At 35.8% G+C, this 72,089-nt stretch overlaps 1 protein-coding gene, 2 non-coding genes and 1 pseudogene across 4 annotated transcripts; 3 read left to right on the forward strand and 1 right to left on the reverse strand.

The window, feature by feature from the left end:
* The first annotated feature begins 16,232 nt into the window (after nt 1-16,232).
* LOC132273544 (uncharacterized) lies at nt 16,233-29,496 on the forward strand. 2 transcript variants are annotated; one of them, XM_059774504.1, is made up of 3 exons: nt 16,233-16,502; nt 17,059-17,112; nt 29,072-29,496. In XM_059774504.1, exons 1-3 carry the CDS (start codon nt 16,449-16,451, stop codon nt 29,324-29,326), a joined length of 363 nt encoding a protein of 120 aa, XP_059630487.1. In that variant the 5' UTR covers nt 16,233-16,448; the 3' UTR covers nt 29,327-29,496. The 2 variants fall into 2 exon arrangements, 1 of the variants encoding a protein (XP_059630487.1); XR_009470138.1 differs by lacking the exons at nt 16,233-16,502; nt 17,059-17,112 and adding an exon at nt 25,724-26,407.
* Nucleotides 17,011-17,098, forward strand: LOC132275819 (small nucleolar RNA snoR118). The gene has a single exon (XR_009470765.1). It is a non-coding gene; the product is annotated as a small nucleolar RNA snoR118 (small nucleolar RNA).
* On the forward strand, nt 20,829-20,913 carry LOC132275820 (small nucleolar RNA snoR118). Its single transcript, XR_009470766.1, has one exon. It is a non-coding gene; the product is annotated as a small nucleolar RNA snoR118 (small nucleolar RNA).
* Nucleotides 29,497-61,138: 31,642 nt separating the features above from the next.
* LOC132275546 (small nucleolar RNA R71) lies at nt 61,139-61,237 on the reverse strand (annotated as a pseudogene).
* Between the last annotated feature and the right edge of the window lie 10,852 nt (nt 61,238-72,089).

A 72,089-nucleotide genomic window follows, 5' to 3' on the forward strand; every position in this document is an offset into this window, starting at 1 on the left:
CTACTGACATATAGGTATCTTTATTGAGGTATTTTCATTCGAAGATTCGATCTTTAGTCACTAAAACACTCTTCACAACTCCATACATTTCTCAAATAAGTAAAACTCAAAAATATCATTTTCTTTCAAAATTTCAATCTTTATACATTAAAAAAGTCTAGTGACATAATAGGTACCTCGATTCAGGTAATTTCATTCAAACATTTAAACCTTACTCATTAAACACTCTCCGTGACGTCAATAGAATCTCGAATAAGTTTAACTCGAAACTCTTATTTTCTATCAAAGATTTTATCTTTATACATTAAAATGGTCTAGTGACCTAAAAAGTACTTTGATTGAGGTATTTTCATTCAAAGGTTCATTCTTTACTTATTAAAACACTCTTTGGGTCCTCAAAGGGAACTTGAATATATTTTACTCAAAATTCTCATTTTCTTTCAAAGATTCAATTTTAATATCTTAAAAAGGTCTAGTGACATAATCGGTACCTTGATTGAGGTGATTTTTTTCAAAGATTCAATCTTTGCTCATTAAAACACTCTTCGTGACGTCAAAGGGATCTCAAATAAGTTTAACTCAAAACTCTCATTTTCTTTCAAAGATTTAATCTTTATACATTAAAATTGTCTATTGACATAATAGGTACCTTGATTGAGGTAGTTTCATTCAAAGATTAAATCTTAACTCATTAAAACACTGTTCGGGACATTAAAGGGATCTCTAATAAGTTGGACTCAAAACTCTCATATTCATTCAACGATTCAATCTTTAGAAATTAAAAAGGCCTAATGACATAATAGGTTCCTTTATAGAGGTATTTTGTAACGACCCGGTCATTTGTCTTCCTTTCCTTTTTCTTGAAATTTTACGAATGAATTTTTTTTGTTTAATTTTCTTTTCTGAGCTCTGTTTCATGCCGCTTAATGTAATCTCGAGTGCTTAGAATTGGTTTCTGAGACTCATTTTTGCATTTTTCGTTTTTTGGACACTATGCGCTATTTCGTCTTTTCCCTATTATGTCATTTTCCCTATTTTGTCTTATCTCTGTTTGTCAGTTTTTGGCACAACCTCACTTCTCATGCTCGGAGTTGGTTTTTGACTTCACGTGCCTTCATCTTGAGTGGTTTTCATGAAATACGTATCTTTACTTTTGTAAGAAAGTACTCTAGTTGCTCCCGGTGTCTAAAGGGGGCATGGATGCAAAGTTCTTTAAAATTATTTTCTTTTCATGGGGTGTTTTTCATAAATATATTTCGAATATATTTTATTTCAATAGTTTTTAAGAAAATATTTTTGGAAGATATTTTTATTCTGGGCCATAAATGCAGTTTTCACTTTTTGGAGGGGCCATTGTGCAAATAAAGAAAGTTATTGCAAAATGTCTTGTTTTGAGCCTGATCGTCATATGGGATTCATTTTCACATTTCGTCGAGTTGTGTACTCTTGGAATTTCCTCTTGGTGATGTTTTCCAGTTTCAGGGTTTCTAGCCCCGGTTTTCGCCAAACTTGTTTTGGGCATACCTTTTTGCTCGGGACTCAGTTTTTGACGCCGTTTCTTCTATTATTCATATTTTATCATTTTGAATCTTTTTTGTTCACAAAGTTTTGCCATTTGAGCGCGCAAATTTTACTTTTTTGGACCCGGCGGGGCCTGTTCGGGGCACTTTTTGAGATTTCTATAAAAGGGGGGTGAGATATTTCATTTTTCATCTTCTCCCCTCTTCATGCACGACCTGGAGCTCCCATGGCAGCCCAAGGAGTGCTGCCATCTTCTCTCTCCTCTTTTGGTTCACTTTTCCTTGATGGAAAGTCTTCGGCCTTAACGTTTGTTGTTCCCCTCGCCGTGCTCTACCTTTCCCCTTTATTAGAATTTAGTTTTGACCATTTCTTGAGTTTGGTTTTGAGGTCAAGTTATGATTTTGATGGGGCTTTGATAGGGGTTATGTTCACGGTGTTGTCCCCGACAAAACCTCTCAGTATTGTCAAATTCGGAGCACTTTTATTTTGGTGGGCCTTTGGGATTTTCATCTCAAATTGAGGTAGGAGATGTTCTAGGTTTAAATTCTTGTTATATAGCATGTTTGTGATGCTTATACTACTTGTTTGCATGATTAAATATAAAATCTAGAGATTTTATTATTTATTTTTCTTGTACGGGATCTAATTTTCCCGGTTGCTTATGACTTGGTTTAAACATGTAGCATGATTTTATATTGCCCCTTGATATGCTCATTGTCGTGTATTAAAATTGGAACATTTGAATAAGTATTAAAGATTTTATTTAATATTTATCTTAGGTGAAAGATTAATTCACATGGCCTTAACTAGCTTAAAATCAATATGTGTTAGCATATTAAATTAGGCCTTTGCATGCTCTCCAACATAGTTGAATTTGAAAGTAATTGGAGTTGTTTTGAAAATTAGTAATTATTAATTAATTTAACTCTACACATATGTTTGCCCCGAGTGCACTATTCACTCTATTTAAATTCCGACTTGATATTCTTGACTTACATGCCATATAGCTTCACATATGTTTGATTTAGAATATTCGGTTAGGTTTTCAAACCTTTCATTTAATTAAATTCATTGTTTAAGATTTAATCCTCATGGTGAAATACAACTTGGAATTGAATTGTGGCATGCTAGAAAATTAAGCTTTGGTGTGGTTGTTCACATATATTAAATTGGGATTAATTGCATAAGAATTGCAACTTTTAATTTATATTTAACTTTAGTGAAAGGTTAAGTCACATGGTCTTAAATTGAATGAAATAAACTTGTAATGTGATATTACATTAGTCCTTGGCATATTCTCTAAGATATGTTAAATTGAGAGCATTTGGTTAAGTTTGAAAATCTAGAGATCTTAATTAAAAGAATTAATTAAAATCTATTTTGTGGTCCCAATAGCTTAATTAAGGTTTTAACTTGATATTTGTATTGGCCATGACTTGTTTAGTAGTATATATTAAATTGGGACTATCTGAAGTTGTTTTAGAACCTTGGGATTTAAATTAGCATGATTTAATTAAAGTTCTACTGTGTTGTTCTAACAACCTAATTGAGTTTTAGAATGGATATAGGTGATGACATTGCCATGCCCTTTAACATGTATTAAATTGAGGTTAATTGAAATTGAATCAGAAATCTAGAGAATTTAATTGTGTTTATCTATTTAAATTCTATCAATTTGCTCCATGATCTAGTTGTGTTTTAGAAGTGGTTTCTATATTCAAATCATGGACTTAGACTTATTGTATATTCATTTAGTTATGTTTTGAACATTGGAGCACCTTTGTTGTGGTATTTTTATTCAAACATTTAATCTTTAGTTATTAAGACGGTCTTCGCAACTTCATAGGTAACTCGAATAAGTTAAACTCAAAACTTTCATTTTCTTTCAAAGATTCCATCTTTATACATTAAAAAGGTCTAGTGACATAATAGGTACCTTGATTAAGCTAATTTTATTCAATGATTCTATCATTACTCATTAAAACACTGTTCATGACGTCAAAGGGATCTCAAATAAATTTAACTCGAAACTCTCATTTTCATTGAAAGATATAATTTTTATAAATTAAAATCATCTAGTGACATAAAAAGTACCTCGATTGAGTTAATTTCATTCAAAGATTTAATCTTTACTCATTAAAACACTCTTCGAGACGTCAAAGGGATCACGAATAAGTTTAACTCAAAACTCTCGTGTTCTTTCAAAAATTTGATCTTTATACATTAAAATGGTCTAGTGGCGTAATAGGTACCTTGATTTGAGGTATTTTCATTCAAAGATTCAATCGTTACTTATTAAAACACTCTTCGCGACTTCATACGTAACCCGAATAAGTTAAATTCAAAACTCTCATTTTCTTTCAAATATTCAATCTTTATACATGAAAAAGGTCTAGTGACAGATTAGGAACCTTGATTGAGGCAATTTCATTCAAAGATTCAATCCTTACTCATTAAAACACTCTTCGTGACGTCAAATAATTCTCGAATAAGTTTAACTCAAAACTCTCATTTTTTAATAAAGATTTAAATTTTATACATTAAAATGGTCTAGTGACATAATAGGTGCCTTGATTGAGGTATTTTCATTCAAAGATTTATTCTTTGATCATTAAAACACTACTTCGGGACTTCGTACAAAACCCGAAGAAGTTAAACTCAAAACACTCATTTTCTTTCAAAGATTCAATCTTTATACATTAAAACGGTCTAGTGACAAAATAGGTATCTTGATTGAGGTAATTTCATTCAAATATTCAATCTTTACTCATCAAAAACTCTTCGTGACGTCAAAGGGATCTCGAATAAATTTAACTCAAAACTCTCATTTTGTTTAAAGGATTCGACCTTTATACACTTAAAAAGGTCTAGTGACATAATAGGTACCTTGATTGATGTATTTTCATTCAAAGATTCAATCTTTTCTCATTAAAACACTCTTCGTGATGTCAAATGGATCTCGAATAAGTTTAACTGAAAACTCCCATTTTCTTTCAAAGATTCAATCTTTACACATTAAAATGGTTTTGTAAAATAACAGGTACCTTGATTGAGGTATTTTCATTCAAAGATTCAATTTTTGATCATTAAAACACTCTTCGGAACGTCAAAGGAAACTCGAGTAAGTATCTCTCAAAACTCTCATTTTCATTCAAAGATTTAATCTTTAGTTATAAGAACACCCTTCGCGACTTCATAGGTAACTCGAACAAGTGAAACTCAAAACTCTCATTTTTTTACAAAGATTCAATCATAATACACTAAAAAGTTCTCGTGACATAATAGATACTTTGATTGAGGTAATTTCATTCAACTCTTTACTCATTAAAATACTCTTTATGACGTTAAAGTGATCTCGAATAAGTTTAACTCAAATCTCTCATTTTCTTTCAAAGATTCAACCCTAATACATTAAAATGGTCTAGTGAAATAATAGGAATCTTGATAGAGGTATTTTTATTCTAAGATTCAATCTTTGATCATTAAAACACTCTTCGGAACGTCAAAAGGAACTCAAATTAGTTCAACTGAAAACTCTCATTTTCTTTCAAAGATTCAATTTTTATACGTTAATAAGGTCTACTGACATATAGGTACCTTTATTGAGATTTTTTCGTTCGAAGATTCGATCATTAGTCTCTAAAATGCTCTTCGCAACTCCATACGTCACGCAAATAAATAAAACTCAAAACTATAATTTTCTTTCAAAGATTCAATCTTTATACATTAAAAAGGTCTAGTGACATAATAGGTACCTCGATTCAGGTAATTTCATTCAAAGATTTAAACCTTACTCATTAAAACACTTTGCGTGACATCAAAAGAATCTCGAATAAGTTTAACTCAAAATTCTTATTTCCTATCAAAGATTTTATCTTTATACATTAAAATGGTCTAGTGACATAAAAGTTACTTTGATTGGGGTATTTTCATTCAAAGATTCAATCTTTACTTATTAAAACACTATTTGGGTCCTCAAAGGGAACTTGAATATGTTTTACTCAAAATTCTCAATTTTTTTTAAAGATTCAATCTTTATACCTTAAAAAGGTCTAGTGACATAATCGGTAACTTGATTGAGGTGATTTTTTTCAAAGATTCAATCTTTGCTCATTAAAACACTCTTCGTGACGACAAAGGGATCTCGAATAAGTTTAACTCAAAACTCTCATTTTCTTTCAAAGATTTAATCGTTATACATTAAAATTGTCTATTGACATAATAGGTACCTTGATTGAGGTATTTTCATTCAAAGATTCAATCTTTACTCATTAAAACACTCTTCGGGACGTTAAAGGGATCTCGAATAAGTTTAACTCAAAACTCTCATTTTCATTTAAAGATTCAATCTTTAGAAATTAAAAAGGTCTAGTGACATAATAGGTACCTTTATAGAGGTATTTTTATTCAAAGATTCAATCTTTAGTCATTAAAGCACTCTTTGCGACTTCATAGGTAACTTGAATAAGTTAAACTCAAAACTCTCACTTTTTTTCAAAGATTCAATCTTTATACAATATAAAGGTCTAGTGAACTAATAGGTAGCTTGTTTGAGGTAATTTCATTCAAAGATTCAATCTTTAGTCATTAAAATACTCTTCGTGACGTCAATGGGATATCAAATTAATTTAACTCAAAACTCTAATATTCTTTTAAAGATATAACTATATACGTTAAAATAGTCGAGTAACATAATAGGTACCTTGATTTAGGTATTTTCATTCAAAGATTTAATCTTTACTCATTAAAACACTCTTCGGGACCTCAAAAGGAACTCGAATAAATTTAACTCAAAACTCTAATTTTCTTTCAAAGATTCAATCTTTATACATTAAACTGGTCTAATGACATAATAAGTGTCTTTGTTGAGGTATTTTCATTCAAACATTCAGTCTTTAGTCATTAAGATGGTCTTCGAGACTTCATAGGTAACTCGAATAAGTTAAACTCAAAACTTTCATTTTCTTCCAAAGATTCCATCTTTATACAATAAAAAGGTCTAGTGACATAATAGGTACCTTGATTAAGCTAACTTTATTCAATGATTCTATCTTTACTCATTAAAACACTCTTCAAGACGTCAAAAGGGATCTCGAATAAATTTAACTTGAAACTCCCATTTTCGTTGAAAGATTTAATCTCTATAAATTAAAATCATCTAGTGACATAAAAAGTACCTTGATTGAGATAATTTCATTCAAAGATTCAATCTTTACTCATTAAAACACTCTTTGAGACGTCAAAGGGATCACGAATAAGTTTAACAGAAAACTCGGGTGTTCTTTCAAAAATTTGATCTTTCTACATTAAAATGGTCTAGTGGCGTAATAGGTACCTTGATTAGAGGTATTTTCATTCAAAGATTCAATCGTTACTCATTAAAACACTCTTCCCAACTTCCTACGAAACCCGAATTAAACTCAAAATTCTCATTTTCTTCCAAAGATTCAATCTTTATACATTAAAAAGGTCTAGTGATAGATTAGGAACCTTGATTGAGGTAATTTCATTCAAAGATTCAATCCTTACTCGTTAAAATACTCTTCGTGACGTCAAACAATTCTGGAATAAGTTTAATTCAAAACTCTCATTTTTTAACAAAGATTTAATCTTTATACATTAAAATGGTCTAGTGACATAATAGGTACCTTGATTAAGGTATTTTCATCCAAAGATTCATTCTTTGATCATTAAAACACTCTTCGGGACTTTATACGTAACCCGAAGAGGTTAAACTCAAAACTCTCATTTTCTTTCAAAGATTCAATCTTTATACATTAAAACGGTCTAGTGACAAAATAGGTATCTTGATTGAGGTAATTTCATTCAAACATTCAATCTTTACTCATTAAAAACTCTTCGTCACGTCAAAGGGATCTCGAATAAATTTAACTCAAAACTCTCATTTTTTTTAAAGGATTCGACTTTTATACATTTAGAAAGGTCTAGTGACATAATAGGCACCTTGATTGAGGTAATTTCATTCAAAGATTCAATCTTTTCTCATTAAAACACTCTTCGTTATGTCAAAGTGATCTCGATTAAGTTTAACTCAAAACTCTAATTTTCTTTCAAAGATTCAATCTTTACACATTCAATTGGTTTAGTGAAATAACAGGTACCTTGATTGAGGTATTTTCATTCAAAGATTCAATCTTTGATCATTAAAACACTCTTCGGAACATCAAAGGGAACTCAAACAAGTTTCACTCAAAACTCTCATTTTCATTCAAAGATTCAATCTTTAGTTATAAAAACACCCTTCGCGACTTCATAGATAACTCGAACAAGTAAAACTCAAAACTCTCATTTTCTTACACAGATTCAATCTTGATACACTACAAAGTTCTTGTGACATAACGATACTTTGATTGAGGTAATTTCATTCAACGATGCAATCTTTACTCATTAAAACACTCTTCGTGACGTCAAAGTGATCTCGAATAAGTTTAACTCAAACCTCTCATTTTCTTTCAAAGATTCAACCCTTATACATTAAAATGGTCTAGGGAAATAATAGGAACCTTAACAGAGGTATTTTCATTCAAAGATTCAATCTCTAATCATTAAAACACTCTTAGGGACGTCAAAGGGAACTCGAATTAGTTCAACTGAAAACTCTCATTTTCTTTCAAAGATTCAATTTTTATACGTTAATAAGTTCTACTGACATATAGGTACCTTTATTGAGGTTTTTTCATTCGTAGATTCGATCTTTACTCACTAAAACACTCTTCGCAACTCCATACGTCTTGCAAATAAGTAAAACTCAAAACTATCATTTTCTTTCAAAGATTCAATCTTTATACATTAAAAAGGTCTAGCGACTTAATAGGTATCTCGATTCAAGTAATTTCATTCAAAGATTTAAACCTTACTCATTAAAACACTTTTCGTGACGTCAAAAGAATCTTGAATAACTTTAACTCAAAACTCTTATTTTCTATCAAAGATTTTATCTTTATACGTTAAAACGGTCTAGTGACATAAAAGGTACTTTGATTTAGGTATTTTCATTCAAAGATTCAATCTTCACTTATTAAAACACTCTTTGGGTCCTCAAAGGTTACTTGAATATGTTTTACTCAAAATTCTCATTTTATTTTAAAGATTCAATCGTTATACCTTAAAAAGGTCTAGTGACATAATTGGCACCTTAATTGAGGTGATTTTTTTCAAAGATTCAGTCTTTGCTGATTAACACACTTTTTGTGACGTCAATGGGATCTCGAATAAGTTTAACTCAAAACACTCATTTTCTTTTAAAGATTTAATCTTTATACATTAAAATTGTAAATTGACATAATAGGTACCTTGATTGAGGTATTTTCATTCAAAGATTCAATCTTTACTCATTGAAACACTCTTCGGGACTTTAAAGGGATCTCGAATAAGTTTGACTCAAAATTATCATTTTCATTCAAAGATTCAATCTTTAGAAATTGTAAAGGTCTAATGACATAATAAGTACCTTTATAGAGGTATTTTTATTCAAAGATTCAATCTTTAGTCATTAAAACACTCTTTGCGACTTCATAGGTAACTTGAATAAGTTAAAGTCAAACCTCTCACTTTCTGTCAAAGCTTCAATCTTTATACAATAAAAAGGTCTAATGACCTAATAAGTAACTTGTTTGAGGTAATTTCATTCAAAGATTCAATCTTTAGTCATTAAAATACTCTTCGTGACGTCAATGAGATATCGAATAAGTTTAACTCAAAACTTTAACTTTATTTTAAAGATATTACTATATATGTTAAAATGGTCGAGTGACATACTAGGTACCTTGATTTAGGTATTTTCATTCAAAGATTTAATCTTTACTCATTAAAACACTCTTCGGAACGTCAAAGGTAACTCGAATAAATTTAACTGAAAACTCTCATTTTCCTTCAAAGATTCAATATTAATACATTAATATGGTCTAGTGACATAATAAGCACCTTTGTTGAGGTATTTTAATTCAAACATTCAGTCATTAGTCATTCAGACGGTCTTCGCGACTTCATAGGTAACTCGAATATGTTAAACTCAAAAAATTTATTTTCTTTCAAAGATTCCATCTTTATATATTAAAAAGGTCTAGTGACATAATAGATATCTTGATTAATCTAATTTTATTTAACGATTCTATCTTTACTCATTAAAACAATCATCATGACGTCAAAGGGACCTCAAAAAAATTTAACTCGAAACTCTCATTTTCGTTGAAAGATTTAATCTTTATAAACTAAAATCATCTAGTGACATAAAAAGTACCCTGATTGAAATAATTCAATTTAAAGATTCAATCTTTACTCGTGAAAATACTCTTTGAAAGGTCAAAGGGATCACGAATAAGTTTAACTCAAAACTCTCATATTCTTTCAAAAATTTGATCTTTATACATTAAAATGGTCTAGTGGCGTAACAAGTACCTTGATTTGAGGTATTTTCATTCAAAGATTTAATCATTACTCATTAAAACACTCTTCGCGACTTCATACGTAACCCGAATAAGTTAAACTCAAAACTCTCACTTTCTTTCAAAGATTCAATCTTTATACATTAAAAAGGTCGAGTGACAGATTAGGAACCTTGATTGAGGTAATTTCATTCAAAGATTAATCCTTACTCATTAAAACACTCTTCGTGACTTCAAAGAGTTCTCGAATAAGTTTAACTCAACACTCTCATTTTTTAACAAAGATTTAATCTTTATACATTAAAATGGTTTAGTGACATAATAGGTACCTTGATTGAGGTATTTTCATTCAAAGATTCATTCTTTGATCATTAAAACACTCTTCGGGACTTCATACGTAACCCGAAGAAGTTAAACTCAAAACTCTCATTTTTTTTCAAAGATTCAATCATTATACATTAAAACGGTCTAGTGACAAAATAGGTATCTTGATTGAGGTAATTTCATTCAAACATTCAATCTTTACTCATTGAAAACTCTTCGTGACGTTAAAGGAATCTCGAATAAATTTAACTCAAAACTCTCATTTTGTTTAAAGGATTCGACCTTTATACATTTAAAAAGGTCTAGTAACATAATATGTACCTTGATTGAGGTAATTTCATTCATAAATTCAATCTTTTCTCATTAAAACACTCTTCATGATGTCAAAGAGATCTCGAATAAGTTTAACTCAAAACTCCCTTTTTCTATCAAAGATTCAATCTTTACACATTAAAATGGTTTAGTGAAATAACAGGTACCTTGATTGAGGTATTTTCATTCAAAGATTCAAGCTTTGATCATTAAAATACTTTTTGGAACGTCAAAGGGAACTCGAATAAGTTTCACTTAAAACTCTCATTTTCAGTCAAAGATTCAATCTTTAGTTATAAAAACACCCTTCGTGACTTCATAGGTAACTCGAACAAGTGAAACTCAAATCTCTCATTTTGTTGCAAAGATTCAATCTTGATACACTAAAAAGTTCCCGTGACATAATAGATACTTTGATTGAGGTATTTTCATTCAACGATTCAATGTTTACTCATTAAAACACTCTTCGTGACGTCAAAGTGATCTCGAATAAGTTGAACTCAAATCTCTCATTTTCTTTCAAAGATTCAACCCTTATACATTAAAATGGTCTAGTGAAATAATAGGAACCTTGATAGAGGTATATTCATTCAAAGATTCAATCTTTGATCATTAAAACACCTTTAGGGACGTCAAAGGGAACTCGAATTAGTTCAACTAAAAACTCTCATTTTCTTTCAAAGATTCAATTTTTATATGTTAATAAGGTCTACTGACATATAGGTACCTTTATTGAGGTTTTTTCATTCGAAGATTCGATTTTTATTCACTAAAACACTCTTCGCAACTCCATACGTCTTGCAAATAAGTAAAACTCAAAACTATCATTTTCTTTCAAAGATTCAATCTTTATACATTAAAAAGGTCTAGCGACTTAATAGGTATCTCGATTCAGGTAATTTCATTCAAAGATTTAAACCTTACTCATTAAAACACTCTTCGTGATGTCAAAAGAATCTTGAATAACTTTAACTCAAAACTCTTATTTTCTATCAAAGATTTTATCTTTATACATTAAAACGGTCTAGTGACATAAAAGGTAGTTTGATTTAGGTATTTTCATTCAAAGATTCAATCTTCACTTATTAAAACACTCTTTGGGTCCTCAAAGGGAACTTGAATATGTTTTACTCAAAATTCTCATTTTCTTTCAAAGATTCAATCTTTATACCTTAAAAATGTCTAGTGACATAATCGGTACCTTGATTGAGGTGATTTTTTTCAAAGATTCAATCTTTGCTCATTAAAACACTCTTCGTGACGTCAAAGGGATCTCGAATAAGTTTAACTCAAAACTCTCATTTTCTTTCAAAGATTTAATCTTTATACATTAAAATTGTCTATTGACATAATAAGTACCTTGATTGAGGTATTTTCATTCAAAGATTCAATCTTTACTCATTAAAACACTCTTCGGGACATTAAAGGGATCTCGAATAAGTTTGACTCAAAACTCTTATTTTCATTCAAAGATTCAATCTTTAGAAATTAAAAAGGTGTAATGACATAATAGGTACCTTTATAGAGGTAGTTTTATTCAAAGATTCAATCTTTAGTCATTAAAACACTCTTTGCGACTTGATAGGTAACTTGAATAAGTTAAACTCAAAACTCTCACTTTCTTTCAAAGATTCAATATTTATACAATAAAAAGGTCTAGTGACCTAATAGGTAACTTTTTTGAGGTATTTTCATTCAAAAATTCAATCTTTAGTTATTAAAATACTCTTCGTGACGTCAATGGGATATCGAATAAGTTTAACTCAAAACTCTAATTTTCTTTTAAAGATATAATTATATACGTTAAAATGGTCGAGTGACATAATAACTACCTTGATTTAGATATTTGCATTCAAAGATTTAATCTTTACTCATTAAAACACTCTTCGGGACGTAAAAGGGAACTCGAATAAATTTAACTCAAAACTCTCATTTTCTTTCAAAGATTCAATCTTTATACATTAATATGGTCTAGTGACATAATTAGCACCTTTGTTAAGGTATTTTCGTTCAAACATTCAGTCTATAGTCTTTAAGACGGTCTTCGCGACTTCATAGGTAACTCGACTAAGTTAAACTCAAAACTTTCATTTTCTTTCAAAGATTCCATCTTTATACAACCACAACAATTTTCCAGAAATTCGTGCAATTCAAGACTACGCATAACCCATCTACGGTTGGTATTACTCATCCACCTAAACTTAGGTGTGGTATGAGCCATTTTCCCTAGGCATGACCTATCAAGGTCTTGACATTACAAGTTTTAGCACATGAAATCAATTCTTTAGCATAGACTATCTTTGGTTGGCATGGACCATCTACCTAACTACGTTAATATAGGGGTGTAGCATGGTCTATCTTCCCTTAGCATAATCTATCTAAATTCATACATAACATGCTTATATCCCATTTCATGAATCAATCTTCATTATCGCATATAAAGATATCAAGAATATAAATATATAATCATGGTTCTAAGATAAGAATTACATGGTGTATATATATTCTGCCTAGATCATAAATCAATTGAATGTAAATACACAAAATTGAAAATATATCATCTTCTTATTCATAAAATTCATCAGATACAATAATATTGCCCAAATTAAAATACAAAGACTACATGACTACTTTGATCAAGGCTACCTTAATCTCCTATGAGGGGATTTAGCTCATCCTTGTGGTGGTTAAAGCTCCGATGGTTGAAGAGGAAGCCTCCATCTTCAGCTCCATAACAGCCACACCCAAGAACACTCAAGAACCCTAGCTATTCCTCATTTTCTCTCTTTAGAAACTTACAAAATTCAAATTCTGAAATGATATATGATATAAGATACAACATTATACATGTGTATATAACCCCCTCTAGCAAAATCAGGTTAAAAAACCATAAATTTCGCGCATTCATGTGGGGAGGAGAGAGAAAAGTAACTGAAATTTCAAATCTGCTCAAAGTTTGCAGGTGTGCATCCGGACGCTGAGTGTCCAGGTGCATGTCATAGCGCTCGCTGGGCGCTTGCTGGCGGGGCTTGTGGCACTGGGCATCCGGAAGCAAATTCTTCTGGCTACTGGAATTTTAACTTTTGTTAAATTGAATTTGTTGTCCTGATTTACAAAGAGCGTCCAGACGCCAGAATTGCACTTAGAGAGTGCGTCCGGACGCTATGCTTTGCCCTTCAAAGTCGACTTCTTCTTTTTTGCTTAACGTCCCGGGCATGACTTCATTCTCAGGTTGAGTATGATCATAGACTTAGGTCCATTTTGCCGGGTTCCATAGCTCGCCAAATACCTTGTTCACTAATAGCCCTTAAAATCCCACTTTTACGCCATTTTAGATATAAGTCCTGAAAATAACAAATAAATACGAAAGTATGTAAAACACACTTTATTAACATGCTAAATAGACTAAACCATGCAGTTAAGGGCTTTTGAATATGTAATATTCGGCGCTTATTAACTTCAGGATCGATCATGGAAATGTATGATCGATCGTGGAACAGGTAGGATCGATCGTGGCACTGTAATTTGGCAATTTCTAGAACTTTTTCCCGTTATATTTGCTTGACTCCAAAAAGACTTTAATGAACTGAATTTAGCGTATTTGAGCCTTATTGACCTGAAATCGACAATAAAACAAATTAAGACTGAAATGGGAAAGTAATGACAGATGAAGGGTTTAATTTACCTAAGATTAGGGCTGAAATGTGCATATTTCATCACTTATCAAGCATGTTCCACATACGTGTATTTTATGCCATTCTTGTGAGGCCAATGAAAACTTAGGTTATCCTCATAATGCACTTTCCTATAGAGTAATTTAGATTACTCACCCTCGCTAATTTAAATGTTTTTCAGGCAAGGAGATTTTCTTTTTGGATGTGCACCATCCTTAGCTCAGATTTGCTCTATATTTTGGATATCTTTTGCTTTATCATCACATGGAAATGTTAGCATGTTGTATGCACCATTTTGGGTTGTAATTGTGTAATGTACTTGGAACGTTACTTAACTTCCTTTTTAATGGCAGGAAATGGATTTGGAACTTATCCTAAATGAGTTCCTTAGTCATTTCCGCCCAAGCACCCTCTTTTGTATCAACTTGAAATGTATGCAATGAGGCTAATGGCCATTTGCTGTCAATGTATATATATTACGGAACCTTATATCAAAATGTTTATTTTTGGCATTCATGCACTTGGGATATCCTTTATGTTCATTTTTCCCTTTTGTAAGATCGGTTTGGGTAGTGCATCTATCCCCATAGACATCAAGGGGTGTCGGTTTCGCAAACCATAGGTTGCAGGCCTTAACAAGCCATTTTGCCTCAAATCGGTCTACGTGTACAGATTTCACGTCGACCGGTATCCCCACAGTTCACTTTTCGCAGGCTGGCAGCCAAACACGTTGACGTGAAGTCTGTACAAGTAGACTAAACCAGTCGACGTGTACAGGTTTCACGTCGACCGATTCTTGCACTTCCTTACTACATGTTTCTTCTTCTCTTATGGCTTGCCTCGATGCACTGTGATGATGTGGTGGTGTTTCATAACCATGAAATGGTGTATTTTGTAATCCTTTTTCATAAGAAATGACCATTTTATCCTTGTTCTTGTTCATGGCTCGTTTCAACCTTAGTTTTCAAATTATCTTCCATTCGAATCTCGTGACTTCAAAAGAGGTCACGTTTAGGTCTTAGAGGTAATATTTATCTCTAGGGACCTCTTTTCATTTCTTCTCTTTTCTTTTCTTGCTTTTGCATTTCGGACTCGATAACGGGTCGGGTTGTGATTTTCTAGTTGATGCACCAGTTCTTAGAATTTGGGGCGTCACACCAGTATTGATGATACCTGAGCGTGGCTTGGGTTATGTGATCTTTTGTGATGCTTCACGTGATGGATTAGGGTGCGTGTTGATGTAGGATGGTAGATGTAACGATCCGAACCCGGGGCTCCGAATCGCTAAATCAGGTCTTTATCCAAACCTGAGTTCGTTTAAGGGCAATACCATCATTTACAATGTCAAAACACTACTAACACATCATACTAATGTTCATAGTAACCCATAGCAACATCAAATGGCTTAGGATTAGCCACAGGAAAAAAGGAAACAAGAAACAGGAAAGTGAGGAACTGGTAGTCCGAAATGGCCCGTGTTTCCTTAAGTTTTACATTAGTTTAAATATCACATACAACTTTGGAATGTACTAGTTGTGTTATTGTTTTGTCCATGCCGATCCAATGATTTTGCGTTAAACATTAAAATCGATCAATAGGTATGTTTAGAGCTCTCTATGACAAAGTACTTCCACAAGTATGAGAATATCAACTAATAATAAAACAAACACAAAGAAGTATGAAAATATCAACTAATAATAAACCAGAGACAAAAATTAGACAATAATTGAAACAATATAAGTACCAGATTATGTATGGATACACTAAATCAACACAATGATAATTCGTGTTTATAAGTGTCAAATAAAACTAAACATTGATTAAACGAGAATTTTTAAAGGAGAAAAATCTAAAAATAGAGCAGAAAAAAATTTCTGAAAAAATTAGAGTTAGGGTTATGTTAATTTTTAGAGGAGGAAAAATTTCAGAAATTAAAACTCTTACTTGAAAAAAGAGTTGCTTTCACCTGAGAAGGAAGAATCGCCATCAAGAGCCTCTCCAAACAGGGTTGTTGAAAAACATAATGAGAAAATATTGTTGTAGTTGTTCTTTAGAGAGAGAAAGCTAGTTAGGAAATCTAATGTTTGTAAAAAAGAAAAAAAATTTCAAACCTTCATGGACCAGCCCAAAGATTCAAATTTGTCAAGGGCACTTTAGACATTCTATTGAATAAAAAAACAGATGTTACGAGTATTTAGGCAATTCATTTCAGATGTCCATAAACCCTGGTATCGCACTTTGTTGGCCGACTCCGCCATCAAACCCAGTACGTTCTTTCACTAGATATTTTCTTTCATACATTTTTTCCTTTCTATCTTCTCTCTATCTGCTACTAGTATATATATATACATGTGTTTTTATATAAATATGTGTGTGTGTGTGTGTGTGTGTGTGTGTGTATATATATTTAAGAGTGAAAAATGTTAAGCATGATCTCTCCATTGATTGCCCGATGATGGTAAATCTCAACATTTTAATGGTTTCTATCTATCCGTAGCCTTTACCACCGCCGCCGCACCACCACCACTACCACCTCCGGGGATGTCAGTGTAATTAACCCTTTATTTAATTATTTTTATGGTGGTGTGTAAAGGCTTTTGATGAATGCATTAGCTTCAAAGTAGTGAGATCTGAGGGTTCTTTCACCAGCCATTTCAATTTTAGAGTTTTTGCATATATCTAGACAAGCCCAAAATTGAACTAACCTTTTGCCAGATCTACATAGAATAAATGTTCTATTATTTTAATAGTTTATGTGCTATTATTGATATGTAGTGAATGATGAAATACGCACTGGGCTTTGAGCAGTTTGTTTTTTGCAGTTATTGATGGAAATACAGCCTAGAAAGCTATATCTGACCCTTTTTAAAACTATTGTAAGTGTTACTAATTCAAGTGTCTGCATATGAATTTGTGGTTGAAGTGTTGATTTTGCAACTTTCAAATGTTCAAATTATGGGTTATGGCACCATTTTTAGGGAAAATATTATAGAAGGCAAATAAATCATGTAGGGGTGGACTGAAAACTGGAGTGTTTTTTCTGCAAACATTTATATGCATTTGAAATGAATTGTTGTTAGGAATTTTCGGTTTTCTTTCATTTATCATTTAGACTTTTTATTTGTCCTTAAAACTTAGTATCAGGATTGAATGGAGCAAATTTGAATTTATCCAACTTTTACAATTCTTTAGGGGCGTGTTTATATGTTATTTTCACTTCTTTAATCTACAATTTTTACATTTTTTTTTTCATCTTGAAACCTTTATCTCGACTGCTCTGGGTCTGCCACATGACTTCTGCTCCCGTGATTTCTCTGCATTGAATTCTCAATTTTTACATGTTATTTTAAACTTGTATGCTCTCTGAGTGAGCCATAACGTGGCACAGATTAGTTGTGCAATTTCAAGCAATCATACTATGTTGGACTTTGCTGTAGTTGTTTTTGTGATGGAAATGATTTCCTTGTGTTTGTGTTGACTGATAGCAAGACTGCATCCACATTCTTCTCCTCTTGAAACTGACTATGACATACCACTTAATCACTGGCTAGTTGGCAGTCTGGTTTAACAGTTACCCGCCTTGATATTATTATTGTCTATTCTGTTCACTTAGTCAATCAGTTTATGTTTGCTCCTCCTTTCTCTCATGTTGCTGTTGTTCTTCACATTCTTCAGTATATCAAGGGCACTTTATTTCATGGTCTCCACTTCTCGGCTCTCTCTTCCCTCACATTTTTGTAGGCTATGATGTTTTGTCTGGTGTTGAATTTGAATATATATATATATATATATATATATATATATATATATATATATATCTATTGGGGTGAATTACTCTGAAGAAAAAAAATTGGTCAACCTCCCATGAGGTTTGGTAGACCTTACCCAGGCCTCCCTTTTTGTTAGTTCAATTAAAAGAATAAAATAAAGTATCAAGAATGCCTTTATCTGTAGCAAAATAACAAAATTAACTTTGTTGACAATATGAAATGACCATTTCAGCCATACTATTTATACACAAATACCATTACAATTTTAACACACAAATCACATATTACTACTATAAATATTTTCTGCTTTTTATTTAAGATGGGGTTAGTGGTAATTTTACGGGTGCCATTAACAAATCTAACGTACTGTAACTCTGACAGTGGTGTCAAAGTAATTCACCCTATATATTACATTTGGCTATTTTGTGCCCATTCTTTCATTTGAAATTTAATTATGTCAAAACGATACCACAATGATGGAGAACACATTGTGTTCAGTAGATGCTCTGTTTTTTTTATTTATTTATTAGAAGCCTCTTCTGTCATTGTTATAATAACATTCTCACCATTGCACCTTTTAGATTTTTAACAAAAACCATACGACTTCAATATTGATGAAGAATGGTAGTAATGAGATGTACTTACCGAAAGAATTAGTATTGTAGCATATTCAGGTAAATCATTTTATGGTAGTATCTGATTATGACTGTGATTTGTGCTTTATTCCGGTAGATTGTCGGTGATGCTTATATGGGTTGGTTACCAAAAACTGCATCCATTTAATCTACATGCTGTGAAATTCTTGTAAGTATTGATGTTTATTAGACCATTTGTTGCCTGATATAAATTGTGTTGTATCCAGTGGTGGATGTATTTCGTATTCGCTTTTATATGTGTGCTTTAAGGTTAGTTTTTTGTCTAGTAATGTTAGTCTTGAATATTTTGTTCTGTTTTGCCATTTGTTTGTCTGCAAATTCTTGCACATTCCTTGACTGTGTTTGAAGATTCTCACTTCATTTTCATGTTCTAATTAGTTCAATATTTAGTACTACAACATTTCTCCCTGCATGAAAGTGCACTTGATGCATTTACGTAAAGCTAGATTCTCTCTCTGCTGTCCTCTTTATCAGTTTTATTTTATTATTTTTTTTGGTTTGTAAAATGTCACTACCCAATCTAAGAGTTCATTGACATCAACTTAATCTCAGTATTCTCCGTAGGAAAAAGGTATAGCACATGCCATCTTTAAGTTGCCCATTGATGGAAAATCTTATAATATTGAATGGTTTCATGGTTTTCATTCATCACTAGCCTTGCCACACTACCATTACCTCCTCCTCCCCCTTTTATGCTACACACATACATGTACGTGTTTTTGGGTAAATTACATTGACCTCCCCTTTAATTTATATATTTATTAGTATTTATTTATGGTGGTGGGCAAGGTTTTTGATGAATGCCATTTGATTTACACCATTGATGATTTGAAGCTATGAGATCTGAGGGCTCCAAGATCATTTCATTTCTAATGTGATTCCTAACATCTAGACCTAAAGCCTCCTAAATGGGGGTGCTACTTTTTGTGCTATTTGGAAAAAATGAAGATGAAGAAGGAATCATTTAGTGTAGATGAATCTTGTAGTTATTAGGTCTGTGCTAATGCCTTGTACGGACAACTTGGTTTGAGTAACCAAAACCCATTGTTTGCCTGTGAATATGTTCAGGCTTTTCTGATTTTTAACATTTGACAATTTATATTTTTTCTTCTGGTCTATTTGTTTGTGTGTACTTAATTCATGTACCATTGAACTTCCCTGGTAGTGTGGATGGGGTTTGTTTAATTGAACTAGTCTAACTTATTGGTATTAATTTCTAAGGACTCAATCTCTGTTACTCTTTATATATTATATATAAAATAAAACAAGACATGTATTTGGATATTTCCCTTCAATTCCACAATATTATATTAGTTCTTAGATATGCATAGTTGAAGGAAATTCTCTGACGAAAAAATGAATTATGGGAGTAGGACTTTATCTATTGATTTGCATTTGCAGATTATTCTATATGTCAAATTTGAATCATAACAAAATGCATCTTTGTTCCAACCACCGTTGATACACCATATAGAGGATGGTTCATGCAATTGAACGGGTATGTTTCTATCAGGATGTTGTTGGCGACTCTAATATGATTCGTGCAATTGATGGTCACCCCTCTTTGACGAGAGGGGCGACTATCAACTAGTGAAAAAAAGAAGAAGTAAGAAGCATAATTGAATATTAATTTGTAAACTTTCATTTAGATATCATGGACACAAGTTGATGTTGATTTATTCTTATTATGGATTCAAACCCAGTACGTACTTTCACTCACCATTTTATTTCATCCAAATTTTCTCTTTATCTACTATATATTTACTTGTGTTCTTATGTATATATATATGTGTGTGTGGAAAAGTTAAGCATACTCTCTGGATTGCCCAATGCTGGTAAATCTCAACATTTCAATGGTTTTTATCCATCAGTAGCCTTTACCACCGCCGCCGCCGCCATTACCACCACCACCGCCACCGCCGCCGTCGCCACCACCACTACCACCTTCGGGATGTCAGTGTCCTTTATCCTTTATTTATTTATTTATTTTCATGGTGGTGTGTAAAGGCTTTTGATAAATGCCATTAGCTTCAAAGCTGTGAGATCTGAGGGTTCTCTCATCATCCATATCAATTTTAGAGTTCTTGTATATTTCTAGACAAGCCCAAAATTACCATTGTGCCAGATGTACATAGAATGAATGTTTTATTATTTGAATAGTTTATGTGCTATTATTGATATGTACTGGGCTGAGTAGTTTGTTTTCTGCAGTTATTGATGGAAATGCAGCCTAGAAAGCTATATCTGACCTTTTTAAAAACTATAATAAGTGTTTCTAATTCAAGTGTCTGCATGTTAATTTGTGGTGAAGTGTTGATTTTGCAACTTTCAAATGTTCGAATTGTGGGTTATGGCACCATTTTTTAGGGAAAATATTATAGAAGGCAAATAAATCATGTAACGGTGGACTGAAATCTTGAAGTGTTTTTTCTGTAGACATCAAATGCATTTGAAATGAATTGCTGTTAAGAATTTTCGGTTTTCTTTCATTTGTCGTCTAGACATTTTACTTGTCCTTCAAACTTAGCATCCGGTTTGAATCGAGCAAATTTGAAATTATCCAACTTTTACAATTCTTTAGGGGTATGTTTGTGTTATTTTCACTTTACATCCTGATATTGATATTGCCTATTCTTTTCACTTAGTCAATCAGTTTCTGTTTGCTCCCCCTTCCTCACATTTTGCTGCTAATCTTCACATTCTTCCTTATGTCAAGGGCACTTTTATTTCATGGTCTCCACTCCTCGACTCTCTCTTCCCTCATATTTTTGTAGGCTAGGCTGTTTTTCCTGTTCTTGGATTTGATTGAATATCTATATATATATATATATATATATATATATATATATATATATATATTAGGGTGAATTACACTGACACCCCTATGAGATTTGCTCTACCTCACCCAAACTTCCCTTGTTGTTAGTTCAATTAAAAGAATAAAATAAAATATCAAATTTAACTTTATTGTCATTATGAAATGACCATTTAAGCTATATTATTTTGTAAACAAATAGCCCTTACAATTTTAACACACAAATCACATATTACTACTATATATATGTGTGTATATTTTCATGCCAACTCCACAACCAACACCATCATGGTTGCTCACTATCGCCACCTCCACTACCACACCACTGCAGGCCCCATTGTCGCCACATCCACCCCCATAACACTGCCCCCCGCTATCTCTCTCTCATCGCAAGCCCTCTCAACCACACAACCCATCCATGCTCTCTTTTCCTCTCTTCAAACAATCCCTCTTTTTCTTGTTTGATTCTCTGGTTTGTAGCACCACAATCCCTTTCTTTGGGATTTTGTTGGATTCTTTGATATGTTTATGTGCGAGTGTATATATGTGTGTGTACTTTTGGATTATGTGGGCATTGTTTGTTCGAATTTTGGGATTTTCAGAATTTCAGTCCAGATGCCGAGTTCGAATTTTGGGATTGTGAGTTCGAGTTTTGGGATTGAGTTTAGAATTAAAATCCTTAGTTTGAATCTTGGAATTTTGGTTTCGTGGGTCTTTTTTGATGTGAGTATTTGTATTGTTAAGAGAGAAACTGATGCCGCCTTACCAAGAGGAGAAGTTCAAATTGTCTTCACTACAAATTTGAAACGAAATAAAAGAATAACGATGCAAGAGAGAAGGAGAAATTGCAAAGAATTGCAAAGCAATTTTTATTTGCTGTAAAAATAATGTCTTCAACTAAAATTGATTGAACCCTAGAAATTACAAGGCTTTATATAGAATTTCTTCCTCCCCAATCTTAGCCTTATATTTGCTAACTACCAAATATAAAATAAAACCAAAATAGGAAAGTTGCTGAAAATTAGAGAACTACTCTAAATGGAAAGCTAATTAAAATCAGAAAACTACTCAAAATAAGGTAACTTTCAAAATATGGAAAGTTTCTGAAAAACACAAATTTCACTTGCAGAAATTTGAAATTAAAGTTTTTGAAAAACAAAAATTCCACTTGCAGAAATTTGAAATTCTGCCTACATCAGAAACTCTCTGTGGGTCTTCTTTGAGTGGGTGTTCTGATTACCAGGAGAGAGAGATCGGGGGGGGGGGGGGGGAACAAATTTGGTATATGAGGTGGTGTTCAGTGGTTGATTTGGTTCCTCAAATACAAGTGGGAGTACTTCAACCAAGGATTAACAAGCTACTTGGAACGTGAGGGTATTTTACACCAGTCATCATGTGTTAGACACCCCCCAACATGAGGTGGCTAAAAGGAAAAATAGGCATTTATTGGAAATAGCTCGTGCTCTCTTGTTCCAAATGAACGTGCCTACAAACTACTGGGGGAAAAGCTGTCCTAACAGCCGCATATCTTATAGACAGGATGCCAACAAAAGTTCTTGAATTCCAGACACCAATCAAAAAGCTCATTGTCTTATTTCCAATTTTCCAAGGAGTTGGCTCTTTATCACCAAAAGTCTTTGGTTGTGTATGTATATGTCCAACAACACTTGTAAAGAAAATTGGATCCTAGAGCTGTCAAGTGTATATTCTTAGGGTACTCCTCCACACAAAAAGGATACAAGTGCTATCATTCCCCTCTACAAGGAAGACATATATCACTATGGATGTGTCATTTGTAGAAAATCAGCTTTACTTTGGGAATTCCTATCTTCAGGGGGAGAATGGTTCAAAAATGGAAGATAGATGGTGGAATTTGGAAAATTCAGATACTATGGATTCTGGAGGGATGGATGGAAAGATTGTTGTAGATAAAAATAACCAAGTTGCTGAAGTTATGGAAGGTGCTGAAGAAAATGACAATGGCCCTAACCTGAGTGTTATTCCTAATTCACTTCTTAGTAAACCAGTTACTGCACCTCCAGATAGTCCTCCTAGTCTCCCCACAAATGAAGAATCAGAAGCCGAGAGACCTCAGACTCCCACTTACAACGTGTACTCTAGGAGGAAAAAGTCCATCATCACCGCACCAGCTCCAATTGTCAGGCTTGAAATAGGTAATGAAAATAATCCTAATTCTGGTTTTAGTTCAGAATTTCATTCTAATAATGACCTCAATATGCCCATTGGTCTTAGAAAAGGGGCTTGAACTTGTATTCGACACCCCATGTCTAACTTTGTATCCATGCAGAGTTTATCACCACAATACGAAACCTTTCTTTCTCAAGTTTTGTCTTAGCAAGTTCCCTTATCTGTCTAAGAGGCTTTAACCTCAAAACCATGGAGGGAGGCCATGAACGAGGAGATGAAAGCGCTGAAAAAAGATCAAACCTGGGAAGTTGTTGATTTATTGGAAGGGAAAAGGATATTGGGCTGCAAATGGATTTTTACTGTCAAATTCAAAGCTGATGGCACTTTGGACAGATACAAAGCGAGGCTAGTGGCCAAAGGGTACACTCAAACGTATAGAATAGACTACCACAAGACGTTTGCACCAATAGTGAAAATGAATGCAATTAGAATTCTTCTATCTCTGGCAACAAATAAGGATTGGCCTCTACATCAGTTTGATGTGAAGAATGCTTTCCTCCATGGAGACTTAGAAGAAGTCTATATGGATATTCCACCGGGGTATGAGCTAAAATCGTGGAATAAAAATCCCTCTATAGCCTTAAACGGTCTCCACGGGTTTGGTTTGGGAAGTTCACTAAATCAATGTTAAAAAGGGGGTACTTTCAAAGTCAAGGTGATCACACCTTATTCATAAAGAGGTCCTCCATTTGAAGAGTCATTGCCTTAATTATACATGTAGACGACATTCTTGTCACGGGTGATGACATTGAAGAAATGATGGCATTGAAGGTTTATTTAGCAAAAGAATTTGAGATCAAAGACTTGGGAAAACTAAGATATTTTCTTGGAATTGAAGTTGCTAGATCTAAGCATGGGATCGTCATTTCTCATCAAAAATACACCTAAGATCTTCTTCAAGAAATAGGTATGCTCGGCTGCAAACCCATTGATACTCCGATCGAACCCAACCACAAGTTAAGAGAAAAAAAGGAAGAAGAAATGGTTGACCGTGGAATGTACCAGAAAATGGTTGAAAAACTGATCTACTTGTCACATACAAGGCCAGACATAGCCTATGCAGTAAGTGTAGTGAGTCAGTTTATGCATGCCCCACTTAGATCACACCTCGATGCAGTTTATAGAATCATCAGATACTTGAAAGGGACATCTAGCAAGGGACTCTTATTTCGGAAAGATAAGGAGCTGAAATTAGAAGCATTTACCGATGCCGATTGGGTTGGATCCATGGTTGATAAGTGGTGAACTACTGGCTACTGTACCTTCTTAGGAGGGAATTCAGTTACTTGGAGAAGTAAGAAACAACCAGTGGTTGCTCGCTCTAGTGTAGAGACAGAATTCAGAGCTATGACTCAAGGGATATGTGAACTAATCTGGCTGTAAATGATACTCTCAGATTTGAGGGTAGAAGTGAAGGACCCGATGATGTTGTCCAGTGATAATAAAGCAGCTATAAATATAGTTCATAATACAGTACATCATGACCAGACCAAACATGCGGAGTGAATAGACATTTCATCAAAAGAAAAATTGGACTCGGGACAAGTTTGCAGTCCATACGTTTCATCCTCTAAACAGATTGCTGATGTGCTCACTAAATGATTATCTAGCACAATTTTTCATCAGATTGTTGACAAGCTTGGGATGCAAAATATCTTTGCACCAGCTTGAGGGGGAGTGTTGGAATAGTTGACTTATTATTCTTTCTATAAATAGGTTGCACATATATGATTGTAATATAGATACTAATTTTTAGCTCTTAATTTAGGAGAGTAAGGAGAGTTGCCTAGTTAAGCCTAACGTAGGTCTACTCTTGTATTTATATATATGTGTAATTCTTCTATAATAAAAGATGTGTGGTTCATTCTTCACAAACTGACAATAACAAAATTAACTTTATTGACAACATGAAATGATCGTTTAAGCCATATTATTTTGTACACAAATACCCTTACAATTTTACTGCACAAATCACAGATTACTACTATATAGTGTGTGTGTATATATATATATATATATGTGTGTGTGTGTATTTTCATGCCAACTCCACAACCAACACCACCATCGGTTCCTCACTATCGTCACCACAACCCCACTGCCGGCCCCATTGTCACCACATCCACCACCACAACACTGCCTACCACAATATTTCTCTCTCTCATCACAGGACCTCTCAATCACACGACCCATCCATACTCTTTTTTCCTCTGCAAACAATCCCTCTTTCTCGCTCGATTCTCTGGTTTGTAGCACCACAATCTGTCGCTTTGGGATTTTGTTGGATCCTTATATATGTACATGTGCGAGTGTGTATATATATGTGCATTTTTGAATTTTGTGGGCATTGTTTATTCGAATTTTGGGATTTTCAGAATCACAATCCAGATGCCAAGTTTGAATTTTGGGATTGTGAGTTCGAGTTTTGAGATTGAGTTCAGAATCAAAACCCTTAGTTTGAATCTTGGAATTTTGGTTTGTGGGTCTGTTTTGATGTGAGTTTTTTGATTATTCGGAGAGAGAGAGAAACTCTCTGTGGGTCTTCTTCGAGTGGGTGTTCTGATTACCAGTAGAGAGAGGGAGGGAGGGGATGGATTTGGTATAGAAGGTGGTGTTCAGTGGTTGATTTGGTTCCTTATTTACAGATGAGATTTGAGTCTTCTTAAGTGACCCTTCACGGTGGCTTCAATGTGGTCAATCAGCTAGGCTCACAAACATACAATATGTAAGATTTATAATTTTAATTAGATTACAAGATAAGCATTGTTATGCAGGAGAATATTGTGTGGTGGAAGTTTTTATCAGAACGTCATGCCACATTTTTCAATGGTTGATTTGGGTTCCTAGATCCTACAAGTGGGTTGCTCACTACTCGTGCATATAGGCTATTATGTATTATGGCATATATATAACTTTAGTAATTCACATTCATATCATAATTAAACTTGTATTTAAGTTTATATGTACACACAAATGTATCGTAAATATATATAATTTGTATTACAATTAAAGAGAGAAAAATAGAGGAGGTGATGGCAGTGGAGAAGAGAGAACACGGGGTGGTGTTGGTTGGTGGTTGAGTGCATAGAGATGGTGCAAGTGGCAAAGGCAAATTTGTCTTTTAAAATTTTGAGTTGCTTAGGTTAGTGTGACTGACACATACTATAGTTTTGTTTAAGATGGGATTAGTTTAGTAATTTTACTGGTGCCATTAACAAATCTAACGTCATGTAACTCTAACAAGGGTGTCGGGGTTATTTTTTCACAAAGTTTAAGCTGTAAGTATAATAGGAAAACGTCAGGGGGTGTCAAAGTAATTTACCCTCTATATTAGATTTGGCTATTTTGTGCCCATTCCTTAATTTGAAGCTAAACTATGTCAAAACGATCCCACACTGATTGAGAACACATTGTGTTCAGCAGATACTCTTTTTTATTTTTTTATTTTTTTTTATTAAAGATAATAAATTAGAAGCCTCTTCTGTCATTGTTATAATAATATTCTCACCATTGCACCCTTTAGATCTTTAAGGAAAACCATATGACTTCAATATTGATGAAGAATGGTAGTAATGAGGTGAGCTTACCGAAAGGATTATTATTGCAACATCTTCATCAGTCATGTAAATAATCTTATTGTAGTATCTGATTATGACTGTTTTTTGTGCTTTATTCCTGCAGAATGTCGGTGATGCTTACATGAGTTGGTTTGCAATAACTGCATCCATTTAACCTCTCTTTTCCTCTAACTTACATGTTGTGAAATTCTTTTAAGCATTGATGTTTGTTAGACCATTTTTTTGCCTCATAAGAATTGTGTGGTATGCAGTGTTGGATGTATTTCATATTCTCTTTTGTATGTGTGTTTTAAGGCTAGTTTTTTGTCTAGTGATTGTCAGTCGTGAAAACTTTGTTCTGTTTTTCCTTTTGCTTGTTTGCAAATTCTTGCACATTCCTTGATTGTGTTTGAAGATTCTCACTTCATTTTCATGTTCCAATTAGTTCAATATTTAGTACTACATACAAGTTTACTGGACATTTCTCCCTGTATGAAAGTGCACTTGATGCATTTACATAAAGCTAGTTTGTCTCTCTGTTGTCCTATTTATCAGTTCTTTTTTTTTTTTTTTTTGGTTTGTAAACTGTCAATACTCAATACCCAATCTATGAGTTCATTTACATCAACTTAATGTCAGTATTCTCCATACGACAAAGGTATAGCACATGCCATCTCTAGGTTGCCCAATGATGGAAAATCTTATAATATTGAATGGTTTCATGGTTTTCATTCATCACTAGCCTTGCAACACTACCATCACCTCCTCCTCCCCCTTTTATGCTTCACACATACACGTGCGTGTTTTGGGTAAACTGACCTCCCCTTTAATTTATATATTTATTAGTATTTATTTATGGTGGTGGGCAAGGCTTTTGATGAATGCCATTATGTTTAAATCATTGATGTATGTTTAAACCGTTGATGATTTGAAGTGAGCTATGAGATCTGAGGGCTCTAAGATCATTTCATTTCTAATGTGATCCTAAAATCTAGACCTAAAGCCTAAAAGGGGGCTCTACTTTTTGTGCTATTTGAAAAAAAAATATAAGATGAAGAAGGAATCAGTTAATGTAGATGGATCTAGTAGTTATTGGGTTTGTGCTAATGCCTCGTATGGTACAACTTTGTCTGTGAGACCGAAACCCATTGTTTGCCTGTGGATATGTTCAGGCTTTTCTGATTTTTAACATTTGACAATTTTATTTTTCTTCTCGTCTATATGTTTGTGGGTAATTAATTCATGTACCATTGACCTTCCCTGGTAGTGTGGATGGGGTTTGTTTAATTGAATTGGTCTAACCTACTGGTACTTCGAAGGACTCAATCTCTATAACTCTCTCTCTATATAATAAAACAAGACATGTATTTTGATATTTTCCTCAATTCCACAATATTGTATTAGTTATTAGATATGAATGAATAGTTGAAGGAAATTCTCTGATGAGAAAATGAATTATGGGAGTGTGACTTTATCTATTGATTTGCATTTGCAGATTATTCTATATGTCAAATTTGAATCATAACAAAATAGGTCTTTGTTCCAACCACCGTTGATCCACCATATAGAGGATGGTTCGTGCAATTGAATAGGTCATGGAAATTTTAAGGACTCAATGTCTATCACTTTGTATATAAATGAATGTATGCGGTTTTCTCATGATGCATTTGCATGTTTGATTGTGTAATGATTTATTTTTTATTTATTTATTTTTGTGCCTAGTTATGATCATTATTGGCTGTGAAAATTTGTCCATTTTGTTTTGGGTGCTTCCCTTTCTTTGAGTCCTGTTCTTGCTTCGTATTGAAATTGGTCTGATAATTGCTTTGCAGTTTATGATTGAAAAGTTCGGTAATATTCGATGGGGACCTATGATGGAAAACTCATACTGTCGAGCGGTTGCTTTGATTTTCATTACGAGCCTCTCCATCATCTTCATTGCCGCTACCACCAGCACCACCATTATTGTTGTGGTTGTTGTTGTTATTATCATTGTTATTGTTTTTGGCGGGGAGAGTCTTTTAATGAAGGTCATAATAACTGTCAATGGATTGTTAACAGTTATGAGATCTGAGGGGCTTATCTAGTGTTGGTTTATGATTCCTCTTTCTGGTTTTTGTTCATTAGGATTGTGCTGTGTCTCTATGGTATATTGATTTGTTAATTGAAGTGTGGATGGGACAGGAATTGTATTCCTCTGATGTGGTATCTGTATCTTTACTTTTGTGGGCTCTATCTGATTCATTTTCTTCCTGCATGTCTTCTTATTTTTATTTTTTCATAATTATTCCTGCATATCTTCCATTTGTGAAAGGTATAGATGATTTGAAGGACAAAGTAAAACAGTTATTAAAACCTGCTTTTGTATATAAAGAGATTACATAATTTATCAGCTGCTCCTTTTTAGTTTTTTAATTTTTTTTTTTTAAAATTTTTATATTCCTTTTCTACATACTCTCTTGAGCAGTTATACCTGCATCTGCACAAAATCTTGTTCTATTATTAGACAAGGATTCCCTTTTAAGGAATTAATGGAATGAATATATTATGAATCTGTTGATAATCAGTAAACTCGTCAATTTGTGCTTGCTTATGAAACTGTTTAACCTCTTTATTGTCACCTGTGTTGGATGTTTGATGCATATTGCTAACCAAAAAGAAAAGCTGCAATTTATATTTACAATTGTATTAGATTTATATTGAGCACTTTATGACTTTCAAAATAAGATTTGATTTCTTTTATATCTGTTTGATATCTTTCTGGTAAGATTTGATTTTTTTCCCTTGATTTCAGTTACGGATTCCTTCACCAAGGAACTTTTTACTAAAACAAATTGCTATCTTCTGGGTGTTTGGATGCTTCTTGTTTTGTTTTCAAGTATTACTTCTTTTATATATTTCCTCTTTATTAATGGTTGAATCTGCCAGAGAAAAATAGAAGAGACAATCTAGGTCAAGTTAGTTGTAAGGAAGAGCCACCCCCTTTTTGGCTCTTGTAGGGAGAAAAAAATTACATTCTTTTTTAAGTTTGTTAGTTTGCCTCCAAATGATGGTTGGTTTGAGGGGTCTTTTCATGTTTAATTACAATTTCATTTATTAATTTATCCATGTGTTGAAACATTTTTAGAATGCTTGAATGCTCTGAATGTTCAACCGCCTTACCCCCCAAACTTCTCTACCTCTTCTACATAATTTGTTTAGCATAAATGAACCCTATTAGAATGTTTATGTATATATATATTTATGTTGGGTCATTATGTAATTACCCAAAGTAGTTAGGATTATTGCGTAATTAAGTAACATTGTGTAATTAGGTTATAACTCTTTTCCTTTATATAAGCCTCATTTTGGCTTAAGGTTAACACACAATACATATAGAATTACTCTCTCTCTCTCTCTCTCTCTCTCTCTCTCATGAATTCGAACATGGTGTTAGAGCAATATGAATTCATAGGTGTGGGAAACGACAATTGTGTTGTTCTTCTATGAGATTGGAATCACGAGTGTGGTGTTGGTATCTCTGCCAGAAGTTTTGGTCGCCGGCAGGTTGAGAGCCTCATTCGTCATTGTCGTCCTCAGATCTGAAGCCTCATTCGTTGTCGTCAGATCTGAAGCCCCTTTGGCTGTTCGTGTTGTTGTCGCTTTGGTTGTCAACGAGCTCGCCGACATCCACCGTCATTATTTGCAGAGGTGAGGCTTCATTGATTCGTCTTTTCTTTTGGTTGGAAATTACAGAGGTTTGGATTCGGTGTGGTGTCGTTGCTTATTGAGTCGGTCGCTACTTGTGATTGGGTTGCTGTCGCCAAGCCGTCGCTGCTGCGTGCTTGCCGACGTCGGTCGGTGAGGTTGTGAGGAACAGCCGTGTTTGGCTACGCGGTTATGCTATTCCAACCCTAGTTTACTAAAACCGGGATAGCAGAGACCTGGTTTTGATCCAGCCCAGATACGACTTGACTGTCCAGATCCGGCCCAATTGCCCAGATCCGGCCAAAATATAGATTTTGCAATTTATTTATTTTTTATTATTATTATTATTATTATTATTATTATTATTATTTTTGCAAGTTCCTTTTTTTGTTATCTTCTCCATGGCTGCCAGTTCAAACCTGTTATCTTCTACCTCCTTCAATCCTCCCATGACTTCAGTCAAACTTAATGGCAAAAATTACATTTTATGGCCAAATAAGTAGCCATTTTCCTAAAAGCCAAAGGCTTTGGCACTCATTTAATTGGTACGGGACATGAAGTAGGTGGCTTATGTGACGGCCCAAGTTTTGTAAACTCGGTGCGTCAGTGATGACCAAAAGATGACCCGATAACGGATCCGAAATGTGGAAGCGAAAGGTGAAACAACGGTCTCTAGAGATAGAATGCGTCTCTAAGACACCAATGTGACCCTCAATGAGGTCATGGAACCCAAAGGAAAACAAATGTGGAAGTGTCGTTTCAAAAACAGACAAAAAGGAACCTAGGGGCAAAAATGTCATTTTGCAAGAAAAATGGATTCAAGTGCTATTGAGCACACCACTGGGAAGACAATGAAAAACTAATCATGATGGACTCAAGAATTTCATTATTCGGATTCCGGATGAAAGAGAAACGACAAAACAAAGAAAAACGAGCAATAAAGCTAAAAGGGTAAACTGGTAATTATCCAAAAATATCTGGGTGCAACCGAGCACACCGTTGGATAGATAATGAAAAATTAATCAATTTTTAAAAAAAAATTCACTTGATTTGTAGTCCGGATGAGGGAGAAAGGTCAAAAACAAAATCGACGTCGCAGCGGCCCGACGAAGGCCGTGACGGCTACAGTGCCGTCAACCCACTACTGCTGCAACTGAGAGTAAAAACGGGTATCTAAACGGACTTTTCTGGAAAAACTTAAAGAAGAAACCTCCCCTAAAATCAAGTTTCCTACCCCGTTCACGGAAGAAAATAAAAAAAAAAATGCATTCTAAAATGCCTAAAATGCCCGCAAGAAAAATCAGGTCAAGAGGAAAAAAAATAATCCGAGCTACTGCCCAAGTTTTAGAAATAAGGCTTCGGGAGGTTTTTAAATTGCCTAAATTGAAAATGCCATCTTAAAATACACCCATAAGACCTCCGGAAGTTTTGGATCAGTCGTGACGATTTTCAAAAAAAAGTCAATGAATAGTACAACTACATTTGTACTAAAAATTTGCAAAACCTGGCAGCAAGGATTTTTCGGAATAATATTGATTTTTGAGGGCCAAGATGATATTTTCTGGGAAAACACAAAGAAGAAACCCCCCTCAAACTTGAGTTTTCTACGTGACTTTAGTGGAAAAATGAAAAAATGCATTATGAAATACCCGAAATGCCCCTGAAACATAATAGGGTAAAACTCCCTAAAAATGCTACTTAGAGTTTTTGTTTCATCAAGGAAGGTATTGTTTGCCAAAGTGAGTATGCAAGTGCATGCAATATGATAAAATAGATGCACCAACATGGCTTAAAGCCTCTTTACATTCCATTAACAAGTTTTAGCATACAAAGCCTCCATTTCTCACAAATAAGCTACAATGGCAATACTTGAGTTTTAAAGAGAACATGCTTGTAGTCTTTCATGTCAATAGCTCTTGGCCTCATCTCATACATGTCAAATATATTGTAAAGAGTGTACTTACGTACACATTACATTAATGGAATCAAATATACATATTTTGACATATAAAGCTATAAAGGCATTTCAAGCCAATCTTCACAAAATGGAAATCTTCAAGTCCACAAGTCATCCAAGCATAATGGGAGTCTCAACTTTAATTCTTGTACCTGAAATATGTCTCAGTATCGTAGGGGTGAGTAACATAAAGCTACTCGTAGGAAATGAGTATGCATCGACGTAGCATTTTACAATTATATCACCTTATGGTGAAACATGTTAAAGGGGCTCATGCCACCTAACGTCTATATCAAGTGAGACTCGGGGAGCATCCTAAGCTACCTATGCAAGTTAAAGCGAACAACGGCATCCAAGTATACATGCTCAAGTACACTAAACCATATTAAAACATGAAACACGACATATAAGCATACATTTCCAAGTATACTAACCATATTAAGACAAGTCACACAATGTCTAAGCATATTACCCAAGTACACATTTTATATGAAAATCTCATAAATCAAGTATACGAACATAAGTATATTAAGCTCAACAAAATGCATATAAGACAAGTATACATGTCACAAGTATACTAAATGAAAGTCAAACTCACGGAGCAAGTATACAAGTTCAAGTATACTAAATAGTATTCAATTGTCCCAAACAAGCATCAATTCTCAAGCTACAAGTAATTTATGATTAACAACTTGAAATTAAATGCAAAAACAATAAATAGTGGAAAGACTAGGACATGCAGTCGCTAGACCAAGCAAGTATTTTCGGGTAATTACGACCCACAAGGTACTACCTAGTGCACACTTATGACTTAGAAGACACTTGTCTCAGTACTAGAGCCAAACCCTAGTCATAACATAATATATGTCCTCACAAGCTTTCCAAAACCAGTAAGTTCAAAACTTATACAAAATCAAATGCAAGTTACCACATTGCATGCACAAGTAAGGTTGATTCCACACAAACCATGTCCTAGAATTCAAGTCTAAATAGCATATGACATGTCAAGTCTTCAATATGCAATTTATACAAAGCAAGAATATTTTACAACAATAGAGTCATATTACCATCCTAAGCCACAAGTACTAAATAAGCTTCAAATTAGTAGCATGCTCACAAGGTAATTAGAATACTACATTTTAAGAGATTTTCAACCTAATCATGGAAAGTCTCTAGATTTCAAATCTATCCCAAACAACCTCAAATTAATCTATGTTAAACAACATAGCATGCTCAATACATATATCAAATCAAAAAAGCAAAATAAGCAAGACATCATCATGTAGATTTTAATTAATTCAATTTTAATTAAATCTCTAGATTTCAAAAGTTATTCAAATGATCCTAAATTAATATATAACAAGTACCAAATCATGGTCATACCATATCTCTAGTCTAAAATGGAATACAAGTAAAATACAATTTACTAGAATTTAAATCAAATTAAATCCATTAAATCTCTAGATTTGAAAACTCATCTAAATCATCCCAAGTTAATATATATCAAAGATCAACTCATGGCCATGCCATTTAACAAGTTTAAAATGAGTTACATGCAAGCTATGATAAATTATAATTTCTCAAATTAGAAAATACATGCATACAACTCATATAAGTATCAATAGCATGCAAGAAACAAAATATAACCCTAAAACATCCCCTACCTCACAAGAGGATTGTTCCTCTTGAATCCAAGGCAAATCAACACAAAATGGCAAACCCTTCAAGGGTTATGAAGAGGAAGATGAGAGGAAACATTTGTCTCCCAAGGTTAATGATCTAAGGTGAGTGGAAGATCCTGAAAAATCAAGGTCAAGGCTTAAGGTTTCAAGCTCCATCCATGGAGGCTAGGGTTTTTGGTGAGAAAAGATATGAAAACCATGAATGAAGTGTGAGTGTAGGAAATAGAAATCCTCCACTCACTATGTGATTTTACACCATGGACAACACACACATCTATGGTTAATTGTACAAAAACCCTCCTTTAAAACCATAATCCCAAAGTGGCCCAAAGATATTTGCAAGACTAAATTGTGGCCCTACACTTGTCACCTCCATGGCTCCTTCCTAGGCTTTATCCCACACCTACACTTGTCAACCATCCAAGCCAATAAGTGCACCAATCCTAGGCCAACAAGTGGGTGAATCCTCACCCTCCAAATGTCATCATCCAATACATCAAAGTGTTTCCATACAAATGTCAACAAGTGGACCAATGAGAGTGTGACACTTGTCACACTTTTCAAAAATTGCAAAAAGGTCCTTTTTGAAAATATCTTCCAAGTTTAATTACAAAATGGTCCCCAAGATGAAAAAATAATTACTTTATTTAATTACACTAAAACCCCACAAGTTAAGAAAAATTACACTAAAGTATGCATTAATGTCTCTTTATGAAAGAAGTAAGCAATTAATGTGCTTTTCTAGAAAAGAAAAAACACCACTATCATGGAAATCAAATATCATGAATGCATGCAAAACTGGAATAAAATCCGAGCACAAAAAGTGAGGTTGTGTAGAAAAAAGGATAAACGAGAAAAAAACAAAATGTGAATAGTGTTCAGAAAAATAAAATATGGAAATGACACAATCTCCAAAGGAGGTTGTCAATCCAAAGAAAAGAGTCTCGGAAATCATTCCAGAGCACTCGAGACGACATCAAGTGATGAAAAACCGAACATAAAAAGGAAAAGACAACGGAAAAAAAATATCCGTAAAAATCTGAGAAAAAGAAAAGGAAGAAAAATGACCGGGTCATTACAGCTTGTATTACTTCGATCTTGCACCATCTCCCACGGTTCTTCAATCATCTTTGTCTTCTTTCCAGTGACATTGTCGTCTCGGCCACCCATCATTATCAGTTTTGCAGCGTCAAGTCCCTGGCCTCAGTTGTATTGAGTCAATGTCTTGTGAAACATGTCAGCTTAGTAAGCATTGTCGTGTATCTTTCAAACCGAGAGCTAGTAATCATGTTGCTAGTCCTTTTCAATTAGTTCATTCAGATGTATGGGAATAGACGATTTCAAGATTGAAAAGAATCTGTATATTACCGTACTTTGAATGGTTTACAATGCTTTAGTTAAATAGGAAATACAAGAGGCTAACAAAAGGAAACTACAGGCTGACTACAGGCTATAACAACAAGCTATAGGCTGTAATTACAGGTTGTACACTAACAGAAGCCACAGGCTATACACTAACAGAAGCCACAGGCTGTACACTAACAGAAGCTACAAGTTGTACACTAACAAAAATTCCTAATCTTAGTCATTGACTATCTATATTTACACACCTATCATATCCCCTAAAATCTGGTCTTATTAAAACCGAATATCTCTTTTTCAACACTCTCCCTCAAGCTGGCTTGTAGATGTCTTCCATAGCTAGCTTGCTTCTTAAAACTTTAAACTGTCTCTTGTGTAGTCCTTTGGAAAGGATATCTGTAGCTTGTTCAGTAGTAGAGACATAAGGAATGCAAATCATACCACAGTCAAGCTTTTCCTTAATAAAGTGTTTGTCAACTTCCACATGTTTGGTTCTGTCGTGGAGGACTGAATTATGAGCAATTGAAATGGCAGCCTTGTTGTCATAGTAGACTCTCATTGTAGGAGAAACAGTAACCTTCAAATCTTCAAGGAGTCTTTTTAACCATATAACTTCGCAAATCCCATAGGCGAGTGCTCTGAACTCGGCTTCTGTACCACTCCTCGCTACTACATTTTGTTTCTTGCTTTGCCACTTGACTAAGTTTTCTCCAACGAAGGTGTAATATCCTGAGGTAGATCGTCTATCAACTATACTGCCTGCCCAATCAGCATCTATGTACACCTCCACTTGTAAATGACCTTATTTCTTGAACATAAGTCCTTTACCTGATGAGCCCTTTAAGTACCTCAGAATCTAAAAGCAAGCACAATGTGTTGTGGAACAATGTGAGAGAAGGGAAGCAAGCCCTTTAAGTCCTTTACCAAGTAGGGCTAATAGCAAGCACTCTCAATACGAGAGAGAAGGGATAATGCCTATAAATGCCCCACCTAAGCAACAATGTGTTGTGGAAACCCATTCCTCATCGGAAAGCCACACCATTGAATATGTTAATGAAGTGACTACCTTGCGGAGTGGTAGGATTGTGGATAATCAAGTTGGAATGTCCAATGAAGAGAGTGAACCGGTGCAACCCATTCCTCCTTCATTGCATATACATGACCTTGTATATGAGAAAGTCTTGAAAGATGTGTTTGAAAAAGAAGTTTTGAAAAATGATGTTGAAAAGGTTTTATTGAAAAATAATTTGAAAACTTCTTGTGTTGAAGAGAGTTCAAAAGAGAGTTTTAAAAAAGTGTTTGAACCACAGGTTCCATTTTCGGATGCCTTAAAAGGATCCATTTCAAAAGACAAGCAAAAGGCAAAAACCAATGAAATCATGGAAATGTTTAGGCAAGTGAAAGTTAATCTTCCACTATTGGATGCAATCAAGCGAATTCCGGCTTATGCCAAATTCTTAAAAGACTTGTGCACCCAAAAGCGGAAGAATAAGAGCCAAGCACCAAGAAAAGTGGTTTTGACCGAGCAAGTAAGCTCAATTTTGCAACATAACACTCTTCCAAAGTTTAAGGACCCCGGTTCACCCACTACATCATGCATTATTGGTGATCATATCATTAATCGGACGCTTCTTGACTTAGAAGCAAGTGTTAACCTTCTTCCATACTCGGTTTATGTCAAATTGGGCTTAGGTGAATTGAAACCGACGTCGGTAGTTTTGTAACTTGCCGACCGATCCATTGAGAAGCCTAGGGGTATAATTGAGGATGTTTTGATAAAGATTGACAAATTCTTCTTCCCAGTTGATTTCGTTGTCATAGACACGGAACCGGTTCCCAATCCTAAGAGCCAAATTCCCGTTATCCTTGGCCGTCCTTTCTTGGCAACCGCTAATGCCAACATCAATTGTAGGATGGGGATAATGAAGATCTCATTTGGCCACATGAAGGTGAAGTTAAATATCTTTAATGACACACCCAATTCATTTGACAAATATGAGGGAGAAGTTAATGTTGTAGATGAATGTCATGATCTTCAATGCCAAGGAAATGAGCTTTTGTGTTAAACCACAACTTCCAAAGGATCATCTTCAACCTTGCATTCTCAAAATCTTGTTTTAAATTCTTGCTTTAAAAGGGCATGGAAGCCCAAAGGTTGTAATTGCATAGACAAAGGACCAAAGATTTCTTTTGAGCTTAATCCAACAAGTTCTTCAAAGAACCATTTGTTGGGAGGAGTTCAAAGCATCTATCACCCCAACAAGGAGGGGATGCATTATAAGATCTTTGATCCGGGCTAAAAGAGCCCAATGTCTTGCTAGAGACGTTAAAGACTAGCAAAAGCATTCGTAGGGTGTCAAAACCCTATTCCTCCCCCATTTCTATCTTTCATTTCATTTCTTGTGAAGTCTAGATACTTATTTTTGGTTCATATGCATTTCAAGGAACTTTGGTGAGGATTGCATAAGCTTTCATATCATTATTGAGCATTTTGCATAGTTCGATCGATCTCAAACTTGAGTTCGATCGATCGAACTCCTCTATGCATCCAACACTTAGAAAATTTTTCGACCTGCAGAAACCTACATCCAAATCACCTCTCTGTCCCATCGTTCGAACCAACTTCAAGATCGATTAAGAGACCTTCGATAGATCTCATGACTCAACACTTAGAAAAATTTTGAGCCTGCATCAACCTGCATATTTCAGCTCTCTGTCTAATCGTTCAAAACATTCCAAGATCGATTTGAAAGTTCTTCGATCGATCCAACTTCCCAGTTCGATCGATCTCATGTTCCAACACTTAGCCAATTTTATGAGCCAAAAACCTGCATACTTTTGCTCTCTGTCTGATCGATCGAACTCTTGTTTCGATCGATCTCAGTCTTCATTTCATTATTTTGACTTTGTTTTGACTTTTCAAATTTCCAAAAATCCAAAAAATATTTGCATTTGTATTTCATTTTATTTTCATTTTCTTTCATTTCATTTTATTTTATTTTATTTTTCAAAAAGTTTTCAAAAATTCAAAAATATTCTATTTTAATTAATTTTTAATTATTAGTGTTTATTCAATTTAAATTAAAAAAAATAAAAAATTTTAATTTTAATTTATTTTTTAATTTTAATCCCAATTTTTAATTTTCATTTTGCAATTTTCAAAAAAAAAAAAAAAAATTTCAAAATTCAAAAAAATACTTTGAAGAGAGTTCATCAAAATTCGATCGATCACAGTTGAGTTCGATCGATTGAACTCTGTCGGGAATGTTTTTAAAAATAGAACTGAGGGTTTGCACGATTGATTGCAAAGATCAATCTAACTCACCCTCATCCTCAAAACCCTAACCTCTCTTCATCGCCGTCCCTGTCCAACCACTTCACCATCTCCAGCGAAGCTTTCCGGCAAGTTTCCAAGCTTCACATCTCTCTCTCATCTCGAATTCCATCTTTCCTTCTTCGTATCCACTTCTCTTACTTCTTCAAGGAAAGAACCGAGATTCACTTTGAGATTTGACCTTCGATTTGATGATTCAATGATTTACATATTCGATTTAGGTTGCTTAGATGGATGAATCCGCCATTAATGAGCCTTCGAAGCATTGTATATATATGTGTATATACGTGTGTATGTTTTGTAGATATTTTGAGATTTTTTAGATTTGTTGGAGTATGGGCCTCGATTTGTGATGGATTTGTTGATTTGTTGTGTTGTTGGGCCCACAAACATATTCGTGTGGGCCCCATGCTTCCAAGGTCACAGATCTGTGACCTTTGAGTTTTCAGCGTCGCATAGTTCGATCGATCGAACTAGTATCTCCGATCGATCTTGAGAGATCGATCGAACTCATGTCTTCGATCGATCGAAGTAGTGAGATCGATCTCACTTACTTTCGATCGATCGAAGTAGTGAGATCGATCTCACTTACTTTTGATCGATCCAACTTTTGTGATCAATCTCACTTCTTTTTATGATCGATCGAACTTTACAGATCTCACACACACTTCATTCATCATATCTTATGTCATGCTATCATATCTATGCCCAATGCCTGTGATATTCTACATTGGATGCATTTCATTCTTATATTGTTTAGCATGTTTCATATTCTACCACTTGCATAGATTCATGTCATATTTGTTTTGTTTATTTTACTCGACATACATGATTCTATTTCATGCTTTTAAATTTCTTATTATGGCACTAACTCCCATTGCAAGTTTTTCTTTTTCTTTTTGTAGGCCATGGTAAAGAGGAAGACCGTTGCCAACAGGCAACACAGGCTCACCCGACATACTAGGCCACGGACAGAGGAGCCAGCAGAGCCCTCTTATGCACAGCGGGAGCCAGCATAGGCTACCCCGCCTCAGTCACCATCTCATGAGCCTGAGGATGACCATATACCATCCACTTCTGCGGCTCATCCTACTTTCACTCCATCACCATCTCCACCGCAAACTGGAGCTGAGCATTCATATATACCACCTCAGCCAGCTCAACCTGCTCAGCCAGCTCATCTACGGCGTGATAGGCCCACGCCTCGATATGCGCACATGACACTCGACCATGAGTCAGAGTTTGACACGGCCTTCTTCTCTCGATCGTTGCTGACCCGATCTGCCTACCAGGATATTATTTAGAGGGGCCTAGCGGCTAATCTTGCCCTCGTTACAGAGCCGGTCTACCCACGGCTGGTTCGGTTGTTCTACCATAACCTCCGACCATCGCCGCGTACCATAGCCAAGATGGTCACTTCTATTCGATGGCCATCCGATCACCATTACAGTGGACACTTTAGCCCGCTCTTGCCGCTGTCCACACAGATTCCTAGAGCTTCAGGACACATATCCAAGGCTATTCAGTCCTTCATATGCAGACATGGCAGTTTTCCTCACATGTCACTATGTCAGTGGTGAGACTTTAGCCACCCGGACATTCCTTCCTGACGACCTATGGTTTACTGATTCCGTTCTTTACCGGAATATATACGTGGCGGGGCACAAGATTCAGAGGAGGGGCGATTATCTAACAGCCCTTTACTCTTTCTACACCAGGCACTGGGTGTCCATTCCCTCGCTTATCTGGAGCGTGATGAGGAAGCTGTATGACGAGTACATCAGCAAGGAGATGCCCAGACGGGCTAAGTCTCTTCTTTTCAGCCACCTCATCACCCAGATCCTCATCGACCAGCGCTACCCCATTCATCCTCGGGAGCACCCCGAGACAGGTTCCTGTCACTACCTCAAGAAGGACTGGAACAAGACCTAGTGCTCCCTTATTACCAGGTTGCAGGACCACGCAGTACTGGCTGCAGCAGAGTTGGAGCTGGAGGAGGCACAGGTACAGCCCCAGGCCCAGGCACAGGCATAGGCAGAGGCACCGGCAGAGGCAGCAGCAGCGCATCCTGCAGCGGACAACCCACCAGTCGATCCAGCTGCTGAGCATTTAGACATAGACTTAGAGCGCCCTACAGATGATGCAGAGCAGGACTCTCCAGCCAGGTCGCCCATTCATGAGCAGGAGCAGACTCAGGAGCTTTCTTCTGATTCGTCTATGCCTGAGACTCCAGATATGACCCCCAGCTTTGGAGTACGTCTGCAAATGCTTGAGGATGCTGTTGTTTCCATTCGAGCTGACCTCACAGCCCACAGAGCTAATTTTGCTGCCTTCTGCATGGATGTCGCGACCATGTTCAAAGATTTATCCAGAGACATCCGCGGAGCCAAACCTGCCCGTCCTACCTTATCCTCCTGAGCTCCCAGTCTTTTCAATCTTATGATCCCTCTCTCCTTTTGATATTTTACTATTGTCACTGTATTATTTTTACAGCTGGTCTGTCGGCTTTGATATTTTTGTCGTACCTGCACTTTATCTGTTTTATATATGTCTATTTTTGCTATGGATGTCATATGTTTGTATTCTTATATCTGTATGTTTAACTCCATCAGGTGCATCACAATGACTTCAGTGAGAGAGTGTTACCCAATTTCCAGGACCACCCTTATACCTCTCTCATTTCTTTATCTGTTTATCCCATTTACACTTGCATGACCACTATGCATTGATTATCTCATTTTTGTTATCTGATAAGTTTATCCAAGTGCCAATTTTCAGGACCACAGTTCATCCCAAGTTTGGCGGGGCAATGCCACCCACTTCAGATACTTCAGTCCTGATCATTCTTGCTTAGTTGCACTGGTATACTCTTTCCTTTGTTCTCTTTGCACATTGAGGACATTGTGCCATTTAAGTTTGGGGGGACTGGTGCTTTACAGTGTTAGTTTTAAATTCTTAAATTCAAATTTTGAGTATGACTTGTGTATTTGAGGGATATTTCTATGATTGGTCCATATCTAACTATGATTTTGATCTTTTGAGGACTATATTGCTTAAAATTAAAAAATTGCGTGACTTGAGAGTCCAATACTCCTTGTATGCCTTGTGGATGCCATTTAGGAGTAAATTTTTTGAAAAATTGATATCATGCTTGCACTTGTGGTCCACATTATCTTGATTTTGTGATTGTTTTGAGATTCACTCTAGTGTTTTACACTAGCACCGGCGTACACTAGCATTCATTTGTGGGTTATATGCTTTGTTGATTATTGAATTGGTTATATCCCAATTGAGCTAGTAGTGCATTGAAAGATTTCATTCTTGATAAAGGTGGATAATAACCCCTTTTCACTAAGTAGTCGGGATTCTAGCCTCATCAAGCACTGAACTTCTCGCGCTGAAAGGTGGAGGGCCCTAACTATAGGTTAATAATTGAACTTGTTAAAAAAAAAAAAAAAAAAAAAAAAGAAGCAAAAGCAATAAAAAAGTGAGAACTTCTCCCAAAAGGTGAGAAGTGGGAAATGATTAGATGATTGTTATTTTGATTTATAGCCTAGTTGATTTGAGCTTGTAAGTCCGTAGGGGTATTTGAATGCCTAATGCCCTAAAGCCGTCTGGTTTGGGAGTCATTGACCTAACACTCGACCTCATGAATCGCTAGAAAGCTTAAGAGATCAACACATTGCACCATACTTCCATATTTGATCCTATATATATCTATCTATATATATATATAATCAAGTGAAAAGAATAAGCGCACCTAGATGAATAAAGCTTTAATAAAAGGTCCACTTTTTGTCTTGATGATCGGTACTAGATTTGTGTGCTAGTTTGAGGGTAAGGATGTGAATAATTCTTTAGTTGGCTAAGATAACAACACATTTGATACTGGTCCACTCAAAAGGAATTCTAGAGTTGTTTTGATTTGCATGATCATTTTCTTGATGTGTGGAGGACCATACTTATTTGCTTGATGTTGAGATTTTGGGAGATTGCTTGGAAAAGGTTGAAAAATTGCAAACTTGAGGTAGTTTTCTCCCAATACTTGTTTGCAATATTGGTGCCTCTTTTGAAAGAATGAGCTTAATGTTTGTGGGTACCATGGCTGCTAGGAGATCCGGCCAAGAGAGGTTGGGAAGATGATGAAAAATCTAATTTTTCTCCTTAAGTCCCCTTTTTATAGAAAAACCCTAAAAGTGCCCCGAAAGGGCCCCGCCGGGTCTGGAAAAGTGGATTTTGAGCAAACGCACTCAAATGGCAAAACTCCATGAACAAAAAAGATTTCAAATGAGAGAATATGAATAACAGAAGAAACGACATAAAAAACTGAGTCCCGTGCAGAGAGATATGCCCCAAACAAGTTCGGTGGCAACCGGGGTCAGAAACTCTGAAACCGGAGAAAAACGACCAGAATGGAATTCTAAGAGTACACGACTCGACGAAATGTGAAAATGAATCCAACACGAGGATCTAGGCTCCAGACGAGATATTTAGCAATAACTTTCGTTAATTGCACAATGACCCCCACAAAAAGGGTTAACTGCCAAACTGGCCCAGAATGAAAATATCTTCCAAAAGATATTTTCTTAGATACCCCTAAAATAAAATATCTTCAAAAGATATTTATAAAAAACACCCCAAGAAAAGAAAAGAATTCCAAAGAATTGTGCATCCATGCCCCTATGGACACCGGGAGCAACCAGAGTACCTTCTTGAAAAAGTGAAGATACGTATTTCATGGAAACCACCCAAGATCAAGATATGTGAAGTCAAAAACTAACTCCGAGCACAAAAAGCGAGGTTGTGCCAAAAACTGACAAACTGGAATAAGACAGAATGGGGAAAATAACGAAATAGTGCATAGTGTCCGAAAAGTGAAAATGTGGAAATGACTCGGTCCTCAAAGAAAGTTGTCAATCTGCGGAAAAGAGTCTCAGAAATCATTCCAACCACTCAAGACGACACTAAGCGACATGAAATAGAGTTCAAAAAGGAAAATTAAACAAAAAAAATTCATTCGTAAAATTTCAGGAAAAATGAAAGGGAGGTAAATGACCGGGTCATTACAATCCCTGGCAACGGCGCAAAAACTTGGTGTGTCGCCTACCTATGCATCAAATTGCTTACAAAAGTGGTGTGCAGTGTGGTCAAGTTTAAATTTAAAGATTGCCACTACCACTTCTAACTATAAATATAGCTAGGGTGAGTAAGGATCGTCCCAAGGGAAATGGAGTGTATTATGCTTAGAAATCAAGATCGGATTAGTAGGTCGAGTGATCAAAGATGTTTTGATTAGTTAATTAAATTACAATGTTAACTAAATGAATGCAAGGTAAAGCAATTGAAATAAAGTAAAATATAGAGAATATGAGAGAGGGATATTGGGAATTAGAGGTCACCACTAAGCATCACCTTCCTAAACACTCAATGTGTAATGAATGAGGGGGATTATATGTTGCAATATTAGTGTGTGTCATTGATTAAATCAACAAGCATGGATGATTAATTAAGTATACATTGTTTAGACAAACTAGTGAATAGCACAACATATCAAACTAAGCCATTATTCCTTCCTTTAAGTCCACAATTAATACACATCATCAAATTAGAGAAATATACCACTTGCATTCACAAGCATGGAACATAAAACAACAAGCATAGATTGTCCTCCCATCTAAGAAAGTATAGGCAACTACACTACAACTAAGCTACGGACATGAAAATTAAACTAAGAAAGAGGCACAATCCATCAAGAAATAAATATGAACCATCAAACAAACCACAAGAGTATTCCATTAAAGCACCATGCCTTGACCATCACTAGATTCATAGCATCAACACACATAGACATGAATTAATATCACAAAACCTAAAGATAAACATATGGACATCTATTCTAGCATACATAGACATATGAATAGAATGAAATGATCAATTGGAAGTATTAAACCACATGAATCTTTATAGAAACAAGATTCATATATAAATAAAATGTCAAGACAAGAATTACAACACAAATCCCCTCAAAATACAAAATATCAAAGTCTAGGAGGCATGTTTAGGGCTATTTCTAGCCCCAAGAGAATGGTTTAGCCACTCATTGATGTAATCATCCAACCCTTAAAGATCATCTCCATGGTAAAAATGATCTTCTTCTCTTTGATGCAAACCCTAGATGAGTGGAAAAACTCCCAAATGGTGTGTGTCTCTCTAATCTCTAGACTTCTCCAACCTCTCTTGTGTATTTGGTTCCTTTCTCTAAGATTCTATATGTGTAAAATGGCTCAAAATCTTTATATAGGTAGCTCAAGTCTTGCACCCAATGGTCAGACCTCATGCACTAGGACCTCCAAATGATTGCACCACGAGGACACCTTTTAATTGGCTGGAACTCTGTTTTTCTCACACTTAAGGAGGTTCGATCGATCAGAAGGGTGGTCAGATTGATCAAACTATGGCGGCACCTTTTTGGAATAAAGACAAATCTGAGATATTTTTTTGGATATTTTGGGAAAAGGACAAAGGTGGTAGGTGGAGATAAGATCAAAGAAGTCTGATCGATCGAAGTAATGTTGGATCAATCGAAGATGGGAATTTCCTGAGGATAAGGACAAGAGGCTCGATCCGTCTTGGCATGGTTGGAATGATTACTATGAGATCGATCTGAGCTTAGTCTAATCAATCAAAGTTTCCTGTTTTCTTCCACTTTGCTTCCACTTTGCTCATTTCTTCCACTAAGCTTGAAATTGCATCTTTTATGCTCTAATATATCTGGATCAACTTATTTTGGGGATAAGTGCGTGCAAAGGGAAATAACATGAATTAAGACTAAAACGGGAAAGTAAGATATGATAAGGTCCTAGAATACCCAAGCTTAAGGGGTTTAAATGCGCACTTTTCAGTGCTCATCACCTAACGCTCGACCTCATGAATCACTAAAAAGCTTAATAGATCACTACATTGCACCATGCTTCCATCTTTGATCCTTACGATTAGGAAGAAAAAAAAAATAAGTGAAAAGAATAAGCGCATTTAGATGAATAAAACTTTAATAAAAGGTCCATTCTTTGTCTTGATAGACGGTACTAGATTTATGTGCTAGTTTGAGGGTAAGTATGTGACCATTTCTTTAGTTGACTTAGATAACAACATATTTGATGTTGATTTATTTAAAAAAGATTCTAAAGTTGTTTTGATTTGCATGATTATTTTCTTGATGTGCGGAGGACCATATTTGCTTGCTTGATGTTGAGATTTTGGGAGATTGCTTGGAAAGGGTTGAAAAATTGCATACTTGAGGTAGTTTTCTCCCAATACTTGTTTTGTATATTGGTACCTTTTTAGTGAGAAATGGCTCAATGTTTATGGGTATCAATTCTGGAAATCTTCACGAGACTTCACTCGTCCACTAGGGGTAACCTAAGGGTTTAAAAGGCTTGTTGCATACGCTAAATGCAATTGTGTTCCCTACGAAAGTGGTGTTATCATTTTTTTGCTTTCTAGTACATAGTTACTTAGTTGCTTATTACTTTCTTTTCTTTGTAGTATATTGCTAGGGACTAGCAATATCTAAGTTTGGGGGTGTGATAAATGCTCAAATGTGACGCATTTTAGCACCTAAGTTAGGGTATTTTAGTCAATTCATCTATCTTTCTTTCATGTCTTAGATACTTATTTGTGTTATTGCCTATTTCAAGTTAATAAAGTTCAAATAGGCTAACAAGATCCATTTAGCTCAATTTTGGAGCTAAGGAGCAAAGTTGGAAAGAAGCCAAGAAAATGCACCAGACGAGCTTCGATCGATCAAAGGGAATTCCCGATCGATCGAAGAGGTCTACAATCGATCGAGATGAGGTGGTGCCAGCTCAGCCAATTGGATAAGGACTGGAAGATATTTTGATGCCATGTCAGTTTTGATCGATTGAGGTTAAGTGTTGGATCGATCGAGAATCTTCGATCGATCGAAAGTGTTGCTGGCAGTGAGCTGTCTAATCGCCGAGCACGCCGATTTCTACCTAACTTGTGTAGCTGCGAATTTCCTCTAATCATAGGCTGTAATTCTGACTTGGTCCTTACTAAAAGGAGTATATAATTGATTTAGTGAACCATATTATATCATATCAAGATAGATAGATATTACCAAATATAGAAAAAAAATATTCCCTCTTTCTAGAACTAGGGTTTTTGGAAAAAAGCAAGGATAAAGATGATGATGCCAACCTCCAACGTACTTTGTCCTTGAGAGAGAATTGGAAAAGTTGCATCCTGAATGAATCATTGGTTAGAGTGGTTAACTTGGTAGTTGAACATAATTCCAAAAATACATCTAAGTACGCATAAGGATCCTCTGTTGCATACCCATGAAAGGTAGGAAGCATTTGGATTATAGCAGGCTTGATCTCAAAATGGGTTGCATCAGCATCCAGAAGTACATAGCACGAAGGAGAAGTGTATGTGATAGGAATGAAATGGTCCCTCAATTGTGGTTGTAGAGGAATAGGTAGAACCCATCCTCCATTACCATTGCCATTACCCGGTGCATCACAATTATCAGCCATGTTTTCAGAGGAACTTCCTATTGTATTCAAATATTTTTTAAGTTTTCTTAATTGACTAAGAGTTCTCTCTATTTTAGGATCATGCACTAAAGGTTTTGAATGAGAATGACGAGTTAACATGCATTAATTTCACTAATCCTAAAAGAGACAAAAATAAAATTTTCCAAGTAAAAGAAAATAGCAAAAACTCACAGAAGGTTTAATAAACCGAAGCTTTTATCCCTTAAGCGTCTTTGACGTCACTTTTAATTTCCCGTACCTAAAAAGAAAAAGAATTAAAGTGAGATATCAGAAAGTTCAAAGACTGGTAAATCAAAAATAACTAATTAAAAACTAAACTAAATAACAAATCTCCCAGGCAACGGTGCCAAAAATTGTTGTCTAGTAAAATTTACCACTCACAATAGAACGAATCCTTGTAGGATAGCACTATAGAGAAGGTGTTGACCCACAGGGAGATGAGAATTTATGTTCAACCTTTAATTAATTTCTATTAGTTCACAAGTAACTAGTTAAAGTGTTTGATTTGTTGTCACGATTAAAAACTGAAATTAAACTAAAATTAAACTAAAGTGATCAGAGAAAGAGATCTTATGGCTTTGACTTCACCACAATCATTATACTATGGTTAATTGTTTTAACTCTGGGGATTTAACAAACTATGTTTTAAATGAATTGAACTCAGTAACATTCGTTCAATTTAGGTTTTAAAGAAAGATATTTTATAAAATTTAGTTAACTATAACCGATCTGTGGTTAGCATGAACTATCCACCTACCTACTCTAACTACTTTAACTACTTTGTAAATAAGCCATCTTTCCTAAGCATAGACTATGCAAACATTCTTTTTATAAAAATGTTGGAACACCATTATATAACCTCTATTCTTATGTCCGGCAGGGCTCTGCCAGATATCGTCCAGTAAGAATAGGTTAAGAATAAAGAGCAAACAGTTATATCTAAGACAAGGTAATAACAATTTGTAATCTATTTAAGCATAAAAACCAATTGAGTTGTCTCAATTGCTCATAATCATATAATCAAAAATATAATATACATTATATAATCCCAAAGTTAAGAACAATCAAACCATAATACTAGATTAGGTTACATCAGTTCCCTAAGAGAGGAATTAGCTACTTATGATGATATCGGATGTCATCTGTGTTGGAGTCGTCTCCATCATCATGGACGGCACTTCTCTTCTCAGGATCTTCATCTTCTAAGGTTATAACCCTAACAGCCGCCACCACAGTATCGGCCTTCTAAAATAATATGAGAAAAAAGGACCTCTTTTATCAAGGCCTATGCCTTATTTTATAGAAGAAAATAAAGTCTTGGTGGGCTTTTAGGTCTTCTGGCCCATCTGGGATGAGATACGACTTATAAAGAGAACAATCCCGTAACTTAAATCTGACATGTCATGGAAGGCTCGAGCTTTAGGAACAAGGGTTCGAGCTTTAAGGTTTGGGCTCGAGCTTCTTTGGATTGGTGCTCGAGCTTCAAGAATTGGTGCTCGATCTTCACTTTGACACTTAGCCAAATTTCTTCAACTATTTTTCAAAGAGTCTTTTTCTTCAACACTTAGAATATTCTTGGGCTTCATCTCTTTTAACATTGCTCGATCCAAGCTTTATGGGCTCGAGCACTAGGTACTAGGCTTGAGCTTTAGGTACTCAAGGCTCGAGCTTTGGGTAATAGTGCTCTATCCTTGAGGTTAGGCACGAGGCCTTGGGAGCTTGGTTCTTCATTAAATCAACTCTTCAAATTCCGATGCCTTGTGCTCGAGCTTGAGGGTCAAGGCTCGAGCACCCTGAAGGTAAGGCTCAAGCTTTAATGCCTTGTTAATTTTTCTTCTTTGACTTGTTGGGCTCAAGCCTCAAGACTTGGGCTCAAGCTTTGGATCTTGAATTCTTCCGAACTTTACCATTTAAGCTCTCGGCTTTCTCTAAATCACCGACAACGAATCTGTAAGCTTTGATATCAGTCTCTTCATCATAAAATCCCAGTTTTAACCGTTTCTCTAGGAAAGTACCTACAAACACACATTAAACATAAATCAGTCTAACAATGGATAGAAGTATCACTTTAGGCCTTAACATATATATATTTAGGGGCTCGAATATGCAATATTCAGTGCTCATCAGTTTGGTTTTGTTGAGGGGCAGCTTCCCTCTGAGGAGAGAGATTATAGTGATGCTTATGAGCATAATGCTGAGTAAGGACTCTTGGTTATTGGTGATATGCTGAGCCTTCTGCTGGCCCTAGGGAGATCGAGTTTACCGCTCTGTTAAAGGGCGAGGTGGCTACTGCGGTTTTGCCTCCTCTCCAATATCCTTCGGGCTCCCAAGGCTTACCTACTATGTCGCTTGATGCCCCTTCCTCTACTCCAGCTAAGGTAGAGTTGATTGATGCTTTTACACAGAGGTTCAATACAGAAGGTGGGCCTGAACCCAAGAATGATCCTGCATAGCTTTTCATTTTCTTTTTTTTTGAGGTGTAAGGTATGTACTGCCTCATTTGTAGAAACTCCCCCCTTTTAAGAATATGAAAGTTTCCCTTGTAATCTTTGAGATCACTTTTGCTTGAGCTCCTGCTTATGATTTGATCTTGATCTATTTATTTTTGCGATCGGTTCTTGTGGCCGTTCGGCTTTTTGGACTTGGTCAATTTTCTGATCAAATTTGATCGGGCGTTCGGCTCTTGGGGCCTTCGCCTATTTTTGCGATCGGTTCTTGTGACCATTCGAATTTTTGGACTTGATCAATTTTCTGATCAAATTTGATCGGGCATTCGGCTCTTGGGGCCTTCGCCTATTTTTGCGATCAGTTCTTGTGACCGTTTGACTTTTTGGACTTGATCAATTTTCTGATCAAATCTGATCGGTTCGGCTCTTGGGGTTTTCGCCTATTTTTGCAATCGGTTCTTCTGACCGTTCAGCTTTTTGGACTTGATCAATTTTCTAATCAAATCTGATCGGGTGTTCGGCTCTAGGGGCCTTTCACCTATGTGTATATTTACACCTATATATATATATATATATTTATTTATATTATATATATATTTTGATAGGCCTTTTGAAGGTCCGATAAGAGTGTTTTGATGCAGGTCGACTCCTTTTTATTGGGCCCTCGTGGTCAAAACGGGTTTATCCGTTAACAATGAGTCGTAACGGGTCTCCATTTTTAAGGGAGTTGACCCGCTAATACTGAAACCAAATGATTTTGCTCTATCGATAGAGAAAATATTTCTTTCTTATTCAGAGTGGGGTACTGATTTGAAATGAAACTATTTATCCCAAAAGAAAGCGGGAAAGGCTCTAAATTATGGACCCTCCAATAATGGGTTGTGACTATCCATGGGTCTCATAATTCAGGGCCCCCACCCGTTGATTTTATACCCAACGGGTCATATTTTAATAATAAAGGAATCTTTCCTTTCTTGTCGATGTGGGACCTTGAGTTCTAAGAACAGGAAAACATCTTTTCATTTGAAAAAATGTGGGGGAGTGTGTGGAAACCTCTGACAATGGGGCATTTCGATGTCGTAAATGGTTCCCATTGTCAATGGGTCCCACACACTGATATATAAGTAGATGAGTAACCTTATAAGAAAAGCTTAGAAGTATATCTCTCAAATGATGTGGGACATCGTTTCCTGTGTGTGAAAAAGTTTTATCTTTTTATAATAAGATTAAAAAGTGTGAAGTGCAGACCCCTGATAGTGGGTCCAATTGTGGGCCGCCTACTATCAGGGGGTCCACTCCACTATTTAGATTTTGTGTTATTTTATTTTAAATAACAACTAAAAGTTTTGTTTTTATCCAATGTGGGATTTTGAAAAAGACAAATGGCAACTTTATTCGTTCAAAAGTAAAGTACTAGAAAGCATCATACAATTACTTTATTGAAAGTACCTTTTCAAATTCATTACATTCTTGGGTTTGGCTATTTCGGTGCCATCCAGGTGTTGGAGTCTGTAAGTTCCTCTTCTAATCACATCTGAGATTCGATATGGACCTTCCCAATTGGGTTCCAATTTGCCGACGTACTTTTCTGATTTTAGGAGCACCAAGTTTCCTAGATTAAAACTTCTTCCTCTAACTCTTTTGTTGTAGCTATTCGCTAGCTTCTGTTGATAGGCTACTAATCGAATGGTAGCTGCCACTTTTTTCTCTTATAAGAAATCGAAATTGTGCTCCAGAAGTTGATTATCTGATCTCTGCTCCCAAGCTAAGCTTCAGATGGTAGGTACTACCATTTCGGTGGGGATTACGGCTTCGGTATCGTACGCTAAAGAGAAAAGAGTTTCGTCGGTGGGGCATCTCGGAGTAGTTCAATATGCCCATAGGACATTTGGCAATTTATCCAACCACTTTCCTTTATTTTTGTTGAGCTTCTTTTTAATGTAGGCAAGTGATAAATGCTCAAATATGACGCATTTTAGCATCTAAGTTAGGGCATTTTAGTCCATTCATCTATCTTACTTTCATGTCTTAGATACTTATTTGTGTTTTTGCCTATTTCAGGTTAATAAAGTTCAAACAGGAAAACAAGAGACATTTAGTGATGCACACAAATGTGTACCACTTAAAAATACCACTTATAACAATAGCACATTCATCATTGCAGATTAATGCTATAGTAGGGGGTTGTCGAACCACAAAGATTGCTAGTTTATGGTAAATAGAATTGTAAAATTACTTCTTAATTTGATAACAGAGATGATACTTCGATTGGTTTGTCACTTAACCTACGAATTTAAATTTCATAAAACAATAAGTACTGTGATTAGAATGGATTGAACTTATAAAGAGAAGGCTAGGGAATTGACTTTACCTCAACCTCATAAAAATGTTAAATTGCACTCAACTTGGAGATAGACAATTATATATATATAATGATGTGTTGGAGCATAAAACTACCATAACATCGTCAAGAAGATCATACATTTCAGGACTAAGCATAACCCATCTTTGGTTAGCATGGTTCATCCACCTAAGCTACGTTGTGCTATGAACCATCTTCTCTAGGCATGGCCTATCAAGGTCCTTCAATGGTATGTTGCAGCACATGAAATCAATTAAATATCATAGATTATCTTCAGTTAGTATGGACCATCTACCTAACTACATTAATCTAAAGGTGTAGCATGGTCCATCTTCTTTAAGCATAACCTATATAAATACTCAATTACATGCCAATATAACCTTTCCATAAATTCTTTCCCATTGTCACTATAGCAAATCAAGTGTATACTTGTGTCAATGTGGTTTCTAAGACAAGATAACAAATCAACACAAATATATATTCAATTGATAATCACATACATTAATTCAATGTAAACTATATCAATTAAATGTAAAAACTTCTAATTTATGAAACTAAATATATACAATAAAAATCCCCAAATTAAAACACAAATTGTTACATGTTTACTTGGTCTAGGTTACATCAACTCCCTAGAAAGGAAGTTAGCCTCTCATGGATATGGCAGCAACCTCCAGGATTGAAGAAGAGAAGAAAATCCTCTATCTCACCATTGTTGCAAAGCTTAGCCTCCAAGAACCCTAAAAATCCTCTCCCTCACAATATTCTTTTCAAAAACCAAAACTAACTAACCTATACAAGCCTTTTCCCTTCCTTTATCCTTACATGAGTTTCCAAATAAAATAATACGTTCAAAATTTGAAGTTCCGCTCAAGATAGAATAAAATCGAGCTTAATTAAAAAGGAGGCCCGTAGCCTTGCGTTCGGACATGCAAAATGGCATCCAAACACAAGGTCCTGGTAGTGTGGCATCCGGATGCCAGTTCTTGCATCCGGACACGAGGTTGCTTCTTTGACTTGGTCTTTTCTCTTTAGCTCTGATTGCATCCATTGTCTATTCAAGTCATTTCTCTTTGAAAACCACTTGATATGTAGGTTCGGTATGACTTATGCTCCACAAACCCTTAAAACCTTATTCTTAATCCTTTTTAGCAATAAGACCTACAAAAACATAAAAATATAGTTAATTTATATATAAAGATGAATAATGGACTTAACTAATGCAATTAAGGGTGCTTAAATATACAATATTTGACGCTTACCTTTTAACTCAATTTTGGAGCTAAGGAGTAAAGTTGGAAAGAAGCCAAGAAAATACACTAGAAGAGCTTTGATCGATCGAAGGGAAGTCCCGATCGATTGAAGAGGTCTACAATCGATTGAAATAAGGCGATGCCAGCTCAGCCAATTGGATAAGGCCTAGAAGATATTTTTGAGGCATGTTAGATTCGATCGATCGAAGCTAAGTGTTGAATCGATCGAGAATCTTCGATCGATCGAAATGTCTGCTGGTAGTGAGCTGTCTAACTCCCGAGCGCGCTGATTTCTACCTAACTTGTGTAGTTGCGAATTTCCTCCAATCATAGGTTGTAATTCTGACTTGGTCTTTACTTAAAGGAGTATATAAATGATTTATTGAACAATATTGTATGATATCATCATAGATAGAAATTACCAATTATAGAAAAATATTTCCTCTCTCTAGAACTAAGGTTTTGGGAAGAAAGCAAGGATGAAAATGATGATTCCAACCTCCAAGCTAGCCCTTGAGGGTTCTGTGACCACTACAATGAGGGCTAAATCCTTCTCTTGGGGCTAGAGATAACCCCTAGGCTTGCTTCTCAAACCTAGCTTTTGTGTGTTTTGGGGGATTTTAGTTGTAATAAATGTTTTGACCATGAATAAATATAGATCTTGTGATTTCTAATTGATTTGTATGGATTAATGCTTTCAATTGATCATTTGGTTCTATTTATAGGTCTATGTATGCTAGAATTGATATTCATGCTTTTGTCTCTAGATTTAATGAAATTGATGCATGTCTATGTGTGTTGATGATGTTAATCTAGTGATGGTCAAGCCATGGTGCTTAATGGAACACTTTTATGATTTATTTGATAGTTCATACTTGTTTCTTGATGGATTGTATCACATCTCTAGTTTAATTAGTTTAAATTTTATGTCTCTAGCCTAGTTGTAGTGTAATTGCTTTAATTCCTTAGGTAGATGAACAATCCATTCTTGTTTCTTGATGTTCCATACTTGTGAATGCAAAGAGTGTATGTCTCTAGATCTTTGTGTGTGCATTGATTGTGGTTTAATTGAATGGATATTGGTCTTATTAGATAGGTTGTGCTATTCATTAAAATTGGCTAGACAATCTAAACTTATTTATCATCCATGCTTAGTTTTAATTAGTGTCACACACACACACAAGTTACAACTTAAATTTCCCCATTGATGTACAATTGCTAGTGTTTGGTGAAGTGAAGCTTAGTGGTAACTCTAAACCTTAAGACCTCTCTCCTATATATTTTTCCTATTTTCTATATTGTTTTTTACTGGCATTATTTTTAATTGCATTTTAGTCTACTTAATCAATCACCAACCATCTTTGATTACTTGACCTATTAATTAGACATTAATTTCGAAGCACAAATAAACTCATTTCCCTTGGGACGATCCCTACTCATTCTAGCTATATTTTTAGTTGGAAGTGGTAGTGACATTCTATAAATTTAAACTTGGCCACACTCCACACTCTTTTTGCACCTAGGTGCACGACCACACCAAGTTTTGGCGCCGTTGCCGGGGATTGGAACCGTCTTATTTTGGGAATTAATTAGGAATTAGTAATCTTTTAATCTTTTCTTTTTTTTATATTTTATTTTGGTTATTTATTGTGTTTGTTCTTGATTGGCTAGGTGAATTGAGCCAAGAGGGTGAAGCAAAGAGAAATTGAAAAACAAAAGAAACAAACAAGCCAAACAAAGCTAAGCAAGAGCATAAAAAGCTCAAAAATAAAAAAATTGCAAAGCAAAGCAAGGCAAAGAAAAAATTAAAAAACAATTTGAAGTTGCTTAAGGACCCTTAAGCCTTTCTAAACTCTTTCTCTAATTAAATTGTCGCCCCACGTGGAGGCAAGTTATTATTTTTTTAGATAGATCGTGAGCCCGCGTGGAGGAAATTTAATTTTTTCTTGCATATTGTTCAAAGCATGGGAGTATGGGATCATTGTATGTGGAGCTTCATCACCTCCCTAGGAAGGGAGTTAGTTACCCATAGCAGCAAGGGAGGAAGAGGTTGAAGAACTCAGCCCTTCCATTCCTGCCACCTTCAAAAAAATACAACCAAAAAGAAACTCTAAAACTCAACAATTTTCTCGCTAGAATTATCCTCCAACCACTCAATAATGTTTTACAATCATCACTCTTTCTAAAAATAGGCAAAATGTCTACAAAACCTCCTCAATTTTGAGGTCAATGTCCCCTCAAAGCAATTGACCAACAACCTCAATTAAGGAGGGAATCAAATTGAAAGGTTCAAAATGCCAGTTGGGTTTACATTGTCTGGACGAACGCTCGGTGCTCTTGGATGCCAGGCGAGCGTTCGGTTGGCCTTTGGATGAGCACTTGGTTAGCTTTAGAAGAGCGCTCAGTGCTTTGGAACAGCGCTCGGTGCTTTGGAAGAGCGCTCGGTTTTGATGGACGAGCGTTTCGTTCTAGACAAGCACTTGGTTCTGATGGATGAGCTTTCCGTTCTAGACAAGCGCTCGGTTCTGATGGATGAGCATTCAGCTCTCTTGATTGCCGAACAAGCGTTCGAATGGCCTTGGACAAGTGCTTGGTTCTCTACCTTGAGTTGGAGTGCTCGTATGAGGGACGAGCGCTCGTGTGACATAGTATACGCACCGGATGCTGATGAATGCTGACGAACGCTCGTATGGCTTTGGACGAGCACTCGTCTATGCCTTCGAATTCTTCTTTTCTCTTGTTTTGAACTTCTTTCAATTCTTTTAATTGTTTCAATTCTTCAAGCTTTTAATCCTCTTTCTCATTGATCTTGGTTTTGGGTCATTGAGTCCATCCTCTGCCATTTTGCTTTGTAAAGAGTATCCATGAGCAAAATTGGGACAATTCCCCTTGGAAATCATATGCTGCTAAGGCTTGGAATGACTTGATTTTCAAAAAGCCTTTAAGACTTCCATTTTATTTCTTTTTGGGAAACAAACCTGAAAATACACAAAAACACGAAACTGAAGATAATCTATATAAAATGATCAAATAATGGACTTAACTAATGCAATTAAGGGCGCTTGAATATGCAATATTCGGCGCTTATCACACCCCCAAACTTGCCTTTTGCTAGTCCCATAGCAAAATTAGAATGAAAACACTTAATGAAATGATAACAAATCTCCTTTTTCGTGAGAGTGACAGTTGCATTTAATATATGCAACAAGCCTTTTAAACCCCTAAGCATCCCTATAGGACAAGTGAAGTCTCATGAGGGTTTAACAGGAATGTTACCCACAAACATCAAACATGGTGCATGAAGATGCACGAAGCTCATTTGCAAACTTGGAACAGAGAGAACATTGGAGATGGAATCATTATGAAGATTACCTTGTGTATATGAAGCATTGATAGAACAAAATGGCTAATCATCTTTTAACTCTCATGTATTAACATCATAGTCTATATAAATACTTCAATTGTCATATTTTTAATAAAAATCATCTCAAGCTTCATTTAAAGTGAACTGGATTCCCAATATACAGCTTTTACCCTCTATTTCCAATTTCAAGAACATAAGTTTTCAATTCATTGAATTTTCTTTTAAATGAGGTATCTAAAGCATGATTTTATTCAAAACATACAAATTTTTTTTTAAATGGTTGTACAATGCATAAGTCCCTTAAGCTTTCTAACTAACCCATGTAGCAAGTGGTAGGCCAACAACTCCCAAATCGGATGGCTTTAGGGTGCTAAGTGTAAGGACACTCCAAGGGCTTATTAACTCGAGTTAGCAAGGCTACGAACTCAAACAAACTATATTTATTTATTTTTATGTTCATGAATGACCATGCAATGTCTAAGTCCCTTAAGCTTTCTAACCAACCCATGTAGCAAGTGTTAGGCCAACAACTCCTAAACTGGATGGCTTTAGGGAGCTAAGTGTAAGGACACTTCAAGGGCTTAATAACTCAAGTTAGCAAGGCTACGAACTTAAACAAATCATTTTCATTATTCAACTCTTTTCTTTTTCTTTCTTCTTTTTTTCTTTTTTATTTTATATATCATGCCAAAGATATCCATTCATTAGGGTCATCAATTCAAATCAACTGAGTCATGGTCGAGGTAAATCGGGTTGCATGCCTCACAATTAAGTTTTCGGTGCATGATGAGCGCTGAAAAGTGCTCATTTAAACCCCTTAAGCTTAGGTATTGTAGAACCTTTATCTATCTTACTTTCCCATTTTAGACTAATTTCGTGTTATTGCCCTTTTTAGGTGCTTATCCCTAAAATAAGCTAATTCAGCTAAATAAGAGCTTAAAAGAAGCTAACTCAAGCTGGATGGAAGAAAGGAGTAAAGTGGAAGCAGATTGAAGCAAAGTATGGAATTCAGCAGGTTCGATCGATCACAAGTGTATTTCAATCGATCAAAAGTTCATCAATCTAGACATTTCAAGATGGATCCAAGCTCTTTTGTCCTTATCCAAAGATCCCACAAAGTTTGATCAATCCAACAATTCTTAAATCGATTGAAAAGATTCCATCTTATCCTGTTGTACCACCCTACCTACCACTTTTGTCTCATTTCCCAAAATATCTCAGATCTATCCTTATCCAAAAAGGCGCCGCCGTGGGAGGACCGATCCAGCCAAAGTTTGATAGATCTCAGCCATGTTCGATCGATCTCAGAGAATGCTCGATCGATCGAACTTCCTCAAGCCTGCCAAAAAGACAAAATCCAGCTCATTAAAGGTTAGCTCATGGTGCAACATTGGAGGAATGTTGATGTGCGAGCCCAGATTATTGGGTGTGACATTTAACCTACCTATATAAGGAATATAAGCCACTTTTACAAAAGGAGATTTTTTGACACAATTTCCATATCATATTCTTAGTGAGGAAGAAAAGAAGAGAAGAGGCTAAAGACACAAGCTTGGAGTTCTTCCATCATCCAAGAAGAGGAGCAATTTCTACCATTGAGTTAGCCCTTGAGGGTTAGAGGACACCATCCATGAGTGGCTAGACATCCTCTTGGGGCTAGAGTTTGCCCTAAGCATGCTTTCTACATCTTGATTTATGTATTTTTGAGGGGATTTGTATTGTGATATATGTTTTGACATTTTATATGCATAGATCTTGTTCACTCAATGATTTGTGTGGTTTAATGCTTCCAATTGGTCATTTCATTCTATCCATATGTCTATGTATGCTAGAATAGATGTTCATGTGTTTGTTTCTATTTCTTGTGTTGTTGATGCATGTCTATGTGTATTGATGCTATAGATCTAGAGATTATCAAAACATAGTGCTTAATAGAATGCTCTAATGGTTTATTTGATGGTTCATACTCATTTCTTGATGGATTGTGCCTCTCCCTTAGTTTAATTAGTTTAATTTCATGTCATTAGCTTAATTGTAATGTAGTTGTAGTTTAGATGTTAATGGGAGGACAATCCATGCTTGTTGTTTGATGTTCCATACTTATGAAAACAAGTAGCATATGTCTCTAACCTTGTGATGTGTCTGGATTGTGAGCTTAAAGAAGTAATTAATGGCTTAGTTTGATATATTGTGCTATCCACTATGTTGCTTAGACAATATATACTTAATTAGTCATCCATGCTTGTTGAAACAACCACACACGCACACTATTGTTGCAATACATGTTTTCCCCCTCATTAATCATTCATTAAGGGTGTAGAAAAGCTATGCTTAGTGGTGATTTCTAAATCCCATATCTCTCTCTCTCTCTTATTTTCTCTCAATTGCATTTAATTGTTTACTTTAGTTTAAATTGCATCTTAGTATAATTTAATCACCAACCAATCTTTTGATCACTCGACCTACTAACCCTAATCTCGATTCAACAACCTAGTACGACCCACCAATCCCTTGGGACGATCCCTACTCGCCCTAACTATATTTTTAGTGAAAGGTAGTAGTGGCAAATTATAAATATAAAACTTGGCCACACTCATCTTAGTCCACTTCGCAAGTTTCGGTGCTTGATGAGCACCAAGTTTTTGGCGCCGTTGCCGGGGATTGATTAAAGGCAACGTCGTATTTGTGGAATCAATTAGGAATTAGTACTCTTTTGATCGTGTCTTTACTTATTTTTATTTTTATTTTTGGTTACTTATTGTGTTGGTTCTTGTTTGACTAGGAGCATGGACCTAGAAGGTGAGCAAATGAGCATTTTAAGCAAGGAGCTAAGCAAAAGCAAAGAAAAAGCTAAAATCTAAAAAATTTGCAAGGCTAAAATTGAAAATTGAATTGAAGTGCTAAAGGACCCTTTGTGAGCTTTTTCTTAACTCAATCTCTAGTTAAATCGTCGGCCCGCTTGGAGGCTTGTATTTCAAGTCTTAGATAAATCGTGAGCCCACATGGAGGCAATTTTATTGTTCTTTGCATATTTTTGATAGCGTGGGAGTATGGGATCATTGTATATGGAGGAAGTTTGTTGATTATTGAATTGTTGCGAAGGTGAAGTGATTGTTGATTGTTTGTTACTTGTTTGTGTTTTGCTTGTGCATGCATGGTCGAAGATCATTAAATCCTACTCTTGTCCCTTTTAATTTGAATTTAGAATCCAATGTTCGCACACCTAGGGGAAGGGGTAATTTTAATCATTTTACTTCTATAATGGAAGTATATAATGAGGACCATGTGGAGGACCTTGGTCACATAGACCAACAAGGTATCCTCTACCCCAATGTGCATCATGATAACATGCAAGTACCATTAGGCATGCCGAGGCCATTCATTCACCCACCACAACAATAAGGCCAAGTTCCATTGGGAATGCCTAGGCCAATGTTTGCTCCACAACCTCCCATAGTTCAAGGCAATCAAGGTGCCCATGTTGCACCTCCAATTGTTAACCCTCCCCTTGCTTTAAGAGATCACTATGTGCCTAATAAATATAATGCACCCACATGCATTCAATTGCCACAATTTAGAGCACACCACTATGAAATCAAACCACAAACCATTCAAATGCTTCCTAACTATCATGGACTTCCAAGTGAAGAACCTTACAAGCATTTAGATGAGTTTCTTGAAGTATGTTCCACCGTGAGATGCACGGACATGCCGGAAGAGGTCTTAAGGCTTAAAATTTTTCTATTCACCCTTAAAGACAAAGAAAAATATTGGTTTAACAATCTTAGGCCTTTTTTAATAACTTCTTGGGCAGAAATACAACAAGAGTTCTTGAAGAAGTACCATCCAGTTTCTAAGACCAATGCCATGAGAACCTCAATTCGAGATTTTTCACACGGGGATGGGGAAACGTTCCATGAGGCATGGGAAAGATTTAATGAATTTCTTAGGAAGTGTCCACATCATGACATTCCCAAATGGCAATTAGTTCAATATTTTGTTGAGAGTTTATCTGATAATTACAAGGGCATGGTTGATGCTTCCATGGGTGGCTCTTACATTGATAGGCATGAGGATGACGTGTGGCGTCTTTATGAGAGCATGAGTGAAAATTCTTTGCATCGAACTTTATCTTCTAAGAATGGTAGGAATTCAAGTGGAAGGAAGAGTGTTGACTTACATCAAGTTGACCATTCCAATGAAATAGCCACCGAGATGAAATCCTTATCTCAAAGGTTTGATCAATTCTTGATCAACCAAAACTCGGCAACTCAAGTATCTTCCTTCCCTAAACATTCCCATCATGCATCCAATAAATCATGTATAACTTATTCAAGTGTCTTGCATTCTACTTTTAATTGTCCCTATGGACATGTGCAAAATGACAACCATGAGCAAGCCAATGCTATTTTTGCTAACCAAGGGAACAATCCCTGTGGCAATCACTATAATCCTAGTTGGAGGAATCACCCAAATTTCTCTTGGAGAAACCAAGGGGAAGGCTCAAACCCTTCCCAAGGTAGTTTTCAAGGAAAGTACATTCCACCTCAAGGATATAGACCATATCAATCACAAGGAAATCAATTTTCTAATTCTCATTTTCCTAATCAACCATCATATTCTCAAGGAAATTCTAGGAGTCCCGCTTTTGAAGAGAAAGTTTTGACCGCTCTAGGCACTCTAGAGGCGAACACTCAATTGCTTCATTCTCATTCTCAATCCATTGCTAAGCTAGAAACCCAAGTAGGGCAAATAGCTAGTACTTTAAATGCTAAAGAGAAAGGGAAAATGCCTTTGAATGCCCCACCAAAGCAACAATGTGTTATGGAGACTCATTCCTCATTGGAAAGTCCTATAATAGAGCATGTCAACGCCGTGACAATCTTGAGAAGTGGGAGAATCATTGACAACCAAGTAGGTGTGTCCAATGAAGAGAGTGAACCGGTGCAACCCAAAGTTGACACTCGTCCCATTTCACATTTTATTCCTCTTTCATTCCATATGAATGATCATTCAAATGAGAAAGTGTCAAAAAGTGATTTGAAAAGTGAGTTCAAAACTGATTTGAAAGATGAATCAAAGCATGATTTGAAAAATGATTTGAAAAATTCCTGTGTTGATGATGTTTCAAAGAAGGTTTTTCAAAAAGTTTTTAAGCCAAGAGCTCCATTTCCGGATGCCTTGAAAGGATCCATTTATCTTGATAAGCAAAAGATAAAGACAAATGAAATCATTGATGTGTTTAGGCAAGTGAAGGTTAACCTTCCACTTTTGGATGCAATCAAACAAATTCCAGCTTATGCCAAGTTTTTAAAAGATCTTTGCACCCAAAAGAGGAAGAACAATAGCCAAGCACCTAGGAAAGTGGTCTTGACCGAGCAAGTGAGCTCTGTTTTGCAACATAACACTCTTCCAAAGTTCAAAAACCCCGGTTCACCTACTACATCTTGTGTCATTGGTGACCATGTCATTAATCGGGCTCTTCTAGACTTAGGAGCAAGTGTTAATCTTCTTCCATACTCGATATATGTTAAATTAGGCTTAGGAGACTTGAAACCGACGTCGGTGGTTTTGTAATTTGCCGACCGATCAATCAAAAAGCATAGGGGTATCATTGAGGACGTATTGATTAAGATTGATAAATTTCTCTTCCCCGTTGATTTCATTGTCATTGACACGGAACCGGTCCCGAATCCTAAAAGCCAAATTCCCATTATCCTTGGCTGTCCTTTCTTAGCAACTGCGAATGCCAACATTAATTGTAGGACGGGGATAAGGAAGATCTCATTTGGCCACATGAAGGTGAAGTTGAATATCTTCAATCCAACCCCGAATTCATTTGACAAGCATGAAGAAGTGAATGTTGTAGAGAAATGTCATGCTAATAAATGTGAAGGAATAGAGTCTTTGCTTGAAACCAAAATTTCAAAAGGGTTATCTTCAACCCGGAATTTGAAAAAAGTTATTTCAAAATCTTGTTTTGAAAGGGCATGGAAGCCCAAAGATCACATTGAAAAAGGACCAACAAGTTCCTTTGAGCCTAATCCAATAAGTTCTCTAGGGAACCATTTGTTGGGTGGAGTTCAAAGTACTTATCACCCCATTAAGGAGGGGATGCACTACAAGATGTTTGATCCAGGCTAAAAGAGCCCAACGTCTTACTAGAGATGTTAAAGACTAGTGCATTGTGTAAGGTGTCACAACCCTATTCCTCCCTCATTTCTATTTTAAATTTCATTTCTTGTGAAGTCTAGATATTTGCTTTAGGTTCATATACATTGCTAGGAATTATGATTAGGATTGCATGCACTTTCATGTTGAAAATGGACATTTTGTTCCTGTTTGATCGATCTCAAAAGAGGTTCGATCTATCGAACTCCATACCTGCATCAAACCTACATCCAATCACCTCTCTGTCCAATCGTTCGAAGAAAACCTACATATTTCAGCTCTCTGTCTGATCGATCGTAAATTCTTCGATCGATCTAGATTCGTCTTGGATCGATCTATAATCTCAACACTTAGAAAAATTTTAAACCTACATCCAACCTGCGTCCAAAGACCTCTCTGTCCCATCGTTCGAACATGTCTACAGATTTTTGCATGTTCGATTGATCGGAGTACTTCTGAGATCGATCTTGGAGAAATCAATCTCTGTTCTTTGATTTACTATTTGGACTTTGACTTTGATTTTTGTTTCGAATTAAAAAAAAAAAAAAAAAAAAAAAAAAATTTGATTTTTAATTTTTAAATTTTAATTTTTAATTTCCCAAAATTCAAAAATAGTTTTAATTTTTAATTTTTTTTTTAATTCAGAAAAATCCAAAAATTTCAAAAATAATTTTGTCATTTAAGAGGAGAGATCGATTCCAGTTCGATCGATCTGAGTATTCAGTTCGATCGATCGAACTAAAAAGGAAATGTTTTTAAAAATCGAACCTAAGGCCATTCGATCGATTTCAAAGAAATCGATCTTCAAACCCTAGACCCCATCGCCGCTGCAAACCTTCTCTTCCATCTTCGGCAAACCCTCCGGCGACTTCATCTCATCCCGAATCTCTCTCCCTCATCTCGGATCTTGGATTTCATTCGCATCTCATCTTCTCTCTCGGTTTGGGGTAAGATCCGAGATCCCTTTTTTGATTTCGAAGCTTTATTTTGATGCCATCACTGTTTCCATACTTAGATCTAAGATGCCATGATTATATCTTGCCATTTTTTGAAGCTTTGACCTACTATATATATGTGTATATATATGTATATATATCGGTTTTATATTTTTGATTTTGATTTTTGATTTTGGGGGTCACGGGCCTAATGAAGTGACCAAAATTGTTGATTTGTTGTGTTGTGGGTCCCACAAACTTGTTTGTAAGGCCCCCGTGCCATCCACGTCACAGATCTGTGACTTTTCGAATTTCACCTCATAGTTCGATGGATCGAACTTTTTCTCAGATTGGTCTATAATAGATCAATCTCACTTATTCCAGATCGATCGAACTTGCATCGATCTCACATTTTTATGATCGATCGAACTTCATAGATTTGAATCACACACTTCACACACCATCTCTTGTGTTTCATGCATTTCGTACTTATACTGTCTAGCATGCTTCATATCATGTCACTTATTCTTTGTCACTTGCATAGATTCATGTTCCTTTTTTGTTTTTTCTATCTTATTTGACATACATGATTCTATAAATTGTGCTTTAATTCTTTATACCGGCACTGACTTCCTTTTTGAGTTTCTTTTTATTTTGCAGGCCATGGCTAGGGTCAAGACTGTTGCCCGTGGACATTATCATCCCAGAGTCAAGCAGAGATTAGACGACCAGGTAGTGCCCATCTCATGTCCAGGACCCCATTCCTGAGCTAGAGCCAGAGCAGATACAAGACCAGTCAGAGGTAGATACAGCTCAGTCCCCATCCGCTGACTTTAGACTACAGTCTTCGGTTGCTGCATCATCTTCTTCAGGTGAGGCTGAACATGTACCATCTCCTTCACCACCACCAGCTCAGCTAGCCCAAGACTTAAACCGACCATTGCCGAGATACTCACGCCTTAAGGTGGTGCATGAGTTAGTCTTCGATACAGACTTCTTCTCCCGGTCTGTTCTTACCAGAGCAGCATATGATGACATAGACCGGAGTGGCATTTTAGCCACATTAGCCCCTGTTACATATCCAGTGTACCCGAGGTTGGTCCTGATGTTCTTTCAAAACCTCCGACCTGCCCCGAGTAACCTGAGGGAGCTGCGGACTACCATTGACGACCACCATATCAGTATCACTATGGACACTCTATCCAGATCTTACCGATGTCCACATGTCTGCCCTCCTTATCTTGAGGCTACATATCCTACTCTATGGAGGCTTTCCTATGCCGACATGGCAGTAGCACTCACAGGTCACTATGTAGCTGGCGAGACTTTTGCCACGCGCACTTATCTGCCAGACGACCTGTGGTTCTTCGATTCAGTTTTATTCTAAAATGTATTCATGGCCGGCCATAAGATACAGAGGCGCGACGACTATCTGACAGCTCTATATGCCTTCTATATAGGGCATTGGTTATCCATTCCTGCGCTCATCTGGAGTGTTATGATGAAGTTACATGTTGATCACATCAGCAAGGCCAAGCCCAAACGAGCTAAGTTTCTCCCATTTGGCCATCTCATTACACAGATATTGCGGAACCAGCGCTATTGTAATACCCCTAATTTCAAAAGGATAGTCCTGGTATTTAATTTTTTTTTTTTTCAATTTATGTTTTAATTGACTTGTTTTTGAATTATTTGACGTACTTGACTTATTTGTATTATTTAAATAAATTCTTTGGTTTACTTTTTTTCTTTGATTTATTAAATTGTTGAATTCTTAAATTTATTTAGCTTACATTAAGTGCTGTATCTTTGTGACTGATTTTATTACCTGTTTAATTGTTAATATTGCTTAAATTGTTTTATTTAATTTTGTTGATTTATTTGTAATTGGTTTAATTATTTTAGAGGCAACTTAACTGTTTTTAATTATTAGGGTTTTTGTTAATTTCATCGTGTTTTATTCTGAGCCAACCTGTAGGTGGTTTAGGATTAAGGTTAGGGTTTCAACTTAAGCCTATAAATACATATGTTTACTTCTGCTAAGGGGTTTTTGTAAACCCTATTCACCATAGTCACGTATACAGTGATACAGAGGGTTGTGAGGGTAGAGAAACAGCGAGTGAGTAATTTACAAAGAGGGCTTAGGAAGGCAGAGGAAGGAAAACTAAAACTCAGAGACGTGGATTCAGTGTTTCAACTTTGAAACTTAAGGCAAGTCTTGTTCTTCTCTATCTCTCTAATCTATGTTCTGTGCACGGTTAGGAAGACTCCAGGGATTAGACTAAGGCTTAATTATAACTTTTATGCATATTTAATCAATGTTTAACTGCATGGAATTGAATCTGTTATTCATTGTTTCAGAAGATAATAAATAAACTGTAGTTCTGTAATTTTGCTCCGTTGTGTAGTATTTTGTTTTCAATTCAAGATTGATGATATATCATTGTTTTAAAAATCAATCTGGAACTGAATTAGGCCTTAAAACATGCACTAAAAATTTCTACAAGAACTGGTACTCACAGAAAACAGAGAAGACGACGAAGCGAACGAAGCTGCTAAGGGGAAAAGGGAGCAGGCTCCCAAAACCCCATAGAGCCGGCTCCTAGAAGGTAGAGCTGGCTCTAAGATAATGTGGAGCCATCTCTAATGAGCCTAGAGCCAGCTCTGAAGAAAAGAAGAGCAGGCTCTTTTAATTTCTAGAGCCTGCTCTCTCTTAAACTGTCCAGAAATTGCATTTTGAGGTCCGTTTGGCTGAGTTTTGATTTTTTTAAAATTAATTGAAAGCTACTGGAGGTTGAGACTTAAGTTTTAAAACTTATAAAAGTGTTGGGGAACATGCCTACATTCGAATAATAAGGATGGAATTAATCCGAGCTTAGATAGAAAACTGGTAGGAGGATGAATGGAAATTAAATTTTTGTTGTTTACTGATTTTGGAATTTTGCTTCCTCTGCCAAATCTTAAACTGCTAATCATGTTTTTGTTGTGATACAAGCATATAGAAGTATAGTCAAATGTATGCATGGATGGAATTAACTGATCGTGTAAACGGGATATAGATTGCATCAGTTATGGTAATGGTTGGATAAGTAAATTTCATGTTTTTGTTTGTCATTTAACGGACTGTAATTTGGATTTCTTGGTTTAATACTGTCTAAAATATATTTACATAGTTTTCTAAGCATAGTAAATTCTTGGAATTAGCTATGTTTGGTTGGAAGAAAATTGATATAACAAATCAGTTAATTTTATCAATTAGTGGACTTGTTGCATGATGTAAATACTATGTTTTATAAATAACAAATTTAATGGTTGGAGTATAATTTCTAGGCCTGGACTGAATGCCTAAGTTTTATAATTATGGATTAATTTGGTTTATGCATAATTTGGGAGTTGGGTTGATGACTATCTAGTACTATTTTATCAACACTGTTAACTGGAGAATGGTATGTACCGGTATGGGACGGTGACATACTAGGTATGGACTAATTCCAACATTAAGTCCTACCTAATTTGGATCAAGGTATGGATTAATCATAAAGGTTAAGTCCATCATCTACATGTGTCATATCAGTTGTGAATTGAATGACCTACTGGAATTTCAGGATAGATTTGTTATACATATATCAGACCACTACACAGATGGATGGTATTCTATATTAGGAGGAGTACGGACTTTATATATATATTATATGGTGCCGTGGAATGAGCTTGAGTCTCATGACCATGGTTAGGGCGCGTATATCGTCTAGGATGGATAACTGGACATAGGTGTTGTTCCCTAGTAGGTCTAGGTACTCATGCCCACCTTAGGGTGCGTATTCGCATGTTGCCTTCTATTCAGGCTGAGACAGACCTACTGGACTAGCGAGCATCCTATAGTGTATACTATATACTTATATGGACTACTCTAGATATTGTTGAGTCTTCCTAGGATGTATCTGCATATCGGATTACTGTTTGGATTGTAGTAGATCAGGACTTGCATGTGGGCCTGACCCACTTCTTTATTTTTCAGGTGTTCGTCAGTTCCAGGGTTAGAGTTTGGACGTGCAAAGCAGATACAGCTATTCATTCCTCCGATTATGTAGGAATCTTCTCTATGTTAGTTTTGGATTTTATTTTTATGGTTTCTTAGTATCTTTTGGAGATTTTTAATAAGGGGTCCAATGGATGGATTCCCGAGTTGTAAACTTATGGAGTTTTAGATTATCAGGTTTTAAGTATTTAATTATAAAGGATTTTATTTCTAGATTCTTTCAGCTTATTATTTTTAATTCTTATTTTGTCTTGTATTCTGTGTTCGGTTACATATTAATTGTTTGATATCCCTCGGGTTTGGGCCTGGGCCTGGGCCTGATCAACCTGCGTCTCGGATCCGAGGGGTATCACAGTTATCCCTTCCAGCACCAGGAGCGTACTGAGGCTGGGGCCTTCTCATTCAAGAAGAAGGACTGGGATAAGAGCTACAAGACTCTTATCAAGAGTCTACAGGAGGATGCTGCAGAGGCAACTGAGGAGCTTGAGATAGAGGAGATGGAGTAGGCAGTAGCTGCAGCAACAGTAGCTGATCCAGCAAACCCACTAGTGGCTGTTGATGTGCATATGGATATTGATTTAGAGCAAGAGCCGCCAGCAGAGGAGCTCCCACATCACTCTCCGGCAGGGTTACCAGTTCATTTTTAGGAGCAAACTCAGGACATACCGCAATTTCATGATCCAGTCATACCAGCACAGATGTGGCATTTCTCTGGGCAGATGTTGTCTCTCTCAGAGCAGACATCGTCTCTCTCAGCACAGATGTGGCATTTCTCCGCTCAGACGTTCTAGCTGCGCTGTAGGGTATAACCAAAGACATCCGCGGAGCATGCCCTGCCCATCCTACCTCCTCTTTATGATTTTTATATCTCCTTCTAATTTTATATTTGTGATTTGACTGTTATATTTTTACGACCGGTCTGTCGGCCCTCTACTGCGATGTACCATATACTGTTCTGATTTTATACATGCTTTGTTTTTGGATGTTATATTGTCTATTGATATATCTATCTGTCTGACTCCATTAGGTGCATTCCAGTGACTTCAGTGAGAGGGTGCTGCACGAATTTTTCAGGACCACCCTTTTTCCTCGCTCCTTACTTCAATTTCTTATCCCATTTACACTTGCATGTCCACTGTGCACTATTATTATCCCCTTTGTTGTCTAATGAACTTTTATCCAGTGCCATCTTTTCAGGACCACAATTAATCCCAAGTTTGGGGCGGTTACACCACCTACTTTGGATACTTCTGTCCAGGCCATTCTTTGCTTAGCTGCACTGGTATACTCTTTCCTCTATTCTTTTTGCAGATTGAGGACACTGTGCTATTTAAGTTTTGGGGGGGCAGGGGGGCGGTAATGGTGTTAATTACAGTATTTGCTTTAACTTCAAAATTTTGAGCTTGATTTGTGTATTTGAGGAATTTTCTATAATTGGTACATACCTAGCTATAATTTTGATCTTTTGAGGACTATATTACTTTAAAATTTAAAAATTGCTTGACTTGAGAGTCCAATACTCCTTATATACCTTGTGGATGCCATTTAGGAGTAAATTTTTTGAAAGATTGATATCATGCTTGCACTTGTGGTCCACATCATCCTAATTTTGTGATTGTTTTAAGATTCACTCTAAGATACTAGCACAGGCGCACACTAGCATTCATTTATGGGGTACATACTTTGTTGATTATTGAATTGGTTATATCCCAATTGAGCTAGTAGTGCATTGAAAGCTTTTTTCTTGATAAAGGTGGATAACAACCCCTTTTCACTAAGTAGCCGGGATTCTAGCCTCATCAAGCACTGAACTTCTCGCCCTAAAAGGTGGAGGGCTCGAACTCTAGGCTAATAATTTGAAAAAAAAAAAAGGAAAAAAGAAAAGAAAAAGAAAAAGTTGCAAAAGCAATAAAAAAAGTGAGAACTTCTCCCAAAAGGTGAGAAGTGGAAAATAATTAGATGGAGGTTGTCTTAATTTGTAGCCTAGTTGATTTGAGCTTATAAGTCCTTAGGGGTGTTTGAACGCCTAATGCCCTAAAGCCGTCTTGTTTAGGAGTCATTGACCTAACACTCGACCTCATGGATCACTAGAAAGCTTAATAGATCAACACATTGCACTATGCTTCCATCTTTGATCCTTAGGGTAGTATTAAAAAATAAAATCGAGTGAAAAGAATAAGCGCACCTAGTTTAATAAAGCTTTAATAAAAGGTCCACTCTTTATCTTGATGATTGGTACTAGATTTGTGTCCTAGTTTGAGGGTAAGGATGTGATCATTTCTTTAGTTGGCTTAGATAGCAACATATTTGATGCCGGTCCACTCAAAAGGATTCTAGAGTTGTTTTGATTTGCATGATCATTTTCTTGATGCGTGAAGGACTATACTTGCTTACTTGATGTTGAGATTTTGGGAGATTGCTTGGAAATGGTTGAAAAATTGGATACTTGAGGTAGTTTTCTCCCAATGCTTGTTTGTAATATTGGCGTCTCTTTTGTGACATTAAGCTTAATGTTTGTGGGTATCATTTCTGGAAACCCTCACGAGACTTCACTCGTCCACTAGGGGTAACCTAGGGGTTTAAAAGGCTTGTTGCATATGCTAAATGTAATTGTGTTCCCTACGAAAGTGGCGTTATCCAATTATTGTTTTCTAGTTCATACTTATATAGTTGTTCATTTCATTCCTTTAATTTCCAGTTCATTGCTAGGGACTAGCAATATTTAAGTTTGGGGGTCTGATAAGCGCTGAAAAGTGCGCATTTAAACCCTTTAACTTAGGTATTCTATGACCTTTATCTATCTTACTTTTCCATTTTAAACTAATTTCGTGTTATTGCCCTTTTTAGGTGCTTATCCCCAAAATAAGCTAATTCAGCCAAATAAGAGCTTAAAAGAAGCTAACTCAAGCTGGATGGAAGAAAGGAGCAAAGTGGAAGCAGATTGAAGCAAAGTATGGAATTCAGCATGTTCGATCGATCACAAGTATATTTCGATCAATCGAAAGTTCATCAATCTAGACATTTCAAGATGGATCCAAGCTCTTTTGTCTATATTTAAAGATCCCACAAAGTTCGATCGATCCAATAATTCTCAGATCAATCGAAAAGATTCCATCTTATCCTGTTGTACCACCATACATACCACTTTTGTCTCATTCCCCAATATATCTCAGATCTGTCCTTATCCAAAAAGGCGCCGCCATGGGAGGATCAATCCAGCCAAAGTTTGATAGATCTCAGCCATGTTCGATCGATCTCAGAGAATGTTCGATCGATTGAACTTCCTCAAGCCCAAAAAAAGATAAAATCCAGCTCATTAAAGGTTGGCTCATGGTGCAATCATTAGAGGAATATTGATGTGCGAGCCCAGACTATTGGCTGTGACATTTGACCTACCTATATAAGGAATATAAGCCACTTTTACAAAAGGAGATTTTTTGACACAATTTCCATATCATATTCTTAGTGAGGAAAAAAAGAAGAGAGGAGGCTAAAGACACAAGCTTGGAGTTCTTCCATCAACCAAGAAGAGGAGCAATTCTGCCATGGAGTTAGCCCTTGGGGGTTAAAGGACACCATCAATGAGTGGCTAGATATCCTCTTGGGGCTAGAATTAGCCCTAAGCATGCTTTCTACATCTTGATTTATGTATTTTTTAGGGGATTTGTATTGTGATAT

Source organism: Cornus florida, unplaced genomic scaffold (genome assembly GCF_030987335.1).
Source record: "Cornus florida cultivar Cherokee Brave unplaced genomic scaffold, ASM3098733v1 CherokeeBrave_3.0.0_Hap2_Chr09, whole genome shotgun sequence".
NCBI lineage: Eukaryota > Viridiplantae > Streptophyta > Magnoliopsida > Cornales > Cornaceae > Cornus > Cornus florida.

What these genes read in the sequence shown, in the direction of transcription:
- LOC132273544 (XM_059774504.1), top strand. Translation starts at nt 16,449, where the DNA reads ATGTCCATAAACCCTGGTATCGCACTTTGTTGGCCGACTCCGCCATCA. An exon ending in CGACTCCGCCATCAAACCCA is followed by an intron (nt 16,503 to 17,058) that starts GTACGTTCTTTC and finishes TGTTTTTTGCAG; the next exon opens with TTATTGATGGAAATACAGCC. An exon ending in TGACCCTTTTTAAAACTATT is followed by an intron (nt 17,113 to 29,071) that starts GTAAGTGTTACT and finishes ATTGCTTTGCAG; the next exon opens with TTTATGATTGAAAAGTTCGG.